Here is a 67131-nt window from a genome sequence, read left to right as displayed (position 1 = left end):
GTGCGCGGGTGGCTGGCTGGGGGAGGGAGGAACGGGAGGTGGGGCCCGCCCGTTCGGTGCATGCAACGGCACAAAAGAGGTTTTCGTTGCTTGCAAACAAGCTGCTCGCTCTGCGTCCTCCCAGTCTCGCCATGCCGGGCAGGAGTGTGCTGTGTGCAGCAGTAGAGCCCGGGGTTGGGGAAAGGAAGAGACAGCCAGCTTCAGATCTGCTGCTGCCTACCCAGTACCCACACGCCTGTACTGTTATATTGCGACTTCAACCAACCCAACGATTCTGCTCTGTAGCTTCTTGATGTCTCATTGGCCTGCCTAAATATCTTGGGAATTTTATTTGTTACTGCTACTGTGTTTTAACCCATAAGAATCCACTGAGGGGTTATTTTGTTCAAGGTGCTAAATCTTAGTCTATGTCACATCAAAGAATTTTAATATTTAGAAATATTAAATAAAAATTAATTATAAAACTAACCGCAGAACTCTAGGGCTAAACTGCGAGACGAATCTAATGAGATATATTAATCTATAATTAGCAGATGGTTACTGTAGCATCACTATAGTAAATTATAAATTTATTAGGCTTATTAGATTCGTCTCGCGAATTAGCACTCAGCTATCAAAAAAAATTATAAACAGATTTTATTTAACACTCCAAAATAATAAGATTTTTTTATGTGATAGAGACTTAAATTTTAAGTCTATGGAAACAAACAGCATCTAAGAGCAGACTAGTAATCTCGCTAGCTGGCCGGCGACTCACGCGCCACCTCATCCGGCAGTAGTGGCGGGCCCCACTTCAATCAATGTGATTCTCTGGACAAGGAGAGGCAGCAGCCAATTGCAGCTGTACATGCATAGCTTGCGCCCGCTTTGAGCCGGCGATTCGGGAGACGGCGGGTTCGTTCTCTCCAGTTTTCTCTCTCCTCCACATTGGAATAAGCTGACGTGGATGTGTGAGTCGCCTACTGATTCACCCTCATTATACTTGCCCTAAGGCTGTCTCTTAGACTGACCTCACCGGCGTCCCCCAGCCGTCGCCTTCCGCACACGTGGCCCGGCCCCGGCCCCGCCGCGTCCGCCCGCCCGCCCGCCACGTCACCGTCTCGACGCCTCCGCCACACGCTGGTGAGGCCAGTCTTAGCAGTGTCGACGAAATCGTCAGCTGACCTGGAGGTGTGAAACAATAAAGAAAGAATAAATAAATTGATGAGCTCCTCGGTTTGCCGGCTGCCTCACTCATCGCTCTGGAAAGAGTGCCAGCAGCTAGCGACGAGTTACTCGTTAGACTGACCTCAGCAGCCGACGGATGAGGCGACGCTTCTCAACGCCTCTCGTCTCCAGCGCACACGTGGCCCGCCCGCACGCACACGTGCCCCGCCCCCCCCCCCCCCCCCCCCGCCACATCACCCTCGCGACGACGCCGCGGGCGTCTGCTGAGGTCAGTCTTAGCAGAAGAATTTCTCCTGTTTCTCTCTCTCTGCCAGCTCGGAGAAAGCTAGCGATTCCGCCGACCATTGGACAAGGCCTAAGGCACGAGTTGTATCAAATCAACATGCTATTGTGCATTTTGCAGTAATCTTTGATGATGTTGAAACCGCAACAGAGAAATGGAACTAAATCTCTGGATCCACTGGATTGCAGGATCGAGCTATCTAAATTTCAATTGTGATCCAAACATCTAGATTGTGCTATAGTCCCTTTTCATAATCCACCAACACCAGATTATAGAATCCTACAAGGCTACAAGCTGCCTCAACTCTCAACCTAACATTTACCAGCTTGTGAGACAGCAACCCCATGACCTGTAAATTGTGAGGTTTGGCCAGGGTTCACCTAACCGACCAGAGACCGGTAACCGCCGCCCTCCGGTACCGGTATACCGGCCCGGTTTGGCCGGTTACCGGTCGGAACCGGTGTAATTCAAATTTGAATTTAAATGGCGCAGTTCAACCGGTTCGTACCGGTATACCGGCCGGTTTGACCGGTTTACCGGCCGGTTTGACTGGTAACCGGCCGGTTTGACTGATAACCAGTCAAATTAATTTTTTTTTCATTTTTGGTTTAAATTCAAATGCCCGCAAAGTATACTAAATAAATGTTTGTAACATATTTTAGTCTAAATGAACCCTTTAACCCTCTTTTGTACTACTTTTACATTATATTTGTATATTTTTGTATGCACGTTTTTTTGTTTAACTTCAAATCCCCGCAAACTATACTAAATGAACGAATTTTTGAGAAAATTTGACACCATTAGATTCGTCGCACCTTGAAGTATTTTTGGGAATTTTTCATTTTTTTAATTTAAATTTAAATTTTAAATTTGGACCGGTTTCATACCGGACCAAACCGGAACCGGTCCGGTCCGTTTGACCGGTAACCGGTCAAACCGGACCGGTTACCGACGGTTAGGTAAACCCTGGGTTTGGCAACTCCCCTCCCCAGCCCACTCCACAAGATTTTACAAATTCAACTCTTAAAAATAAAAAAAAATTAACAATTAACAATCTACAAAATCTAGAGTTAGTCCAAACAGGTCTTAAGAAAATGAAGCGCCCCGACCCAAAGATCAAGGCTAAACCATGTATTAATTACCGAATTAAGTCTCCAACACAATACATGTTACATCAAGTGGAGTCCAGAGTCATACAGAGCTTTTATTTAACACGTACACGAGAAGTAAGGTCACAACACAAAGCTACACAGAACAACCATAGAATAACAACTATCATAACGATATGCAGGACTAGCTCTTCATCCATCACGGCTCCACTCGATCAGCTTGGGTGCGGACACGGTCTACTCGTAGTCTTCCGGCACAAAGTCGGGATCCTCTGGAGATAATCAACAAGGGTTGAGTACAAAAGTACTCAGCAAGTTCCACCTCGCCCTACGGGAGGGGAATGACATGCATGATACACATTAAGCACAATCTAATAGTGCAACTAATGGTATGCAAACCCTTCCAGACACAACCCACAGTAGGTAGCTCACTAGTTGTCAGGACCACACCTTAGCCTGCCCATACCGTGGGCACGGACCATTCGAATGGATTATATACTCTGCAGAGGTCGTACACTGTACCCACACGCTCGACTGCCCGAACGGACAACCGACATAGCCGACACCCAGCCGTGGTCACGCCCCAGCCCGGCCGCACAAACCCTCGGGCCCTGACTCCAATGGTCTATACCCGTAAACCATACCTGCGACCGTCAGGCTAACCAGTGGGATTAGGCTAAGTCCGGCCCATACCGGAACCTGTGGTCGTACTAAAGTAAGCTAGGTGAGATGTCAAAACAACTCGGTCCTTGTGGTTCACCAGGACAGCAACCATCCCTCAACATACCAACTCGAGCCTACCACCACGGTAGCACTCACCCGCCAGTCTACCACCACGGTAGCGCCGGCTCTAGCACACCCAGCTGCCCTGGTCTCAGCCAGATCCCTTCATATCCTAGTCTCAGCTCTGGATATGCATGACTACTCAGATGCATGCATGAGCACACTCAACCACTCAAGTACTGGTATATGTAATCGATCATATACCTAGGCTACAGCTAAACGTCCTCACATGGATGCAACCGCTCACGTAGGGGTAGATGAAACTTGCCTTCGCTTACGTACGCGTCGGCGGCTTCCTGATTGCGGTACGGGTCTTCTGGCTCCGGCTCGCGGTACTGGCCTTCGTGCTCCTCAGCTCGCTCCTCCTCGATCACTCCGTCGCCTACGGACGGGAACGACAACACCGGCAAATAAATACAAGCAAGCACAAACATAAAATAAAATGAGCTCAAATGGAGATGAAAATCGGAGAAGTATATAGTATATGATTTTAGAAGAATTTAGGGAAAAAAATCACGCGAATCAGAGTTTGGATGGTCAAAATATTGTAGCTATAAGGTTGGGTGCTTAATTAATCCGAAAATAATAAAAAAACAGCTTTGATTAAGAAGGTGACGTGCTCAGGGCCAACAGTTTTGTTTTTTTTACATGGCCTGCATGTGCTGGCGTGGGTGCTCCTGAGCTGGACGGCCCAACATCTATAGCTTTAATTCAGAAGGGGCCAAGCCCACACGTGCTCAGAGGAACAGAGGAAGGCTAGCCGGTCGTGTTCTTTCTCCTCAGCTGCAACGCTATGGCAGGGCCACTCGAGCTCGAGACGGCGGCAGCTCCGGCCACCGTTCTCGAATCCGAGGGCATGGAGAGAGAGAGGAGGGTGAGGAGATTCCGTTTTGGAGACTCCGGGCATGGGAGAGGGCTGGACTGTGGTCGGCCACGGGCGGGCATTGTTGTGGCCATGGCAGCTCGTGGGGAACTCTGCTCGAGCAGGGAGAGGGAAGGGTACGGCTTGGGGCATGTTTAGGAGGGTATGAGGGTGTTCATCTCGAGAGGAATTGGACCAAGATGGCCTGTGCGAGGAGATCGACGATCCTCTGTTCTTCGGCTAGAGGAAGAAGAAGGGTTCGGTCTGTGACTGGTGTGCACGGCGACGAGCTGCGGATGGTGCGAGGCGTCACTAGGCGTCACGGTGCAGCACCCGGTTCAAATTATAGGCGGCCAAAGGCGGTTCGTGGCGAGAAAAATCTCGGCCGGCGATCTGTGCGCGGCGACGATGGCACAGCTACGTCGTGGAGTTCCGAGGCTGGCAGGACGATTCGAACTGTAGTGGGGCACGGCTCAGGCGTGGATTACGGAGGGTGGCCGGCTGTCGGGCGTGCACGAGGGCGTCGTCCAGCTGCTTGCTACCTCTTTGCTGGTGGAGTCACTTCGAGTCTTCTCAAGTCCGGCATGCTCTCTGCACGACGGGTCTTCTCACGGTCGGCAGCGACGCGTCTGAGTCCGGCAGCACGGCGTCAACCCCAGTCCGGCAGCGTGGCATTCTCCTTTGGGCAAGGTTGATATGACCAGATGGCAAAGGCTCGACGGTGCACTGAGGCGGTGCAGCTTCTTCACGTCGCTTCTCCTCGTCGGTTTGCAAGTAACTGCGGGTAAGTGCTGCCACCAGTTGACGATGAGTTATGGCGCGGTACGACGAGCTTGAGAGGCTTCCGGTGGAAGAGACATGGCGAACCAGCTTCCAGAATAGCTATGGCGTGTGCTAGCTACTGTTGAGGCGTGTGTGTGCTCTTGGAGAGAGAGGAAGGAGAAGGTATTTGCTTTTGCGTGGACAGGGAAGGAAGAGGGCAGTTGCTTTTGCAAGTGCAGACAGGAGCACGTGGCTGGTCAATGGAAATGAATGGGCTGCTGTTCAAAGTTGGAGTAGCACAATGATTTTCGTGGTCTTTGTAAACAAATTTTAGTGTGAGAGTGTACGTGATTAAGAGAGTGAACAAAAAAGTTATCTCGAGAGAAGGAACTAGCTTGTCTATTTAATTATCTAGTATGTAATACCGTCCATATAAAATAGTATCATTGCCTATAATTATTTGTAAAAATATTTTTTTTAAACTAGTAGTGAAAATCAGGATGTTACAAACCTACCCCACTTAGGTTGAATCTCGTCCCCGAGATTCAGTTAATTACTAAAAAGGCTAGGAAACTCGGCTGGCAGTGCGTCTTCTCTCTCACAGGTTGCTTCTACCTCTGAATGTCTGCTCCACTGAACTCGACAAATTCTGACCTCTGAGTTCCGTGTCCTTCTGGTCACAGTGTCCAAAATCTTTACTGGCACCTCCTGATATCTGAGATCATCCTGTAGGTCGATTGTCTCTGGGGTTCTTTATTCTTCAGGTACTCGCAGACACTTTCTGAGCTGGGACACGTGAAACACATCGTGCACATCTAACATGTCTGTTGGCAACTGAAGCTTGTAGGCTACTACTCCCACTTTCTTGATAACTGGAAAAGGTCCAATGTAACGTGGGGCCAACTTTCCACGCACCTAAAATCTGCGTGTGCCGCGAATTGGGGAAACTTTAAGGTACACATAGTCTCCAACTTCAAAGCTGAGGCACACCTTATTTTATGAGCATAGCTTTTCTGACATGATTGAGCTGTCTTTAGATTCTCTCTAATTTCTGCTATCTTGTCTTCTGCCCTTTTAATAAAATCTGGGCCTTCAATAATGCGGTCACCAACTTCGGATCACATAAGGGGCGTGCGACACTTCCTCCCGTAGAGGGCTTCAAACGGCGATATCTTCAAACTTGACTGGTAGCTGTTGTTATTAGAGAACTCCGCATATGACAAACTTTTTTCCCAATTTTTGCCATAAGTAAGAACACATGCTCTTAGCATGTCTTCAAGGATCTGATTAACTCTTTCAGTCTGGCCATCAGTCTGAGGATGATAGGCTGAACTGAAGTCCAACTTTGTACCAAGTGCTTCATGTAACCTACTCCAGAATCTTGAAGTGAACTGGGTGTCTCTATCTGACACAATCCTCTTAGGTACTCCATACAACTTCACAATACGCTCAATATATAACTTGGCTAATTTATCACCTCCATAAGTGGTACGCACTGGGATGAAGTGTGCCACTTTAGTAAGTCGATCAACAATTACCCAAACTGAGTCATGACCGCTCTGGGTCCTTGGTAGGCCGGTAATAAAATCCATACTAACTTCATCATATTTCCATATTGGAATCGGCAACGGCCGAAGTAATCCACTGGACTTCTGGTGCTCTGCCTTAACCCTTTTGCACACATCACAATGAGCGACGAATCGAGCGATATCCCCCTTCATACCATTCCACCAATACTTCTCCTTAAGGTCCAGATACATTTTCGTAGTGCCGGGGTGAATGGAATAAGCTGAGTTATGGGCTTCATCCAAGATGGTCCTGCGGAAATGACCTTGCTTAGGCACACATAATCTTTTCTTGAACCACAAGACTCCATCTTTATCTATTCTGAAATCTGAGGCTTTGCCTTCACTGTTGCAACCTTTAATCCATACCAATCTTTTATCCTCCATCTGAGCTTCCTTGATCTGGTCATCAAGGATGGGATGAATACTAAGATTGTAGTTGCAGGAGTAGCGTACAACCCTTAGGTTCAACTTTCTCATTTCTTTACTTAGCTCTAGGGCTTGCGTAACTAAATGATGGCAATACGCTTTACGACTGAGCGCATCGGCCACCACATTAGCTTTTCCAGGGTGGTAGTAAATTTCCAAATCATAGTCTTTGATCAACTCCAACCATCTTCTCTGTCTAAGGTTGAGATCTGACTGGGTGAAAATGTACTTCAGGCTCTTGTGATCCGTGTAGATTTCACACTTGTTCCTGATTAGATAATGTTTCCAAATCTTGAGGGCATGCACCACTGCGGCTAACTCCAAGTCATGGGTGGGGTAGTTCTGCTCATGCGTTCTCAACTGTCTTGAGGCATAAGCTACAACTCTTCCTTCTTGCATAAGCACACAACCCAATCCTTGTTGGGATGCGTCGCAATAAATGACAAAGCCCTTCTGATTATCTGGTAAGACTAGTACTGGGGCAGAAGTTAGTCTCCTCTTCAACTCGTGAAAGCTTCCCTCGTAGGCTTCAGACCAGACAAACTTCTTGTCCTTCCGGAGCAACTCGGTCATAGGCTGGGCTATCTTAGGGAAACCTTCTATGAATCTCCGGTAATAGCCGGCTAATCCCAAGAAACTCCTGATCTCCGTGGCTGAGGTTGGTTGCTTCCATTCTGATACTGCCTTGACCTTTTCTGGGTCCACTTCAACACCTTCAACTGTTAAGACATGACCTAGAAAACTGACCCTCTATAACCAGAATTCACACTTACTGAACTTGGCATACAACTGGTGTTTTCTAAGCTTTCCCATCACAACTCTGAGGTGTTGTCTATGCTCCTCAGCACTCTTAGAGTAGACCAGTATGTCGTCTATGAATACCACGACAACCCGATCTAACTCCTCCATAAACATCTTATTCATGAGGGTCATGAAAAAGGCAGGAGCGTTAGTCAGCCCAAAAGGCATCACTGTGAACTCATACTAGCCATAACGGGTTCTGAAGGCTGTCTTAGGGATGTCCTCTTGTCGAACTCTGAGCTGATGATAACCTGACCTCAGATCAATCTTGGAGAAGAACTTAGCTCCTTTCAGCTGATCAAATAGGTCATCAATCCGGGGCAGAGGGTACTTGTTCTTGATGGTGACCGCATTCAGATCGCGGTAGTCCACACAAAGTCTCATGCTCCCATCTTTCTTCTTCACGAAGAGCACTGGGGCTCCCCACGGAGAAGCAGCAGGTCTAATAAATCCTTTTTGTTGGAGCTCTTCAAGGTGCTTCTTCAACTCAGCAAGCTCTGGGCTGCTAACCGATAGGCGTTCTTTGCTATAGGCTTGCTTCCAGGGACTAAGTCAATAGCGAACTCTACCTCTCTTTCTGGAGGCATACCGGGTAATTCATATGGGAACAAATCTGTTAACTCCCGAACTACTGGCATATCTTCGAGGGATGCTGCTTGGATGTGGTTCACCATGGAGTCTGACAGACTAGGCTGGATTAGGCATGTGACTGTTAACCCTTGGTGGTTGGTGACTGTTACTGCTCTCTCAGCACAAGCTATGTTTCCTCGGTGCTTGGTGAGCCAATCCATACCGAGTATGACATCTATCCCTTTGGAAGTAAGGACTACTAGGTTGGCAAGGAATACTACCCCACTTAGGTTTATAGGGATATCTAAGACACCTAAGTGGCAAGGTATACAACCTCCAGGAGAACGGGTCATTAGCGACCCCTTAAGAGCTATAGTAGGTATATCATGCTTTTCCACAAAGTGGGAGGATATAAAGGAATGCGATGCTCCAGAATCAAAAGGCACTGAGGCTAGAGCTGATTGGACCAGGAACTCACCGAAAATCACCCCTGGTGCCTCCACTGCTTCCCCAGCATATACATGGTTCGCCTTTGCCTTGCCGAAGGACTATTGCTGGCTCTTAGCTGGTGTTGTTCGGTTGGCTTCAGTCGGTTGTTTTGGTCCTTGAACAGAGTTGGAGAAAATAGAGGGAGCGGGCTGACTGAGATATGGATAGTTGGCTTTGAAGTGTCCGGCTTCGCGGCAGTGGAAACAGGTCCTCACATTGGTCACTTGACTTCCACCAGACTGTTGGGTGCGGAAGGTGTTTTGGGTCTTTATAACAGGAGCTGACTTCTGGAAAGAACCGGGGTGCGCTTTGAATGAAAAGGCACCCTGGCTCCTCTGGCCTGAGTGAGCCGGATATTGAGTCCTCTGAAACTTCTCCAACTGCTGGGGCTTCTTGCTTTCAAACCGACGTTTGCGCTCACTGAGTTCTGCCTTCCTGTTTCTCTCAGTGGTGATAGTCTTGTTGACCATAGCATTAAAGTCACTATGGATGGTGACTTCAACCAAGGTCCTGATTTCAGGGTTAAGCCCATCAAGAAAAGCTTCTTGCTTCTTCTCGTCCTCATTGATATCCTCTGGTGCATAACGAGACAACTCTGTGAACTTATGAAGATACTCTGTCATAGTCATACCACCTTGACGAAGCTTTCTGAACTCATCCCTCTCGAGCTTCATAACACTGCTGGGAATATGATGTTCTCTGAAGATCTTGACAAAGTCGGCCCATACCATCTCGTTAGCATTTTCGTTTATTTCCCTATAACTCTGCCACCAAGCAAGGGCTGGTCCCCTTAACTGCTGTACTGCGAGCAAAACCTTGTCTCTGTCATCTGCATGGACCACTTCGAGATTCATTTCAATCTCTCGCAGCCAATCATCTGGCTCAATTGGGTTATCAGATCCTCCAAACTTAGGTGGCTGCAAGCGGTTGAAATCTGCAATTCTGCTGCCATTGCCATTAGGATGCAACGCAGGTCTATGGTTGCCAAGATTGTCTTGAGCTTGAGCCATGAGATTGGTCACAAGAACTTGAAGGAGTTGGTTCTGCTGCTGCAATATGGCTGCCAGATCAATGGGTGCTGGGGCACGGGGAGGTGGCGGCGGTAGGTGTCCATTTTCTGGTGCTTCTGGGGCTACATTCAGATGGGCTTGGTTTCTCGGGTTGACCTCGTCACTGTCTTCCTGAGCATGGAGTCCCTGGACTCGGCTCGAACGACGAGACATCTGCGGTTAAGGAGGGATAAGGTAAGATTAGGTGACTCCTAATTTATTACTGGGGTAGATTTGTATACACACATATATAATATATTTTGTATCACATAATGCACACAAGCCATTCGCTCAAGCATCACACAAGCATCTATTCAAACAAGCAGGGATACATGGCATATCGGATTACAATATCGCGGCTCGACTTTTAAGGGTCGGCCAAAACTACTCGACTACTGAACCCTACGACACGGTCTTCGGGGTCACTATTTCCGGGATCTCGGGGAGACGTGGGAGGTGTGGGTGGCACTGATTCACCAATCCTCCTGCGTGGTTGGGACAAGGAACACAGCGGAATTCCCTCTAGAATTGGCGGCTCCGCGGCAGTCCTGGGATGGCGTTCCTTGCGCTTGGCACGGTCCACTCGGTAGACACCTCTAAGGAGCTGGCTGTGGCGGTCTGCCTGCTACCTAAGGTTCTCCTCGGCCACAGCAAGGCGACTTTCAGCTTCGGCTGCTCGGGCTTCCGCCTGAGCTACGACCATCTTAGCCCTATGCCAACGGGACTCCGCTCCTCAGCACGCTGGATTAAATCTCTCACACGCTGATGCAGTTGGTCGCACAAATTGTCGAGGCTAAGCAAATAGCCAGACATAGTGACAACCATGGGGTTCTTCTCTGTTCATGCGGTGCTCTCCAGTTTGCGGATCCTCGCCGTCCAAGCATGACGGTTACGGTTCAGCGGGGGAAAGTACTTCATGGGGGTGGAACCCAAGTGCCATTCAAACATCTGGCACAGGTACCGCATCGCCTTGCGAGCTGCAAGTTGAATAGTGTCAGGCATACGGGCTCCAGTGGCGGTGATGCTCCTGGGTTGCATCTCCAAGTACTTGTCACTTGCGCCGATGTGGATGGTGACCTCACAACTTTCGGTGCCATGCTCCATGAACTCGCGACCCACGTACTTCGGACGTTCCGGAATACCAAGTCGCACCGTGGCAGCATAAAGCACCCTGGGGAACCTGTCTTCGTTGATGCAGTAGGTGGTGGTCCAGTCATCAACCATCTGACTCCAAGGGTAGGGTTAGCATAACAACGATCAAGTTTAAAGAGTAATAGGGTTTCAAGGATTGACCATCCTAGGGCTCCTACGGTCATCGTTCACTACCGGTTCGTGTCCTACAGCCAAGCATGGCTCTAATACCACCTGAAGTGCCCCGACCCAAACATCAAGGCTAAACCATGTATTAATTACCGAATTAAGTCTCCAACACAATACATGTTACATCAAGTGGAGTCCAGAGTCATACAGAGCTTTTATTTAACACGTACACGAGAAGTAAGGTCACAACACAAAGCTACACAGAACAACCATAGAATAACAACTATCATAACGATATGCAGGACTAGCTCTTCATCCATCACGGCTCCACTCGATCAGCTTGGGTGCGGACACGGTCTACTCGTAGTCTTCCGGCACAAAGTCGGGATCCTCTGGAGATAATCAACAAGGGTTGAGTACAAAAGTACTCAGCAAGTTCCACCTCGCCCTACGGGAGGGGAATGACATGCATGATACACATTAAGCACAATCTAATAGTGCAACTAATGGTATGCAAACCCTTCCAGACACAACCCACAGTAGGTAGCTCACTAGTTGTCAGGACCACACCTTAGCCTGCCCATACCGTGGGCACGGACCATTCGAATGGATTATATACTCTGCAGAGGTCGTACACTATACCCACACGCTCGACTGCCCGAACGGACAACCGACATAGCCGACACCCAGCCGTGGTCACGCCCCAGCCCGGCCGCACAAACCCTCGGGCCCTGACTCCAATGGTCTATACCCGTAAACCATACCTTCGACCGTCAGGCTAACTAGTGGGATTAGGCTAAGTCCGGCCCATACCGGAACCTGTGGTCGTACTAAAGTAAGCTAGGTGAGATGTCAAAACAACTCGGTCCTTGTGGTTCACCAGGACAGCAACCATCCCTCAACATACCAACTCGAGCCTACCACCACGGTAGCACTCACCCGCCAGTCTACCACCACGGTAGCGCCGGCTCCAGCACACCCAGCTGCCCTGGTCTCAGCCAAATCCCTTCATATCCTAGTCTCAGCTCTGGATATGCATGACTACTCAGATGCATGCATGAGCACACTCAACCACTCAAGTACTGGTATATGTAATCGATCATATACCCAGGCTACAGCTAAACGTCCTCACATGGATGCAACCGCTCACGTAGGGGTCGATGAAACTTGCCTTCGCTTACGTACGCGTCGGCGGCTTCCTGATCGCGGTACGGGTCTTCTGGCTCCGGCTCGCGGTACTGGCCTTCGTGCTCCTCAGCGCGCTCCTCCTCGATCACTCCGTCGCCTATGGACGGGAACGACAACACCGGCAAATAAATACAAGCAAGCACAAACATAAAATAAAATGAGCTCAAATGGAGATGAAAATCGGAGAAGTAGATAGTATATGATTTTAGAAGAATTTAGGGGAAAAAAAATCACGCGAATCAGAGTTTGGATGGTCAAAATATCGTAGCTATAAGGTTGGGTGCTTAATTAATCCGAAAATAATAAGCAAACAGTTTTGATTAAGAAGGTGACGTGCTCAGGGCCAACAGTTTTTTTTTACACGGCCTGCATGTGCTGGCGTGGGTGCTCCTGAGCTGGACGGCCCAACATCTATAGCTTTAATTCAGAAGGGGCCAAGCCCAAGCATGCTCAGAGGAACAGAGGATGGCTAGCAGGTCGTGTTCTTTCTCCTCAGCTGCAACGCCATGGTAGGGCCACTCGAGCTCGAGACCGCGGCAGCTCCGGCCACCGTTCTCGAATCCGAGGGCATGGGGAGAGAGTGGAGGGTGAGGGGATTCCGTTTTGGAGACTCCGAGCATGGGAGAGGGCTGGACTGTGGTCGGCCACGGGCGGCCATTGTTGCGGCCATGTCAGCTCGTAGGGAGCTCTGCTCGAGCAGGGAGAGGGAAGGGCACGGCTTGGGGCATGTTTAGGAGGGTAGGGGGTGCTCACCTCGAGAGGAATCGGACCAAGATGGCCTGGGCGAGGAGATCGATGATGCTATGTTCTTCGGCTAGAGGAAGAAGAAGGGCTCGGTCTGTGACTGGTGTGCACGGCGATGAGCTGCGGATGGTGCGAGGCGTCACGGTGCAGCACCCGGTTCAAATTATAGGCGGCCAAATGCGGTTCGTGGCGAGAAAAATCTCGGCCGGCGATCTATGCGCGGCAACGATGGCACAACTACGTCGTAGAGTTCCGAGGCTGGCAGGACGATTCGACTTGCAGTAGGCCACGGCTCAGACGTGGATTGCGGAGGGTGGCCGGCTGTCGGGTGTGCACGAGGGCATCGTCGAGCTGCTTGCTACCTCTCTGCTGGTGGAGTCACTTCGAGTCTTCTCAAGTCCGGCATGCTCTCTGCACGACGGGTCTTCTCACGGTCGGCAGCGACGCGTCTGAGTCCGACAGCGCGGCGTCAACCCCAGTCCGGCAGCGTGGTGTTCTCCTTTGGGCAAGGTTGATATGACCAGATGGCAAAGGCTCAACGGTGCACTGAGGCGGTGCAGCTTCTTCACGCCGCTTCTCCTCGTCGGTTTGCAAGTAACTGCGGGTAAGTGCTGCCACCAGTTGACGATGAGTTATGGCGCGGTACAACGAGCTTGAGAGGCTTCCGGTGGAAGAGACATGGCGAACCAGCTTCCAGAATAGCTATGGCGTGTGCTAGCTGCTGTTGAGGCGTGTGTGCGCTCTTGGAGAGAGAGAGGAAGGAGAAGGTATTTGCTTTTGCGTGGACAGGGAAGGAAGAGGGCAGTTGCTTTTGCAAGTGCAGACAGGAGCACGTGGCTGGTCAATGGAAATGAATGGGCTGATGTTCAAAGTTGGAGTAGCACAATGATTTTCGTGGTCTTTGTGAACAAATTTTAGTGTGAGGGTGTACGTGATTACGAGAGTGAGCAAAAAAGTTATCTCGAGAGAAGGAACTAGCTTGTCTATTTAATTATCTAGTATGTAATACCGTCCATATAAAATAGTATCATTGCCTCTAATTGTTTGTAAAAATAATTTTTTAAAACTAGTAGTGAAAATCAGGATGTTAAAGAAAACTAGGGCAAGTGTGTTGTTGGGCAGGTGTGAGCTCGTTCTTATCCGCTCATCTACAGTGAAGAGGGGCGAAAAGGGCGACACCGAGGAGTAAAAAGCTTCCGGCGGCGATTCCACCGGCCCCTCTCCTCTCCGACGGCCGGTTTGGCGTCGGAGATGGGTGTGGGCCGCGGAATCGTCGTGCGGATGTATATAGAATAGATAGGAGTCTATCTAGACCTAAGTTTTGCTCGCCGTCGGGGATCGATGGTGGAGCTACGGTGTGCTGGGAAGGTGAAGCCATCAATCTCGTTCGCTGTCGGATGGATGAGATGGTGTTCTTCCTTCTGTGGCTGGTGTTCGTCCCACTAATCGTCGGCGATGGCGGCAAGGTGGGGTGGATTTTGTTCCTCCAGAATATTTCGGGTAAGGCTCTCTTCTCGATTTGCTATGTGAGGATGGCTCGGGTCCATCTGGCTTGTGGATGGGACTCTTCTCGTTGGGTGATCTCGTCGGAGAAGGTGCTGCTGGCTTTCTTGTGTGAACTGGTACTGTGTGCTGGAGCTTCTGGGACTGGAGGTTTCACTTCAATGGCGGAAGAAGGTGGAGGCGGGGGCAAATCAAAGCGGCCGACAGTTGATGGCCACGTATCGCGTACCTCTTGCAGATTACCAATGCTTGGTGTCCGTCCTTTGATCTGCATCGGTGAGTTTGGAGGTTTGGAGCTCCTATGGGCAGGCTGGATCTCACGGATTTGGCATCGGCGCCTGATCTAGAGGTGGAAGACAAACAGTAGGGTGCTTGATGTAATTTGCGTGTTACTCAGGGGCTTTACTGTAAAACTGAGATGTACCGTTCTACCTGTGTTTTAATAAAAATTGCATCTCTGTCCGCACACTTGGCCTAGCCTACTGCCCAAGCCCATGGCGGTCCACAGCCCCGGCGGTGCTGCTCGGCACCCAGATTTTTTGCGCTCGCCCGACATGGATCGCCGCCAGATTTGCCGGCCGGCCGCCGGCGGCATTCGCGCTCCGGCAAGCAACTGGACGAGGATTATTCGGCGTTCTTCTACCATGCAAGTGGTGCCACACGAGCACGCAGAGTCGTCGCGCAGCACGATCCACGCTCTTGCGTGTAGCAGGCGAGCGGATGTCTCTGGACGTGAACGATTGGTAGCCAGTAGCGGCACGAAGAGCGTTCGTTGCCTTCCGTGCTCCATGCCGGTGCGCGTGGCGAAAAGGACCAAAAAAAAAGGGAGGGTCCATGACGCCGGTGAAGCGAACAGATTTGAGTTTTTTTTAAGCTGGTAAATGGCATCGCGCGGTAAGCTAGTTTTTTTTTTAACCCTGCCATGAACGGGCTGACGTAAAATTGTAGATGCATAGAAAGGTAGGGTAAATGGCATTGAAAAAAGGAGCACGGAAAAATTGAGAAATGGACACCGAAATGGGCAAAAAAAAAAATCTGGCCCATGCAGGTCTCGAACCTGCGACCTTCGCGTTATTAGCACGACGCTCTAACCAACTGAGCTAATAGGCCGTTTTTGTGATCTGTATACAGTTAGTTATATCTCTAATTTTGTGGGGGCTATGATTCCAAGCCTGATGTACTTCTGCAGTAAACTTGACCGTGTATATATGGATACGAATATGGCAACGCACTGAACCAAATCGTGTCTTAATCGCAACTATACAGAAGATGAGAAGAGGTAGGGAGTCAGTCGGGGTACTTTGCTGGACTCCAACAAGTTGACGCCACTTTTTTACGGATGACGATTCCGATTTTACATGGCACCATTTCACCACGATCAGCTATTATTTCTCAGTGGAGTTTCTTAACGGCCTTTGTCAAGAAGAGCAAAAGGAGGGCTTCTGCTAGAAAATTGATGTTGATGGGGCCTCTCCTATCCAACGTTCCAACCACGCTGTTCAAGGTTAGCTATGTTTTTTTTTTGAACGAACGACACTCGACAGTGTGTTTCTATTGAACGAACGAACAACACTCTTTTTCTAAGGTTAGCTACGTAGTTCATAAAGTGTTCCGTTCTCATTGTCAATGATTCTTTGTAAATTTTGCTCTTCCCACGGTGCACTGTCCGAAAACTACTTGGGAAGCTCAGTATCAATATTTCCCATATTATGCTAGTATCACTCGATATAAATTTTTGAAATTTTTTTTGAATGAAAATCAGTATAAGTCTTTTTTTCCCTGAAAAAAAATCTGTATCAAATCCTTTGGCAAAGAACGGACGAAAGAATAGAGAGAAGAACTGAAAAGGTTGAAGCACCCGGTAATGTTGTTGGACCTGGACGCCCTGTCCTACTCTGGTAAACTGGGCCAAAGAAAGGAGCAAGGCGGAGACACTCGTTGGGCCGCGGCCCATTACATCTGCCGGAGCGCCCGCACGACGCAGCCGCCGCGCAGAGCGCGCAGCAGCGGCAGCGCGTTCAGCTTGTTTAGTCCCACCTCGCCCAGCCGAGCAGCGCGGAGGCGTCGACTCGCTATATAATGAGACCCAGGGATCCTCCCCGGAGCATACCTATTTCGGTCTTTTGGTTAAGATCAAGTGTATAGTATTTGTTTTTATTAGTTTAATATTTGATATGTGAATCATATTGCTCACTTAGATATTATATTTGTTTTTTGCGGGGGAGGGTCCATTACAGTGGCTTGTACCAGTTGCCACTGGTGCCCTTGAGCGTCGTCCAGCCGTTACTGCTGGCAGGCCTGGTGCGCCCCAACCAAATCAAACCAAAATTTGTTTTCAAGTCTGCTAGTTTGAAGAAATTTTATTATTTTTAACGGTTCATTTGGGTAGCCATTCGCTCTAGCCTGCTAAATTGTATAGGCTCGGATGGGCCAAGTCGAGGCTGTCGGATCAGATGCTTGGTCTGTTTTTTTTTTTTGAACGGGCAGATTGTATTTCAACGAAGAGGAATGGAGTTTAAAAGTACGAGAACAAAAGGAGAAGCTGCTAAGAGCAACTCCAGCCGGGCCCTTAAATGGGACTCTATCTCTTGTTTTAGTCTCCCAATAGAAAAAACATCTCCAACCGGGCCCTATACGAGCCCCCATTTTGGGGAGGCCACTAAATTTTGGTCCAGAGTCCCTAGAACTGGATGCCCTCTAAATTTAGTCATCCTGCTGGAGTTTGAAGCCCCTAAATTTTTATAGGCTTGCTCCTAAAAGCAATATAGGGGCTCAAATTTAGTCTCTCCGTTGGAGTTGCTCTAATGGTCCGTAATTGGTCTGATTTCTGTTTCAATGTTTTGCTAGCCAAACAATTGAATCAGAACCCATTTCTACTTCCACATGAATTTGAAATACAGATGCAATTCAAACGAGAGCCAAATGTTTACACATTGTCGCATTCTATTTATCTGTGCAGCTGTCGCTCTGCTAAAAAATGTACTGTGAAAACGAATCAGGAGCTGTTCTGGTTGCTGAATGAGCGATGTGAAATGACCAGTTTTTTTTTAATCGCCCATCCAGCATGCAGCGCTGGCAGATTGGCCGGCGGCGGCACCCAAGTGGGGCGAAGATCTGCTGACGCTGCTGGTTTGTCCAGCCGTAGGCTCCCCGTCCCCGCACGCAGACAGATGAAGCATGGAGCATGGACCCAAGTGGTGTATCGCGGCCCAGGAGGATGATCCATCCATCAGTTCTTGTCGCCTGCGATGCCGCCGGGTGATTTGAGCATTTGGCCGTCGCAAGTAGCTGCATGGATCATGGGCAGTGCCGCCGAATGATTTGGCCAGAAGCCGTGCCCATGATGCTAGCAGAGATAAGGTAAGGTAAGCCGGTAAATCAATAGCAGTATATTGGGAGCATTGTGCACAAAGAACACACAACGAACATCAGGAACTGTACTAGAAAGAACACAGATGAACTTTAAAGAAGAACGTGAAAAGAGTATAAAAAAAGAAGAAGAAGAAGAACTAGAAAAAGATTAAAAAATTAAAAAAAGGCGTGAAAAAAATTTACTAAAGGAAAAAATAATGTGGTTTATGCAAGTCTCGAACCTGCGACCTTGGCGTTATTAGCACGACGCTCTAACCGAGCTAATAGGCCGCTTATTAAATTTCTAGATTTAGTATTATAGTTCCAGTTAGAGAATTTTAGGCTCCACTCCTCTACTAAATCAAAGAGCAGACACTCGGATACTTGGCTTAGGCTCTGAGAACTCAATGCCACTTTACAGTTTCCAATTCCACAACACATCACTTTACCATAGAGAGACACATAATGGAATGGCGATATGTAGAAGTGAAGCCTCAAGGACTTTTGCCATGAGCACCAATCAGCTGATGTGTATTACAAATTGAGCAATAGTTTGTATAATTACATGAATTAGATTTCCACATGATAAGAACAAAATCCAATCAAGGCATAGAAAGTGAATTCAAGGCCAGCCAACTACTGGCACGTGTGTACTGTATGCAAATATTCACATGCTTTTCCAGCAAGAATCATCCAAACAATGCTGCTGATTCTGAACCAACCAACCCAGATGAACACCTGCAAGGCTGCCATGCCATGCCATGCTTACCGCCCGCTCCACGCTGCAAGGACGCCATGGAACACCTCGGCCACGAGGTCCCGCTCCGCCGTCTGCAGGAACACGTTGAAGTCATCGTGCATCTCGTACACCTTCCTGAAGTCCACCAGGAACCTCAGGCAGCCGCCCTTGAGCCTCGGCAGCCGGTACAGGTGCGCGGTCTGGAGCCGCTCCAGCACATTGCCCGTGTCGATGTCCTCCAGCAGGCTCTCGTGGCAGGCCTCCTTCAGGTCGGCCATGTCGTACTTGTCAGCCGCCCGGAGGAGCGCCAGCCGGTTCGCGAGGAACTCCTCGCTGCGCAGGTCGCCGTAGATGTAGTGGAGGAAGGCGTGGCACGCCTCCAGGGACATGTCGGAGATGTCCACAGTGGAGAGCTCCTTCTCCCTGAGGTCGTGCGAGAACATGCTCCGGAAGACAGGGGAACGCGAGGCCAGGATGGCGCGGTGGGCACGCACGCTGCCGACTGCGGCGTTGATCGTGATGTCGGTGAGGATGTCCTCGTGCAGCATCCGAGACAGGGCAGACAGAGCGATGTTGTCTGAAAACTGCTTGATCTGGTGGGAGGCCCAGATTGAGGCCGGTTCACCGCCCTGAAATGCAATTCATGAACAGGATGAGATGAGACTGTCAGGGGAATACTCTTAAAAGCACAAGGGGATTGCTGTTTGTTTTTCCATTTTTTTTGTTTTCAAGAAATTCTTCCAGTAAGGGATCTACTGATATGCTGAGATCTGACAGATTAAAAGTCTGGCTATCTATGCTGAAAATAAAGTACTGAAACCACATCTGTTTGTGACTTGCAGTCTGTTTTCAGTTGATAACAATAAATGCAATCTGGACTTCTTTCTTGAGGAGAAACCAATTTGGAAATTTCACTTGCAATATTTTCAAATTTGAATTTCATATCCTCATATTGAGTTAAACTTGAGTGGCAACTGACACGTGACAGGAGATCTATGCTTTAGTTTCTGTTACTCTTAAATTAGCCTCTGACTTTGAAACTTGATTACATCCTTATGAAACAACATATCTCTGAATGTCATATCGGCGTCGCACATAATTTCAACCCAACGACAATTACAGACCAGGGCGTTGTTTATTTCAACGCAAGAAAGCAGCTGTGGAAGTATCTATACGATGTTTTCGTGTGTGAACCTGTCCAAGATTAGACATGATTTCAGGTGACTCAAGGGTGCCACTCACTCCACGTACTCTCCTGACTAATTGCTGTTGTACCAACCATTGACAAAAAACAGAATAAGACAGTGAGACAGTGCTTACAGATGGATCAGCAACCTTCAGGTCAAGAAACTCTATCTCAATCACAAATCTCCCTGTAACACTACTATCAATCGCCCACACAAAACCGTCGTGTTTCAGCTGCTTGTCGAAAATTCCTGCATAGTTGCAAATCATTTGTTAGTTAGAAATAAATAGAATATGGCATCAGTCACCACCATGCCGTCACTCCTGCATGCACTCCCTATCTCATTAGGGCGAAAACTCAGCTTGGAATCACAATGATGTGCCAATCTGAAACCTCACTGTTCTTTTTATGTTCAATAAATGTAAAATTTGGTATTGCTTGTTTTGTGCTACTCAAATTCCGGATTCGTTCTTGTAGACAAATTAAGTGGAGTGCATGCGTTTCTTTTCATAATGACTAACTTATATATTGAGCAATTCAAACAGATCTCTGTTTTTTGCATATTTCAAGACAAGATACTAGGTTTGAGACTCAATTAGTAGAATACATTTTTTTCCTTGAAGGAGCTAGCAGAAGAAACTTACCTGGGTGAACTATGGTTTGCTGATTAGGTGGAAGAGATATGAGAAGTTTGGTGACAAAGGAAGCTATTGGGGCTGAGGGGCCGTTCTTTGTAGAATTTGAATTCTCTGCAAAGAGCTTAACACAAGTTTGCTTGTTGTTTCTCTCCACAGATAGGTACCTTCACATTGCAGAAACATAAACCCTATTAGTTCCTTACAAATTGACAGCAGTTTTCCCTTTTATTAATACTACTACAAAGAATTCTTGATTATTTTAATTATGTCAAAGTGGATATGACTTCAACTTCTTTGTATAAAAATTTAGGGAGCATACAGTTTGATCAGTGATATTTGCTATAACAGCAGAAAATAAACCACTAAAAGTGGACGTTCAATAAGTGAAACTTTGTCTGAAATATCTTTGGTTCCAAGCAAAGTCTCCACTACGTACTTTTTCTGACAGACCAAATGTGGTTAAGAAAAATCCTGGCTCACACAGGTTGTTGCCGAAAGGTATCCAACTATAACTAAAAGGAAACTAAATATAGTTTCGGTTAGGAGTAAGATATTTAAGTGGATGCATCCAAATTAATGAAAAACGTAGCAAACTGACATGCTATTACACTGAAAACACTGTCAGAGAAACCAAATTCAGACATGATGCCCTGCTGCCAGAGCCCTGAATGTTTTCCTGCCTCAGACAAAGAACCATAATCTGATGAAAGTTCAATCCCACCATAAGAAAAATGATAAAGTTCAAAACTATAACACGATCGGATAGCTCACTTCAAGCAGAACTCCAATTACCATGCGAAATAAAAGAAATTCAAGTAATTTCCTACTCCACTCATTTTGATCTACTGACAACAGCCAACTCAGGATTCACAAACACAGGCGATTTCATATCAAATTATCCCAATAAAAACTCAATTCAACTCCGTGTCAGATTCAACCGAAAACGACTGAAACGAATCACAGAGCAGCTGCAACATCATAACTAGTCATTCCCGAAGTTGCAAGCTTTTGCATCAGCCGACATGGTGGCAACCAAGTAACAAAGCAAAGAATTTCGGAACAAGCAGTAACAAATCTGCAGGGAGAGAGAAGGGGGAGGGGGGAGCGTCAGGGATGACGGACCAGTTCCAGAGACCGATGCGGAAGGGGAGCGACTTGCGGTAGGTGTAGCAGGGGAGCGCGTCGACGCGCCATTGCGCGAGCCTGGGCGCCGCCTCCACGCGCGCGCCGTCGGTCATGGCCCCCCACGTCGCCGCCACCGCCGCCACCACCTCATTGACGCAGCCCAGCAGCCCCAGCGCCTCCCCCGCCCCCTTCCCCAGGTTGCCTCCCTCCCCCGGCGCAGCCCCTCATGTACGAGCACCGCTGGCACACCCGCCAATCGCCAAGAACTCGGCCACTCGACCTCACCAGTCGCCACCAGGCCGTCCCCCGCGCTCAAGAACTCCGAGAAATCAAGGCACCACCTGATTGGGCGCGGCGGATGCGTGCGCCAGGAACCAGTCGGACTGGGCGGAGACGACCCTGCTGGTTGCTCGCCCCGGTTCTTGGCGGGCGGGTGCCACAGAGTGGGTGGGTGGTGTGGCGGTGGCGGCTAGGCTATATGGTGGCTGAATGGGCGGAGAGAATTAATTCACCACGCAATGGCTGGCTCTGACGACGTACGCGAGCTCGAGGCCTGTTACTTCTACGCGAGTGGAACACGGACACTGATGGATGGATGGAGTAATGGTAAATTACTCGATTAAATCCGATCAATTTCCTACCATTCGTTCGCGCCTGTCGCTTCCACTGCACTCCAGGAACCAGCCCATCCCTTTTCTGAAGAGATTTTATCCTTCTCGTGGTGATCATTGCTTCATGGACTTGTCGTTGATCTGGTACAGACGCATGCTCCATGAACAGGAGCAGAGAAAATGAGGGCCAATTACTGGCCCCCGAGGTGCGGTTAGTGGATCGCTAACAGCCAGGTTAACCGGGCAACGATCCTGCAATTGTATGCATGTATCTAGCATCTTTGCGCATGGACACTGATTTGTTCTTTTTCTTTAACTGAAAGATCTGCCCTCTTTTTTTTTTTATGGAAACGAGGGGAGAGGATCCCCACCATGTTATATTTCAAGAAGCTTTTGGGAGCTCATAAAAACCATAGTTTCAGCAGGATTACAAAGTTTTTCGGGGAGAGGTGAGGGACTACATAAAATGCTTACACCAGGCCTCTGTGATTCCTTGGAGGGCATGTGGCAGACGGCAACGCCACAGGCGTGTCCGTGCTTCCACAGCTGCCAGGCACACAGCAACAGGAAAGTGTGGTAGGAAGGCGCCGGAATGTGATCTGGCCGTGGCAATCTGCCCTCTTTTAACTTCCGAAACGCTGCAAATTGTTGTCACCTCCGCTTTGCTTCCCCACTTTCCTCTCTTTCCCCATCCTTCCCTCCTTAAATTCTTTTCCCCACAGCACTTGCTGAGGCCCATGCGGCAAGTGGGGGATTAATATACGAGGAGGGGGAAACGAATGAAGAACATCATTATCGCTGCTGAGATACGCCGTGATGAGTTGATCGGCCAGGAGGAAAAGGATCTCGGCGCCCAAAAAAATTTAACATTTCTTCAGGGAAAAACCCCGCGCACCTATGCCCTGGGTTGCATTGCACGCATGCAAAGCAAAAGCTGCCCGGCATCGCTGCAGAGAATCCAGCCGCAGGGGTTAAGAGGTCACTGTCACTTGATCATGACACAAATGGTTTCTTTTTTACCATCTGCTTGACGGGATGAACAAAACAGATTTGATTTGGTGCGGTGTGAAGCGGAGACAGCGGCGGATGAGAGCGGCTGTTTTGGAGGTCCCGAGTGGGCAGGGAAAGTATCTGCGCGATTCCTCGTGGGCCCGCGCTCGTTGCCTCTCCGAACCGCACCACCCAGGGCGGCCCAAGTCCGCAAGCAACCGGCTGGAGGGGCCCGTGGTTGGAATCTTTGGTCCTCTATGGCTGCGCTGATGTGGCAGCTTGTGTAGTGCAACATAACACGTTGCTAAGCACTGAGCTGAGTCTTCTTATTCTAGTACAGTTTAACTGATTAAGTATATGTACACAGATAGTGAAGACAGTGGCGGAGGCAGGATTGAGCCTCATGTGGCTCTTCTGTTCTTCTTCCTCCTCCCGCCTCTCATTCTCTCATTCCTACTCCTCAAATTTGGTGGGAGGCTCTATGACATTTCCAGCGGTGGGAGGTGCTCGAGCCTCCCTAGATCCACTGCTGGATCTGCTTCTAGAGTGGAGATTATGGCATTGTTCCCATTACTAACTTGCGAAAGAAGTATTCTGAAACAGAGATGATAATAGGGCAAAATTTCCGAGCACCCATTGCATCCAAGGGTAGATTGTTTTTTTCCCAGGAAATTTTGATGAGATTTCCGTGGTTTAAAATGATATTAGAGAAGGTCCGTACATAACTTGTAATGTGATAATTTAGGGGGGGGGGGAAATTATTCATAACAATAATAGAACAACCTTATTGGCTAGTCAAACTATCGACCACCCATCAATACATGAACCTATATAGCCATAGAATCACAGGTAGCTCCAATAGAAATGAATCTCCATCGAATCCCCAAACAAGCCACAAGTACCTTTCATTTGCTTCCCACACTCCAAACACCACATCAACATCACTCCATAGCCTAACCTCTCACGTTTCACCGTATATTAACTAAAACCAACAACAAAATCAACAATAGCACCATTACTAATAGCAAAAACCAAGTGTTTGTTGCATGCCTAACTCTCTGACTGACTGGTTCCACCAGAGAGCATCCCGGGCGTCGTTTGGCCAGTCAGTCGGTCAGTCACGCTTGGAAGCGAGTGGCCGGATTACCTGTCGATTTCGCCCTGTGATGGTGCGCAAGGTGGAATGGAACAAAAAATTGGGCAAGTTGGTGGTGAGTGGTGAGTGGAGGAACGCACGCACGGATGCGGGTCAGACGGTGCAACCTACTTCCACGGCAGTGACCGGTGGACCAACACCAAGTTTTTTTTTGGGCGTGTCCACGGTGCACCGGCGGCTGATCTGACTATCTGAGCCGTTCGTTTTCAAGATCCGACGACGGTCAATTTTTTCTGCAGTTCAGGTGGTCAAACGTTGGGGTTTAGTAACCAGGAGATGCTTTATATTTTGAGATGGCAATCTGGTGACGGGCATTGTTTTTTTTTTGAGAGTGGGGGACGAGAGCTCATGTGGCAGATAACGAGGGACAGATGTGCTTGGCCTGCAGCCTCCAAGTCATGTTTCTGAAAATGACGCCGTGATGGCCTGCACCTACCGTTTCAGGGTTTTTTCTATTCGATTCTTCTCCCGACGTCTGCATCAGCAGCAGTGCTCAAGTGCTGAATCACACCGGGTTTGATTCAAAGAAAATCCCACTTGTGTGGATCATTTGTCCAACGTTGTTGCGAGATCATTTCTAGATTCTAGCCTAGGTGTAAACCTAAACAGTAGAAGTGGCTAACTATTGCTAAAAATCTTGTGCTAGTAAGTGTCAACTATTGCATGGAAAGAGTACCGCAAAGAAATAAAATAGATAAAACTAACTTGTGTTTAGCGAGACCCCAATTAAGCTTGTGCATAAGGCAAAGACTTTGACCAAAATGGCTCACTTAATTGCTACGAAATTTTTCCAGCACATTTTTGCAAGAAGGGGCACATCTCTGTGCAACAACAGATCAGCCTTTCTGTAGCTCGTTAATTTGATGTCGGTGTAAACAAGTTGCAGGCCTGATGATCACAAGGCCCATTTATTTAGTCCACTGCAACATCTGCACGGCACTGCACTAAACGAAGTCGATCCCCAGCCACCCGATGCTCTCGTCCAACGGTCGATGCTGTGCCTTTCACTTGCCTCCTTTGGTCCCTTCCCTGCTGCCAGCTGCTCGGTCACCGGCCGGTCACCGCCGGTCATGGTCCGCCGGCGCGTGAGGCGGCGATCCCCGGACCATCGGCGAACGGAGGGACGTACAGGACATGGCACGGAACCCGTACGGCCGTACCCGTCCTCGCCGTCGTGGCTGGCAGGCAACGGCTGCAGCACTGACATGTGTGTGGCGTGCTTGGCTAGGGTTGCGAAAGCTCGTGATGCGTTGTCAAGGCCGGAGCCGGTTGCTGACTGTTGATGCAAACGCGATGGAGATGGCAATGATTGCCAGTTCGCCACCTGTAATCTGATCATTAAGGCCTGTACGTACAGCAGGGAAAATGACAATGTGTTGGAACCTGATAATTCCAGCATCGAGTGCTGCCTGAACTCCTAAACCGAAACGCAGACGCATTGGCTTTATTTGTGGACGTCAGGACTACGGATGTAGCAACGTCACAATGTCAAGACTATGCACGAGGTAGTAGAATAACCTTTTTCTTTATATATATAAACATGTAAGGTGAAATTGCGCCATATTTGACACCACCGACCTAGCTCTGACAATAATAATAAAAGTTGTGTGTCCCGTACCAATGCTGGGAATCTACCTCATGCTCTATTCGGAATCATCCACATGATAAGGTTGACTAATGGGGACTAGTAATGTAACCATCACAATATCAGCATGTGCAAGGGTGGTAAACTTACAGACCATTTCGTTCGTGGTGGGATTATTATTGATCAACATCATACCAACATGATAACGCAAGGGGAATGTGCAACCAATTTTACATGAACCACCATCACAAAAGTATCGCGCATCTCCTATCAATGTGCAACCTATTTTACATGACCCACCATCATGCTATGATCAAGATCATTGACGGAAGCTTCATCACCATCTCATTAGAGCAGCTCCAGTCCTTGTGCGAACCATCCCAGGCAGCCATGCCGAACCAAATCACGGTTCGCTCTCTCCAGCGTCAACATCGAATAGCGGGGCCCACATCAGAAAAAGAAAAATCGCGATTCCCATCCGTCCTCCCGTTCGCGCGAGCAGGCGGAACTCTCCAGGTCGTCTCTCATCTCGCGTTCTCCCCTTTCCCGTTCCTTTCTCCCCCTTCCTCACATCTCATCCTAATCCTTCTAATCCAGCCATGGATTCCTAAATAAATCCCATGAAGAGAATAGATCAGGTCAATTCACCATCTATTGGAGCAGATGAGGGTGGGGCAGCGCTCTACTGGAGCAGATCAGGGCGCCCGCACGGCTGGCGACGCCGTGTTGTTGGGGTCGGAGCCCGCCTCCGCCGCGGCCGGCGAGCGCGAGCCCCTGCTCCGCTCCTGCTCCACCGCCTTGGCCCCGGCGGTGAGCGAGGCCGGCGCGCGTGACAGCAGAGGGAGCGGCCGCACCCGCGCGCATCCGCCGGCGCAAGCTCACCGCCGTCGGGTCCGCTGGCTGCCGTCGCCGCAAGGATGGAGGCAGACGAGATGTCCTTCGATGGCGGCCATCTACTTCGACATGTACATGAAAGGTAGGTTTTTGTTGTCTGTAACCTCTACTATAATGGAGTAGTATTTGGGATAGGAAAAAGCTGTAGTTCAACTATAATACTGCAGTTCACAAGACGATTTCATATGATTTCGAAGAGAACTAGTAATATAGTTACATTGCAGTAAGAATAAAATAATTTGAAATGGATACAATATTTTTCAGTAGATGAAAACGTAGACAGCTCACTACTGATGTTGGTTGCCTCCAAATTTTTCCCAAATATGCTCAGTCAAGTCATTCTTCAGTCGATGATGCATATCTTTGTTCCGAATAGCTACGCCTATCTAGTACCCTATCAAATCCATGAATTGGCCCTTGGCCATATCCAATCAGTGGTATGGGAGAGGTCCCCTGCTCATAGTTAAAGTCATGTCTACCCTCATAAGAGTCCCTCTCATCCTCGACGATCATGTTATGCAATATAATGCAAGCATACATGATCTCACCAAGTGTTCGTGTATGCCACACACGTGCTGCGTTACGTAAAATGGCAAAACGAGACTGCAAAACACCAAATGCACATTCAATGTCTTTTCTTGCTGATTCTTGCTTTTGGGCAAATAACTTGTGCTTGTCACTTTGCGGCAATCTGAATGTCTTCACAAATGCTGCCCACTCAGGATATATACCATCAGATAGGTAGTAACCCATGTCATACTCATTGCCATTGACTGTAAAACGAACCTCTGGAGTTATCCCTTGTCGTTGTGCTGTGAACAATGGTGATTGGTTTAACACATTGATATCATTGTTGGACCCAGCCACTCCAAAAAAAGCATGCCATATCCATAAGTCATGTGAGGCAACAGCTTCAAGCATGACAGTGGGTGATCCATGACCGCGGGTATATTGTCCCTTCCATGCCACCGGGCAGTTTTTCCACTCCCAGTGCATACAGTCAATACTTCCAAGCATACCAGGAAAGCCGCGAGCGTCCCCCACTATGGCCTCGTTTGGCACAGCTCCTCCAGCTTTAGGTTTGTGCGCTGTAGTAGTACTATAGAAATACTGTAGCGCAAAGCAACAGGAGCTTCGCTTTCCAGCTTCGTCAGCATCATGGGGAGCCGGTCCAGCTTTAAGCTACAGTGTAGCACAGTTGTGCGCTACTGTAGCGCGAAGCTGATGAAGCACCTCCAGGCCGAGCGGTGCCAAAGAGGCCCTATATTGTCCTTTCTAGAAACATGTAAGGCGAGGCGGGCCTGTTTTACACCGCCCACCATCGTCATCAAGTTTTGCGCATGCATTGCCAACCCTAGGAAGCTACCTCGTACCCGATCGATACGAACATGATGGTAAGACTGACTAATGTGGACTACTAGGACCCGTCACAAGATCAAAATGTGGCAGAGGTATCTTATCCGGGCTGCACGGTTTCTATGGACCTTTCCATTCCTGGTGGCATCACGGCTGAACGGAAAGCTACTAGGAAGCTGCCTCACACTCGATTGGGAATCATCAACCCGACGAGATCGGCGTAGAAGACCAGCAACCGCCCCAAATTGCGCTCCAAATCTGCAGCCTTTCCCGCCAAGGCTTTCCTCCTGCCGTGTGGGCTACTGGGCTACCAGCCTACCACTGGCAGTTTTCTTACCCAAAATGGCACAAGGGACAAAAAGCCCACCCATAGTTCCCGCTCGCCCTGACGACCAGGGCCCATAACACTAATTTAGTGGGTCAAGGCCCACCTGCGGGCCCAATACCGGCCCAGAAAGCAACCTCTGCCCCCACTAATTTCCCGGAAACGGAAGGCGGCCGAACTGGTTCCGTTCCCGTTCCGCCGCCGGGTTCGGTGCCCGCCGCTGCTCGGCTCGGCGTTGCCCTCGTGGGCGTGGCCGCGCCGCGCCGCGCCGCGCCCGTGGTTTGCTGGCTTCGCGGCCAAGAGTCCTGTGCGCAATGTGGGTCGGAGAGAGAAATCTACTCCGCAATTTACACGACCCCCCGTTTCTTGTCCACCTATATCTGGGGGTTTAGCCCGCTTATTTAGGCGGTTAGTTGGTTCTTGTACTCCTCCTCCTCTTCTCCTCCCACCCAGGGTTCACCAAACCGGCCGGAACCGGTCCGGTTACCGCGGTTACCGGTCTAACCGGCCCGGACCGGTTCCGGTTCCGGCCGGTTTTAAACCGGCCTAAATTCAAATTTTAAATTTGAATTCTAAAAAATAGAAAAATCCCAAAAAAAATTTAAAAATACTTCAAGTTGCGACGAATTTAATGATGTCAAATTTTTTCAAATATTCGTTCATTTAGTATACTTTGCGAGCATTTGAAGTTAAACAAAAAAAATGTGCAGACAAAAGTATACAAATACAATGTAAAAATAGTACAAAAAAGAGTTGGAGGGTTTATTTAGACTAAAACATGTTATACAAACATTCATTTAGTATACTTTGCGGATATTTGAATTTAAACAAAAAAAGAAAAAAATTGAATTTAGCGGGTTACCAGTCAAACTGACCGGTAACCGGTCAAACCGGACCGGTAAACCGGTCTAACCGGCCGGTTAGCCGTTCGAAACCGGTATAACTGCGGGTTTTGAATTCAAATTTGAGTTTGACCGGTTTTTACCGGTAACCGGTCAAACCGGACCGGTTAGCCGGAACCGGGCGCCAGCGGTTCGGTCCAAACGGTCGGATAAAAAAACCCTGCTCCCACCTCACTTCTCATCTTTGATCTTGTGATTTCGGCGAGGAGATTTGTTTTCCACCAGGTCGGTGCAAAACCCCTAGGTCCTTTATCAACTGGATTCCCTGTTCGCTTGTTGCCTTGTTCCGTGTTCTCCCCCACAAAATAAAAGATTGCTTGTTTCTTCTGGTGCGCTCTCGATGGATTGCTGATTTTCTTGGGGCTTTGTCTGCTCTGTTCTTCAGCAGAGTTGAGAGGGAAGAGACCGATCGGTAAGGAAGGAAGGAGGGAGGGCCATGGGGGTGTGGTGCTCCAAGGAGAACCAGTCCGGGGGGCGGCAGCCGCACGACTGCAACCACAACCACAATCACAGTAACGGTGCCGCGACTGCGAGTAAAGGGGGCAAGAATCGGTACGCCAAGATCGGCGACGATTACCACACCCTGGAGCAGGTGAAGTCGATCGCTTTCTTTTTAATCCGTGCTGCTTCTTGAGTTCTTGCACGTGCTTTGCTGACTAGTCAGGAGCTGTGAGTCCGATTCAATTTTGTTGGAAATAATTCTGGTGATTTGATGTGGGCATTTGGTGGTTCTTTATTGGCTTAAGAATAAGAATTCTAAGAGATTTTGTACTCCGCTGCATGATTCAATTAGATTATTTGTGTGCTGACAAAATAGTTGTCCTGTTTATCTTTGATAGTTCTTAAAGGCGCCAACTTTGCAGGTGTCTTGGTCCTTTAATGTAATAATTATTTTATTCTAGTTATTGTGGAACTCGATAGCGTTGCTGCCAATACGAGTAAATAGTGTGATGAGGGGAAGCCCTGCAAGCACCTAGTTATTTTTTTGGCGGTATGGTATATTTTATGAATCATCATGTTACTAAGCACTGCATTCTTATACTAATGAAGCTGCTCCCTTTACCTTGTGGTTTCGCACGAAAGGATTCTCTTTTGTTAATATGACTTAAGATTCCGTTTGGTTATATGGAAACATTTGTAATGATATCTTGTTCTCCTCTCTAATCTAGGTTACCGATGCCCTTGCGCATGCTGGTCTAGAGTCTTCAAATCTGATTGTTGGGATTGATTTCACAAAGAGCAACGAGTGGACAGGTGTGTTTGCACCTGATCAGCACATGATACTTGACTATGTGAACTTTCATAAGAGTTATTTTAATGTTTCTTCTTTTCTTTCTTCCAAAAGTACTTATGATCACTGTTTATAAGCAGGCAGAATGTCATACAACAACCGGAGCTTGCACGCGATGGGAAACACTCCAAACCCATATGAGCAGGCTATTTCTATCATAGGAAGAACCCTTGCACGCTTTGATGAAGATAACCTGATACCATGCTTTGGATTTGGCGATAGTCAGTTCTTAACATGCCTCGACTCAAGTCTTTTTACATAAAACTGCAAATGCATAACATTTTTAATTTCATGTTACAGCAACTACTCATGATCAGTCAGTATTTAGCTTCTATCGTGATAACCAACCTTGTGATGGCTTCGAGCAAGCACTTGCTCGGTACAGGGAACTCGTTCCGCAACTTAATCTGGCTGGTTGGTGCATCATCTTTTGTTTTAAGCTTCAAATATAACAACATGTTAAGGTTAACTTGGCTGATATTTGGTGATAATGTTTTTACAGGTCCAACTTCATTTGCACCAATCATTGAGACTGCTATTGGAATTGTTGATAGCAGTGGTGGCCAGTATCATGTCCTGCTTATAATAGCAGATGGACAGGTTTGTAACGTTTTTTCATGAAATCGTATTCCAGTTCTGTTACAGAATCATAATTCCTGGTCTGATGAATTCATCATGATGTATTACCTTTAATTTTCTGGCTATGATTTTCTTATGAAATTTCCAGGTTACACGCAGCGTTGAAACAGGCAGTGGGCAGTTGAGCCCACAGGAAAGGCAGACCATAGATGCCATTGTGAAGGCTAGGTAACCATGTGTCAGATATTTCTGTGATTTAGACTGCTCTTGACTTAGCATTAACTATTACTTTGTTATAACTGAGCTTTTATGTTTCACCACTAAATGCATCGAATTTTGCAGTGACTACCCTCTTTCAATTGTGCTTGTTGGAGTTGGTGATGGGCCATGGGACATGATGAGGCAATTCGATGATAACATACCTTCTCGGGCATTTGACAATTTTCAGGTAAATTGTGTAGTCATTCTCTGGAATTATGGCGCTGCATATTTAGATCAAACATGAGAAATACTAACTATGCTGGTTCAATGCAGTTTGTGAACTTCACACAGATCATGTCAAGACCTATACCCACAAGCAAAAAGGAGGCAGAATTTGCTCTTTCAGCATTGATGGAGATCCCAGAACAGTTCAAGGCAGCAATGAGTCTTCAGCTTCTTGGGTATGTTTCTTGTCAAAACCACACCAGTTTCAGGAACTTTGGATCCTCTGTTTTTTTTCTTGTAGCACTCATCTCAATTGATTTATATCTGGTTTCTTGGGCAGCAAACGAAGGGGATTTCCAAACCGACCAGTGTTGCCTCCGCCTGTGAACGATCGCCAACAATACTCTGGATGTTCAGCAGTCAAACATACCCAATCTACTAGCTATGGAGCAGCACCGAAAACCCCACTGGCGCCTCAAACCCCATCAGCGCCTCGACAGGACAGCGATATAGGCGATCCACAGGTACGGTCTTCAGACTTAAACGATGAAACATCAATGTGGTTATGTTATGTTTCGCACTTTTACCCCATGCTGAACTCCTGTCCCTGCAGACCTGTCCAATCTGCTGGAACCAAGCCAAGGACCTTGCTTTTGGGTGCGGCCATCAGGTACCATAACAGCTTGAGAACACTCCCTGAAATTTCCTTGAAGACATTGATCTTGTCATCAGCTTTACACATGAATGAGCTGGTAACCAATCATGCGTTGTGAATGCAGACGTGCTCTGACTGCGCAAAGGACCTGAAGGTGTGCCCGATGTGCCAAAAGGCGATCTCCGTGAGGCTGAAGCTCTACTGAAGCCCTCGAGAAGCTCATCATATATGCAATCACCAGCTTGATGTGATCAGATACTAGGAGGTTTTGCAACCAAATTGGTAGCAGTGAAAGCTGTGAATATATACAGGGGTCCCTATATATGGGCGATGGTTAATCTTAATTAATACCTGTGCCTGGTTATAGCAGCATGAATGCAGTTTGTTTTTTTTTAAAAAAGAAACAGTCCATATCTAAAGATTCAGTATTTCTTTTTAATCTGCTATGTACTCGTGTCAGATATTACGTGAAATGACTTTGGAGGTATCCTCAGGTACCATTGCATATGTTGTGTCGCAGAATGGTGCGTCGCCATATGTTTGTGTCGGTCAGTATTCCTGTCTGCGTGATTAGGAGGTAGGAGTACTAGAATGAAGTGGTCTGACGTGTCCATACCTGAGCTTCTGCTGCTGCAGATGGAGGCCAAGAGGAGGCCCGTGCTTGGAACCTGCATGACTCCCTCAATGCCAACCGGGAGGCACGCCCGGCAACGACGGCGTCGCTTCTCGGATGGCATCCAGGGAGCCAGGCAGAGAGCACGACGACGAAGGAAAGCAAGAAGGCTCATACGGTCTCATACCTTGCGTGCAAGAGGAGACCGAGCTGCTACCAGCTGAACACGGCGCACCTGTGTTGCCGAGGCCGGGGCTTGGCCAGTTGGCCGTCGTCACTCACCATGCGCGGCTGGCAGCGAGCAGCGGGTAGCGCCCTGGCCATCCTGCGGCATCGTTGTTCCGCCCCGAAATCGAAATAGTTTAACGCATTCGCCACCTATTTGCCCTGCAGTTAGTAGCATCTTAGAAAAAAAAATCGAAGGCCGAAATCCAAGGGCCAACTGCTAAACGAGGAACAAAAAGCCGCGTGTACAGTTGCGACCAGCACCTGATGCGCAGCCAAGAGAGGAGGTAGGCTTCGATCTCTGCTGCTGCCGCCGCAGTGTTCTTGAAAAAAGAAAACAAAAAAGGAGATCGAAAGCGCTTGGCAAATGGCAATGGCAAGTTGGCATCGCTTGCCTTGGGTTTTTATAGCAGCCAGGGCCAGGGCCGGGGCGAAAGCGCGCGCGATCGGCGCCACCGCACGCCTCGCCGTTGCCGGGCTCCGCGCGCCATTCCCGCTCCCGACGAGCGCGCCCGGCCGCCCGCACCCGATCCCCTCTCCCCTTCCTCGCGACCAGGGACCTGCGCCGCGCGCGCCGCGTTGCTCCCCCGCCATTAACCCCCAGGCCCCCCCTTCCCTTCCCTTCCCTTCCCTTCCCTTCCCTCGGTTGTTCCTCCCGAGCTCGCGGCGCGGGAGCTTCCGGACCACCCCGGCGGCGGCGGCGATGGGGCGCGTGAAGCTGCCCATCCGGCGGATCGAGAACAACACCAACCGGCAGGTGACCTTCTCCAAACGCCGCAACGGGCTCGTCAAGAAGGCCTACGAGCTCTCTGTCCTCTGCGACATCGACGTCGCGCTCCTCATGTTCTCGCCCTCGGGCCGCCTCAGCCACTTCTCCGGCCGCACCGGGGTCGAGGACGTCATCCTCCGCTACATGAACCTCTCCGACCACGACAGGGGAGGGTCAGTGCGAGTCCTGCCCGGCTGAATTCTTCGCGCGTTTGTATGCCATTGCCCATTGCAATGCCGGCCGCCTCATGTTCTCTCCTCTCTTTGTGCTGCCCATCATGGCATCATCCATCGTTGCAGTTGCAGCGCCGTGAAGAACCCAGAGGTAAGGCCCCCAATCATCTGAATCCAGTGGAAAAAAGGAACTGGTGATCACAGCCGAATTCAGTGCAGTACCTCGTCAGCATGCTCCAGCGGCTCAAGCGCGAGGGCGACATGGCCACGCAGCTAGCCAAGTAGTTCCAAAAACCCCCCACACGTCTTCTTAGTTCTTCCTACTCGTAAGAACTGGCTCTCATCTCAATCGCTTCTTCTTCTTCTTTCTTTCGAATTTACAGCCCCGGGGCGCTGAACGAGAGAATCGAGGTGAGGAGTTCAGAGCTGTAACTGTATTGAACTGCCTGCCCAGGGCTGACATCTTCAGACAACTCGATTCAGCGGGAGATTTATTCTTCGCAGCAGCAGCTGCACATCTACGAGGAACGCCTGAGGTCGGCGGCGCATTGTCATTTTGTCAGAGGTTTTCAGAACTGAATTCGCCGTTCTGGAATGGCATTTTCATTCAGAAAGCCTTTCTGCTGCAGGCTGTTCGAGCCCGACCCTGCCGCGTTCGGATCCACGAGCGAGATCGACGGCTGCGAGAAGGTCCTCGCGGACCTGCTGGCCCGTGTGGTCCAACGGAAGGTTTCTGAATCGCGATCTCAACCTGCTGCAACCTGATACTGATACAGCAGTGTGCTAACTTCGAATTGCCCCCCGGCGTATCTGCAGAACTACTTGCTGGGCGATCACATGACCCCGTTCGATCCGACAGCATCTGGGATGGAGGTAATCACCTGCTTTTTTTTGTTTTTTTCCAACTTTTGTTCTTCAAAGTCAAAGATGATATAGTATGGGAGCCTGCAGACTTTTACATGAAGAATGATGCATCGTGCAGGGGGCAGATGGAGCGCAGATGTACACGGGCCAGGCGGAGGGCATGGGCACTTTCGCCGGCGACGCCGCGCTGTGGACCGCCGCCGGCGTGGGGTCAGACGACCCCGGCCACGAGATGTTCGGCGCGGCCGACCCGTTGATGTACCTCAGGTACGTGGCCGTGCCTCACCTGCCGCATCAGCGCCCCGATCATATCACCGGAGAAGTGAACTCTTTCTTCCTCTCGTGCCAGGGACCAGGACGTGTACGACGCCACCTCCCAGGTGGCCGGCCTGCACGGCGACCCGTGCGCCGCCGCCGGCGAGGCCGAGGCGGAGGCCGAGGCGTGGCGGCAGGCGACCTGCACCGAGCTGCTCTCCACGCTCATCCCCGCCACGCCCTTCCCCCTCATGCCGGTTTGCCACCGTGCCGGCGCATCGTCCTTCGCCGCTAGTCCACGGCCTGCCGCGACGCCGGAGGTGATGAGCCCTGACTGACGTGTCGATATGTTGTTGACGCCGCAGCACTGCCTGGGCCCGGACGACGAGTTCCTGCCACTCCAGGACGGCGGCATGGCGGCGGCGCAGGAGCCGGTGGAGGCGTTGGCGAGCTGCTCCTACGCGCCCAGTGACGACGCCGGCACGACAGCACCGTGGCGCCCGCGAACGTCGCCTGACCTGACGAGTTCACCCACTGTAACTACAGCGTAGCACATACACGTCAGAATAACCTGTGAATAATTCCAGAGCTAGTGTGCTCGATCGCAGAAGGAAAACTGAGGTGACGCAGACGCTCGCACACACTTGTAACCTCTAGAACAAAATCATACGATGTCTGTTCATAAAGTTTGATGAAACCGGAACCCGAATCATTCGCAGATGTCTACAATGATACAAAAGATGACCAGACGATTCGATCCTTTCTTACCAACGCACGAATCTGAATTCTGGATGACACCTGAAGAAGGATGAAGACGACACGGCATGGTGCTCCACTTCCCCCATCCAAGGAAGATCCATCACCCATGTAAAGCTGTGCAGTGCGGCGTCAGCTTTCGACGTCGCTGATGACAAAGCAGGGGGCACTACGCCAAAGCCATGGACTCATCAGGAATGTTCCATCCTGTGGGAGATCTCGTTATCAAACACAGCCGCTTTCTCTGTCAGCACATATAGGTTCCTTAGTCATGAATTAACCCCATACCTGGCTTTATTTCGAAACGGGACGGGTCCGGGACCGCCTTTTCGCCTTTTGGCGGCGAGGTTAAGCAACTTGTTCTGGTTGATCTCTCCCTGTGCTCTCCTCCCAGAGCATACCTATAATCTGAAACTCCTGATGTATTGACTGCTTTTCAGTCTTAAACTCTGTTTTTACTTAGACTCCATTAACAGGAAGATTGCATGAACCTAAGTGATTGAGACACATGCTACCACCACTTCATCCACCTTGGTCAATGTTATAAACTGCATGAGAAAAGCATTGAGCAGGTGTTCCTGATGAATGAATCACTGCTTCACTGAGGATGTATGAGTGGGAAGAGCACTTCCAAGTTGCCGTCTGAACAAGCCAAGCCAGATTGCCAGAAACATAGACATCGAGCATCAGATTATTTGGTAATGCGAAGAATAACTGAACCTTTATCTTTCCCAGCTCGAGAATTATGCTTTTGTGAGATAAAGCAGACACCAATCGATTGCCGGCAGCCGGCAGAGCTGCCCCACTCCACACCTTTGCTCGAAGCAGCTCTCATTTTTCAATGCAGAAACACAAGACAGTGGACCCACGCCCGATTTTCAAAAGCCTCTCTTTTCTCCCTTCTTTATTTTGGGGACACCACCATTACCCCAGCCCAGCCTCCTTTTAACTCCATCACTCCATTCCCTTACTCTCGTTGTTGTTGTTCTTGCTCTCTAGCTTGCTTTCCCCAAATCCCCATTAGGCCTCTGCACCCTGAGCTCCTCGTCTTCCTTGTTCAACTTGGTGGTATTGGTGCTGCAGAAATGGGCACTCCTTACCACCTCCAATCACCAAAAACCATCCTGTCCAGGCTGGTCAACATGAGGCAGTTACCACCGGGGCTGCCACCGCCGCCACCACCGCCAGAGCCTCCGTCCAAGACCCGGCAGCAAGAGGTGCTGCCACAGCGGCTGCCGGCGGCTCCTTCCAAGATTATCCTGCAGCCGCGTGACCGGACCTCGCCGGCGATGTGGTTCGCGGCCATCGTCTGCTTCGCCTTCAGCATCATCCTGATCGTGGCTGGCGTGGTCATCTTGATCATCTTCCTGGCGGTCAAGCCGAGGGCACCGTCCTTCGACATGGCCAACGCCAGCCTCAACAGTGTCTACATCGACTCGCCGGCCTACTTCAATGGCGACATGACGCTCGTGGCCAACTTCTCCAACCCCAACCAGAAGATCGACGTCGTGTTCCGGTCCGCCACCTTGGAGCTCTTCTTCCGGGACAGGCCCATGGCCGTGCAGGTGCTGCCGCCGTTTGCGCAGCGCCGGGGCCAGTTCCAGGTCCTGAACCTGCACATGGTGTCAAGCCGTGTGCTGCTGCCGCCGGAGGTGGCCATGGAGCTTGTGAACCAGGTGAGGAGAAACAGGGTCGTGTACACCATCAGAGGCACCTTCAAGGTGGAGGCCAGATTTTGGTTTAGCCACTACTCATACTGGATGAACACAATCTGTGAGCTGGAGCTCACAGCTCCTCCTTGTGGAGTTCTTGTTGCCAGGAGATGCAGAACAAAGTGACTGGCTTCTGAAATTTCCCATCCAGTTCTATTGTTGTATCAAACCTTAGATCTTTTTCTTTTGTATACTGAAATTGGGCAGGGTAAAGCAAAACATACTCATGATTGATGTGAATCTGATGTTGGTTCATCTCTGAGTTGAGCTCTTGCTGGCTCAGTTGCCGCTGGAGCCTGAAGGCTACCTGAAGCACAGTAGAAAACTGTAAGAAAGCTGAACGTAGAGTTCAACAAGTGTGTAATATACACCATGGAACTCATTGCTTCCTTTGAAGCAATTTATTGGGTTTTATCAAAGTATTATTGCAGGTATAGAAGATACAGGAATCACAAAACTCTGCTCGCACATGTGTTTCAGCAATGTGTTACCACTAATAACTCGACATCTTCCTTCATAGATCATGAGAGATATGCAGCTGTGCATCTTTTACCACTTAACTAGTGTTACATATGGACATCAAATGTTTCATGACAAAACTATTTTTTTTCATTATCAGGACTAGTTTTACAACACATCTTGGCAGACATTGACAAAAAACTGCCAGCCCCGTAACAGTTTGACCTATTAAATCTGGATGCATTGGTCTATGTCCTGCAATGGACATCAAACACCCTCACACAGTGATCAGCTCCACAGGAAGCCAGCTCAAGTGTCGATTTCTCATCAGATGAGTCTTGTTGCCGCCAGCGTAAACGGTGCACGGTTGACACGTGACACAGCAGAGGATCAAATTGGAGCATAGACGCTGCAATGAGCGGAGACGAGTCTGTAGTACTGCCTGCAGAAGCTCTTCCACCTGAAACACTCCAGAGCTCGATTAATCCATTGTCCATGCCAACAGCGAGAATACCGGCATTGGAAGCACGGTCATGGCCCATCCATGCCAGTGCGGTGACACTGTCACGAAACTGAGGCAATGTTGCAAGCAGCTTCACAGAAGACGCATCTTGAACACACCAAATCTTGACGGTCTTGTCCCTTGATCCAGTTGCAAATTGATAACCAAAGGGGTTCCATGAGCATGACCATATAATTCTTTTGTGTGCTTCATGCTTTGCAACAAGATGGTGTTCCACTCCTTCCTCTAGAATTTCATAAGTGGAATCATAACCCAGGAAAAAAAACAGTGTGACTGAAAGGGTCAAATCTATAGAATAACTTCAATGGAAATACATGATTCTAAGAAATTTTACTTACTTGTTTTCCTGACTGAAAAGATCGACAAATGGCGATCCCTCGAGACACTCAAGAGAAAAGCATTATCACGAGAGAACTCCATTTGTGTCACTGTAAGATTGTGGGATTGCAAGTGGCCAACAGCTTTCCAAGTTCCAACTTCCCAGAGACAGATCTCAGCAACTGGCGCTGATTGAGCCTGAATGATAGTGAAGTTCCATCATATTTTCCATGCATACAGTAAAATAAAATCGCAAATAATTAAGCATAATATGCATTAAATAATGTCATTATACCAGTGTCAAATATTGGCATAGTGAAAAATTTAGTAACATGAAGAACTGTTTTCACATAGTGGTCCTGACTGAAAATGCCAAGAATCACCAGAAATAAAGAAGCACCAAAAAAAGTAAAATTTCAACCCACCCTCCTGCTTATATAAGATAAAAAAAAGAATTTGCTTGTGAATTCACATTTCATCAGTTAGCTTGAGAAAAAGTGATATGAATTGTTGAATAGAAAGATCAAGTATTTACGTAACATGGTGATGGCAAAATGGTTGTGCGACTGGTGTGTGGAAACTGGAAAGACCAAAACATTGTCCCAACAGGTATATTTTATACAGGTTTCACCTTTTATTGGTGGCTCATGTTGGGTTTCATTTCTGCCTATCCAACTTGCTTGGGACTACAAGGCTTTGTTTTTGTTGTTTTATCCACGAATATCAGATGAATCGGAACAAGAAGTGGCACCAATACCTTGCAAGATGATGCAACAAGCTTCCCTTCATAATCACAGCATATCGAGAAGAGTTCGTTTCCATGACCATATAGTTTGTGCGATTCAGGCCATAGAGTATTCCATGCAAGTTGGTCCTCCACAGGGGGTTCAGTAAATACAGTAGGAACTGCATCAGGAATTGTCTCCATAGAATCTGGACCGTCACTAGAATTACTGCTTGGGGATTCCTTGACTCCTGAATATTACCACCATGAAAAAAATAGCACCAAATAAAAGAAAACTGAATTATGCTGTTTCTCAAAGCCAAACGAAAGGAGGCATTATAGCTCAATGACATATACCCACAGGATGTATGAGCAATGCTTACCATGTGTATATATGGGTTTCTGTGACAACCCAAGAGCAGACATATTTGCTCCAAGGACTTGCACATTGTCAAAATCATCAGAGATGTCAGGTTTCAACAAAGTTGCTTGTTGTAGGGTCTTCAAAAATGATAAGGGAGCTTCAAAGACTCTAGAGACCTTTTCATCAGCACCACTAACAAACCGGTGGTTCCCACTACCCTGAATGAATGCCACACAGTTAATATCGTGGCCATGAATTTGCGGACGTGCAATTTCGCGCCAGTAGATCATATCTCCAGGGTTAACTTGATTTCTCCACGGAGCAAATATGCGTGTTGTCTGCATATGCAGCATCGATAAAAAAGAACATTAACATGTAGAAGAGAAAACACAACCACCAACCAAATATATAGCTTCTCTAATTACAGGCTAAAATTGATAATAAGCAAAAGAACTTGCCTGGTCATGACTAACGGATAACAAATATTGACCAGATCTTGCCCATGTTAAGTCAGACACAGGTGCAAAATGACCAGACGGGACAATCTGAGGCTGCCAATTTTCAGAATCTAGTCCAACATCTCTCCACATATGAAAGGAACCACCATAGTCATGTGCAAGAATCGATTTACCATCAGGCTGCCAGTGTCCACCATAAAATCCAAGTGCTGAATGACTTAATTCACCAACAGTCACTGAATTAATCCAAAGGCCAGTATTTTTCTCAGGCCTCCATATCATCATCATCTTGTCCATGGATGCTGATAGTATACTCATCGCCTGATGAGCTTCATTCCCAGGTAACACAGTAGGTGGTTGCCACTCTACAGAATATACCCAATCTTCATGGCCAACAAGAAGAGATTCCAGAGATACTTGATAGCTTGTACTACCAGCTACAAAAAGTGGTCCCTCAATATAGGAGGTCATCTCAATATTTGCCTTCCTCAATTGTGCCGTGGAGCCTGAAGAAATGGCTTCTGAATCCATTTTCCATATCCGAATGGTTCTGTCCTGAGATGAGCTAACAAGGAAAAGGTTGTGCTTTTCACTGCTTATCGCCACGGGTAAAGAAAAGTCTAAACTTCTGATCCAATCAGAATGACCCTTAAGTTCACAAGCTTTAATGAACTGCACATGAAACACGGCCTAGTTAGAACAAAAAGAAAGCGAAGACCCCCCCCCCCCCAATCCCCACCCACCATAAAAAAAAAACATAGTACAAAAATGTAAAGTTACAAACCTTGCCTGACTTATCCCCACAATAAATGTGGATCTTGTGATCTAGACCACCCATTGCCAAAATTAGATGGCTTCTCTGTTCTGGTAACACTGCTAACGAAAGTGAAACCATTGGTTTTGAACCGACGGACAAAGTGTGCAGGCAAGACACTTTGCAGCTGCCTGCAGAAGAGGAGGCAAATAACTTAAGTGCAACAGCAACACACGTCACCCGAAGTTCAAGACCATATAAGATAGGAAAACAATAGAGTGTGATTAGCTAAACTGGTAGGATTCTTAAAAGCAGTACTCATCACAATCCAGAAGTACAGCCATCTTACCACCAGGGGTGGGCTCAATCACCATTTCCCAGATAACCACAATACCATCCGACGAAGTAGAAGCAAAAATTGCAATAGTATCAGACACCATCCTTCCAGCAAGACAGGTGATCCCTTTCTTATGCATCCCTGGGAGCTGCAACACATGAGACCACTGCAAAAGAAGGCATAAACAATAACATTAGAAGAAAGCATTCAAACAAATTTACATGTTAATCAAACAAATAGTTCCCAGCAAGTACGCTGCAACTGCAACCCGATCTAGTACAACACTACTGTGGTGAAGGACATCAATATACGTTACAGAACAAAAGTATGGAATTATGGTAAGGTGGAAACAGAATAAGCTCACGTCTCCTTTGCCAGAACCAATCTTCCATGCCAGGATTGCGCCATCAGCACTTCCTGAGAGTAGATAGTATGTCTCCCTGCCACGAACTGCAAGCCATGAAGGAAAAAGCAGTCAAGAGTCGTTTCAGAAAGCTCCAAACTTCTTAGTTTCGGAAGCATTTACCCGACGAGTCATAAAAAAATGTACAAAAACTGACGCACCATGGAGCACATCCTTCTTGGTGGGAAGCCATAGCGTGCAGTTCACCGGTGCCTTGTGCCCCGGAAGCGTCGTCACGATCTCACCTCTCTGCTCGCAGGAACACGAGTGTGGACGAATGAATCCAAACGAACAAGTGAGATACTTCGAAAGTAGCAGAAATTGCAGGAAGTAGAAGCGCAAGGAACGAGGTGGCAGACCTGGGGCGAGAAGAGGGCGACGGCGTTCTGGGCGCCGAAGGACACGAGGCCGCAAGCTCCCCACGAGACGTTGTTCACCACACGGTTGCAGCCGGCGCCTATGAAGACCCTCCGGGCCTCCACGCCGCCTCCCTCTCCGCGGGCTCCAGCGACCTCTCCGGCAGCCGGCGACATCCTGGGAGAAACCCGGCTCCCAGCAACTGCGCCGAAAGTGAAGCGCGCCTAGGGTTCGAGTAGATGGCCAGGAAGTAACCAAACTACACCACCCAACGGCGGTGGCGCTTGCGCGGCTAGGATGAGCGGCGCGATGGCTGGAGAGACGCGGCGGCGGCGGCGGCGGCGAGCGGGCCGGAGAAAAGCGTTGCGTTGGAGGGCGCGGCGGCGGGTGGGCCATAGGGTTGCCTGAGATTGGGTCTTGGGCCGATTCAGGGCGCTATTTGGGCTGGATGTCCTTGGACTGGGCCCATACACAAAAAGCCCATCTGTGAGGGATGGGCTCTAAACATTTGCCTTTGCATAGTTTGGCCCATGCACGGATCATAGCTTGCCTTTTGCTTTCTTCCTCTGAATTTTTTTTTGCTCGATTTACTTGAAAATCATGGATACTTCTCTGTTTTCCTTTGCTGTGTTTTTTCCCCTATAAAACTGATTTCCATTAATTACTTAATTTACAGGTACAAATACATCTGGAGTGCAGAATTACAAGTTATAACCTGAATTAATCAACAATTTAACTACTTACTGATGAACTAATCACACTATCTTATTACAGCTCCAAAATTCCAGTGCCTGCTAATTGCCATCTACCAGCACTATAGTTTTCCATCAGGCCCATGGGCCGTGGGCCGGCCCGAAGCACAGGAATTGGGCCCGGTACACGGCCCGGCCCGGCACGGAGGTAAACGGGCCCGGGCCGGCCCGGCACGGGCGTCGTGCCGTGCCTGGGCCGCGCCGCAGGCACGTGGGCCGGCCCGGCCCGGCACGGTTAGCGGCCGGCCCGACTCGGCACGTGGGCCGGCCCGTGAGCACGAAGCCCACGAAGCCCGCCAGCACGAGCCGGCCGGCCACATAAGGGGGAGGGGGCGGCCGCGGGAGCCGTTAACCCTAGCCCCCCTCCATTCCCCGCCCTGGCTCCTCCGCGGCTCCGCCTCCCCCGCTCCTCGCCAGATCCGCTCCACGCGGCCACGCCTTCACCCCGAGTCCCCGACCTCCACCGTCCACCCCACCTCTCCGGCCCCTCCATTCCCGCCCGCCTGGCCGCCGCCTCGTCTCCTCCGCCTCCCCCGCTCCTCGCCAGATCCGCTCCACCCCGACCTCCACCACACCTCTCCGGCGTAGATCCGCCGCTCTCCGACCTCCTCCTGTCGCACGGATCGCCGGTAACCCTAGCCCCCTCCATTCCCCGCCCGCCTGGCCGCCGCCTCGTCTCCTCCGCCTCCCCCGCTCCTCGCCAGATCCGCTCCACCCCGACCTGCACCCCACCTGTTCGGCGTAGATCTGCCGCTCTCCGACCTCCTCCGCCTCTCCTCGGCCAGATCCGCCGCTCCAGTGGACCTCCTCCGACTCTGCTCGGTCAGATCCGCCGCTCCCCTCAGGCCCTCACCTCCTCCCCTCTCCTTTCTTCTACTTCTTCCTCACGAATCCTCCTGTCCCCTCTTTGCGAGTCTGTGTGGCCTGCAACTCCGGTGAGGGCGTCGACGGCAACTTCGGTCTTCGGTGCTCCGGCAAAAGGTAAGTCAGAACTCGCCTTTCTTCTCATTCTTCCTCACGAATCCCCCTCACAGTCTCTCCTCCTTGTGCAGGCCGTGAGGGACCGAAGACCGGCGATGGCCGCCGACGACTCCTACAACAATGAGTTGCGGTCGATGGGCTTTCGCGGAGATGATGAGGATGACCTGTCTGCGGATGCCGCTGAGTTGTTTGGGAGCAATGCTGCCATCGACCTGGATCCAGAAGGACTTCCTCAGGGGACGGCCGCTGGATCTGGCACTGGCAGCGCGAGCACCGCCGCTGCCACTGAATCTGGCTCGAACAGGAAGAGGAGGGCGTCCACCTCCAAGGTCTGGAAAGACTTTGATGAGATCTATGAGGTAATTGATGGTAAGGAACGTCGAACTGGTGCTAGATGCACGCATTGCAAGAAAAACCTCACTGGTAAATCACTAGGTCACTTGAAGCGGCACATTCCTATATGCCCTGTTTTGAAATCTCGTAATGCCATGACTCAAACTCAACTTAAGTTTAATCCTGATGGCTCTGTGCACCTTTGGGAGTACAAACCAGAAGTAGCTCGTACTGAGTTGTGTAGGTTAATTGCTCGTCTTGACCTGCCTATTTGCATTGGTGAGTCTGATGCTTTTGAAGAGTACATTACTACTGCTCATAATCCTAAATTTGCTAAGGTGTCTAGGCAAACAACCACTAGAGATTTTGCCAAGTACTTCACTGAACGTCGTGCTCAGCTTGTTGAGTGCTTGAAGTCTGTATCCTCTGTTGCTCTTACTTCTGATATCTGGTCTGGCAATGCTAAGGAGGATTACCTTAGTGTGGTTGCTCATTTTGTGAATGCTGATTGGCAACTAGAGAAAAGGATCTTAGGTCTCAGGTTGATTGATGTGTCTCACAATGCTGAGAATATTGCTGAGCGTATTACTTCTGTTATTGCTGATTATGGGTTAACTGATAAAATCTTTGCTGTTACACTGGACAATGCTGCTGCTAACACTAGGGCTATTAATCAACTTAATCCTGTTTTGTCTGGTTATGTTGGTAGCTTGTTCCTGCATCAAAGATGTGCTTGTCATATCATAAATCTTATTGTTAAGGCTGGTTTTGAAGTGTTTAAGCCAATGCTTGGTGCATTTAGATCTGCTATATCATTTCTAAACTCATCTAACCAGCGCATTGCTGCATATAAGTCATATTGCATTGCTGTTGGTGAAAGACCTCGCAAGTTTGGCTTGGATATGGATGTGAGATGGAATTCTACCTATCTTATGTTAAAACATCTCCTGCCCCATAAGGCCACATTCTCTGTTTTCATCACTACTCAGCATCCTTTGGTTGATGGTCAGCCACTCCTGACAGACCAGCACTGGTATGTTGCTGAAAATTTTTTTGAATTCCTTGAACAGTTCTATGATTCCACTGTTGTTATGTCTGGTGTTTATTACCCCACATCTCCATTAATATTGCATCATGTTCTTGAGATAGCTAGCGATCTAAATAATTATGAAAATGATAGAGACTTAAGATCAGTTGTGGTTCCTATGAAAGATAAGTTCTTGCAATACTGGTGTGACATACCCATGCTCTACTCCTTTGCATTTATACTAGACCCTAGGGCTAAGCTGAAAGGTTTCACCAATGTTCTTAGACTTCTATCTCAGCTTAATGGTAATGATTACTCATGCTACTTGACTGAGGTAAGGGCTGAGTTGTCTGTTATTTTTGCTAAGTATGATGAGAAGTTTGGTGGTGTAAGGTTGCAAAGGGCTGCCCAACCAGGCCCTACAGGTAAGAGAAAAACTGATTGGGGAAGAATCTTTGGTGGTGAGTCTTCTTCTTCTGGTTCTAGTTTGTCTGGTACTACTCTTGGTTCTGTTACTAGTTCTGGTTCTACTTCCTCCTTGCATAGAAGAACCTCTGCTAGTGCTCTGTTGCAAGCTGCAACTTCTGGTGCTTCTCTATCATCTGGTTCTGAATTGTCTGCCTATCTGGACAGTGATACTGTTAACCAGTATGATGATGATTTCAATATCTTGAACTGGTGGCATGAGCATAAGCTATCATATCCTGTTCTTTCAATTCTAGCTAGAGATGTAATGACTGTTCCTGTTTCAACAATATCATCAGAATCTGCATTTAGTATGACTGGCAGGATTATCGAGGAGCGACGACGCCGTCTGGGCCCTGAGGTCGTGGAGATGTTGGCTCTGATCAAGGACTGGGAGCAAGCCGATGCAAGACTTCAGCATCTCATAGAGGATGAAGAACTTGAAGAATCATTTGAAAACTTATATCTAGATGTTGAATCTGTATAACTATGTAGTGTGGACTGTGGACTGTGGACTTGAACTTGTGATGAACATTTGAACATTTAGAGCTGTACTCTTTTCCTTTGTAGGGTTTTGTCCTCACGAGGTGTGGGGTTTTACTTACAAAGGTTTTTAACGAGGCAGCACCCAAAACAGCTCAATAAATTTGTTATCATGAAATGTGCTTCTGTTTTGTGATCTTTTGTGAATTTGAATCTTAGATTTGAAATCTTGAAATCATTCTGAGTTGAGGGAGTGGCAGCCTGGTGCAGATGCCTAGCCGGGCTCGGGCTGGCACGGCCCACGAAGCCCGCCTGGCATATCGGGCCGGCCCGGCACGTCAAACAGGCCCTCGTGCCGTGCTCGTGCACAGAGCTGGGCACGTGGGCCGGCCCGGCCCGGCATGATTAGTTATCCGGTCTAATCGTGCCGGGCCGGATCGGGCCGTGCCGGGTCGGGCCGGGCTCGGCCCGTTGGACATCTATAACCAGCACCTTCTCCAAGCATGCTAATTCATCAGCTAGAGTAGTCGGACATGGCGAACGAGCAGCTGGACGAGCCGCCCTTTGGCGGCAGCGGGCTCCGGGCCGGTGACCGCTGCGCCTGCACGGCCGGCGGCGCCGCAGCGGGGGCGGGGGTGGCCGCGGAGTTGCACGCCGGCTGCTCCTTCCCCTCCTCCCCGCCCCCGGCGGGCCGCCGGACCTCCTTGAGCAGCGCCACGACGTCCTTCATCGCCGGCCGGTCGTCGGCGCGGTGCGCGACGCAGAGCATGGCCACCGCGAACACCTGCAGCATCTCCTGCACCTGCGCCTCCGGCTTGCCGCGCAGCCGCGGGTCCAGGAGCTCCGCCGCGCCGCGCTTGGCCTGCAAGTGCTCCCGCACCCACTGCACCAGGTGCGCGCCGCCCGGCAGCGTCGGGTCCAGCGGGTGCCTCCCCGTCAGGATCTCCAGCACCACCACGCCGAAGCTGTACACGTCGCTCTTCTCCGTGATCCTCTGCATGGACGCGTACTCTGCTTGGTTTCATCATCAAGATTCAAGAAGAAGAAAATGTCAGACAAAAATGTAAACAAAATTTTCGATAGCTAGCATCGACCACAAGGAATCTTTCTTTACCTGGCGCGATGTAGCCGTAGGAGCCGGCGATGCGGGTCGGCTTGGAGGAGTCGACCTTGGCGGAGCCGGAGGCGACGGCGCCGGAGAGGACGCGGGCGAGGCCGAAGTCAGCGAGGTAGGGCTCGTTCCGGGGGCCGAGCAGGACGTTCATGGCCTTGATGTCGCCGTGCAGGATGGCCGGCAGGCAGTCGTGGTGGAGGTACGCGACGGCGTGCGCGACGCCGAGCGCGATGTCGTAGCGCGCGCCCCAGTCGGCGGCGCCCTTGACGCCGCCGCGGTGGAGGAACCCGCTCAGGCTGCCGTTGGGGAGGTACGCGTAGAACAGCAGCTTGGTGCTCCGGTTGGCGCCCCACCCCAGCAGCCGCACGATGTTGCGGTGGCGGATGGAGCCCAGCGCCAAGATCTCGTTGCGGAACGCGCCGGCCTCGTCGGAGGACCACATCTTCTTAACCGCCAGCGAGTCGCCGCCAGGGAGCCCCACGCGGTACACCACGCCGGAGCTGCCCGTGCCGACCACGTTCGCTGACGTCAGCGCGCGCACCACCTCGTCCACGGAGAAGTCCAGCTTCTGGTACAGGGTCACCTCCCACGCCTCGTCGGCGCCGTGGATGGCGCCGTCGCGGCGGCGCGAGCGGGTGAGCACGTAGGTCGCCGCTAGGAGGAGGAACGCGCTCACCACGGCCAGGATCGTCATGGCGAGCTTCAGCGCCGAGAGGGCCGCGTGCCGGGACGCCTCGGCGTCGGCGCCGGCGCCCACGACGAGCAGGTGGTTGCCCGCGATGTCGCTGAGCGGAAGCTTCTGGAAGAAGGGCGTGTCCGGGAGGTCGCCGGAGAACGCGTTGTAGGAGATGTTGAGCACGACGAGGTTCTCGAGCCTCGCGAGCGGCGCAAGGCTGCCGGAGAGCTGGTTGTACGACATGTCGAGGCTGCCGAGCTTGTCGAGATCGCCCAACTGCGACGGGATCTCCCCGGAGAGCCGGTTGCAGCTGAGGTTAAGTGAAATCTCGAGAGACGGGAGCTTCCCGAGCTCCGGCGGGATGCCGCCGGAGAGCGCGTTGTCGCCGAGGTCCAGCAGCTGGAGCTTCTCGCAGGAACCGAGCTCCGGCGGAATGGCGCCGGAGATCCGGTTCCTCCCCAAGTTAAGCTTCGTCAGCTCCGGCAACAGCCCAATGCCGGGGCCCAGCAGCCCGGTGAGCTTGTTGTCGGAGATGTCGACGAACTGGAGACTGCGGGGCAGCTCGTCCGGCAGCGCGCCGGACAGGGCGTTCGAGTGGAGGTCCATGAATTCCAGGTTGTCGCAGCCGGACAGCGCCGCCGGCAACGGGCGGACGAGGCGGTTGCCGCCCAGGTCGAGGAAATTGAGGTTCTTCAACCTGCCGATCTCCGCGGGTATCGCCCCCGACAGCCGGTTGTTGTTGAGCCGGAGCCGGTAGAGGTTGGTGCAGTTGCCGATCTCCGGCGGGATGAAGCCGGAGAGGTCGTTGTCGAGGAGCAGCAGCTTGGTCAGGTTCTGCAGCGCGAAGAGCTCCCTCGGGACGGCGCCGGTGAGGTTGTTGTACGAGAGGTCCAGCGACTGCAAGCCCTCGCACTGGGACAGGCTCGCCGGCACGGGGCCGGTCAGCCGATTCTGCCACGCGTAGAACAGGGTCAGGTTGCGCAGCCGCGGGAAGTCGAGGCCGATCTCGCCGGAGAGCTCGTTGTTGTCCACCTCGATGTCGGTCAGCGACGTGCAGTTGGAGAGCTCCGGCGGGATGGCGCCGGTGAGCTTGTTCGTGCTGAGCTGGAGCTGCTGCAGGTTCGGCAGCGTGCCGAAGCTGCTCGGGATGGGGCCCGTGAGCGAGTTCAGCGACAGGTCGATGAGCACGAGCTCCTTGCAGCCGGCGATCTCCGGCGGGATCGTGCCGACGAGCTGGTTCTGCCATAGGAGCACCGTCTGGAGCTTGCGGAGCCGGCCGAGCTCCGACGGGATGGGGCCGGAGAGGGAGTTCTGGTAGAGGTAGAGGCTGGTGAGCTCGGTGCAGTTGCTGATGCTCGCCGGGATCGGGCCGGTGAGCATCGCGGTGTAGATGGCGATCGTCTGGATCTTCCTGAGCTGGCCGATCGTCTCCGGGAGGCTCCCGGACATGCCGGTCTCGGCGAGGCCGAGCATGGTGAGGTCGGTGCACCCGCCGATCTCCGGCGGCAGCGGGCCCTTGAACGCCCGGTTCCCGCCGGCGCGCAGCACCTGCAGCTTCTTAAGGTTGCCGATGCTCGCCGGGATCGCGCCGCTGAGCTCGTTGTCGTAGAGCGTGAGGGAGGTGAGGCTGGTGAGGTTGCCAATGTCGCTGGGGATGGCGCCGCGCAGCGAGTTGGTGTTGAGCGCCAGCGTCTGGAGCTTCCCGAGCCGGCACAGCTCGGCCGGAATGGCGCCGGACAGCTGGTTCTTGCTGAGGTCAAGCGTGGTCAGCTCGGCGAGGTCGCCGAGCTCCCTGGGGATCGCGCCGGTGAGGTTGGTGCCGGAGAGCACCAGCGTCGTGAGCGAGGGCGCCAGCGGCCGGAGGTCCGCCGGCGCCGGCAGCGCCCCGCCGAGGTCGGCCGACTTGATGCTCAGCGACACGACGTCGCCGCGCGGGCCGCACGACACGCCGGACCACCGGCACGGCGTCGCGTCGGCGGCCCGCCACGAGTCCAGCGCGCCGCCGCCGCGCGCCGCGTTCGTGGTCATGGACCCCTTCCATCGCAGCAGCGCCTGGCCTTGCTCGTTGACGCCGTGGCACGGCGCGAGCAGCGCCGGGGAGAGGCACGCGACGAGCGCGAGGGCGAGGAGGAGCCTCGCTGCGGCGGTGGCGGCGCGCAGGCGTGGCGGCATTGGTGGCGAGCCCCGGGGGGTCTGGCGAGGACCTGGAGTGGTGGCGCCTCTCCTCGTTGCCTTGGGATCGTAGAGGGGGAGACCCCAGAATTTGTTTATAGCACAAAGGCTTTGGAGATCTGGATCCAAATGAGCAAAGGACTTGACTACTCAGAGAGGGCTCTCCTTCTATCCGGAGCATCTCCAACAGACGAGGAAAACAACTCTGCATCGCTATCTGTCTCTCTATACAATTGAAAATCGTTGTCCAACAGCATCGCCATCCGGATCTCCTCGCGATCCGGCTCTGGATATTGCTCCCCTCCCTCGGCATCTATGCCGGGCTGCAGCTCCACGGACCAAAATTGGCGGTGGGGTAGGTCAAATCGACCGCAGCGCCCCTCCTCGGCGGCGGCGGAGCTCGGACCCGCAGGCTGGAGCGGGCGAGCGCCGGCGACACTGCGGCCGGGCGGGAGCGGACGCCGCGAAGCGGAGGTGCCGCAACCGGTGAGAGAAGGTGGCGGCGCTGCGGACGACAAGAAGACGGCGGCGCGGCCGGACTTTGGAGCGCGGGGGAGAGAGAGAGAGAGCAGCAAGGACGCCACCGGCGCCTCTTCGCCGGCCTCCGCCGCGCGCCCCTACTGTCCTCCCCTTGCCGCGCCGCGTCACGCCGGGGGAGGGGCGCAGAGGGCCGCCGGTCTGGGGTGGAGGGGAGCAGAGGCCGGTTGGGAGGATGAGGAAGGGGGAAGAAGATGATGATGGGTAGGACCCATACGTCAGTGGGTGTGGAGGGGGAGAAGTGAATGAACTGTTGGGATTTGGAGAGTTGGAAATGGAGAGTTTGTTGGAGTGAGTCCCTTAATATGGAGAGTAATCTGTGTAGAGAGTCAGATAGAGAGTTAAAAATGGCTCCTCTCTTAGAGATGCTCTAACGCGAGACCCCCTCCCACACATATGATTCTGTGTGGGTCCCACCTCGCCTGGTCTTCTTCTACCTCCCGTTCGCCCTCCCTTTCTCTGCCTCCGCCTGCATCTGCCCCCGCCGGCCCTCCCCCTGCCGCCGACCTCCCCCTCGCCGGCGTCGCCTCCGACGCCGGCGAGGACCTCCACTCCAACCCCCCCTCCCCCTCCCTCCCATCCACCTCCATCCGCCCCCCGCGGCCGACCTCCCCCTCGCCGGCGTCGCCGGCGGCGAGGACTGCCGCTCGAACCCCTCCCCTCCCCCATCCCGGCCACCTCCACCGCTTGCCCCCGCCGCCGACCCCGCCCATCGGTTGTCCACCACCACCCCGGTGGCGGCACCATCGCCGCCGGCCTCGCCGCCCACAACCCGCATCCTCCGCCGGGCCGGCCGCCGCCCACGGCCATCCCTCTAAAGCCACCGGCCATGGAAGCTCCCCCAACCTGAACCCCCAAACCCAAATCCAAACCCTAACCCCGCCGGCCGCCGACCGCCCCGCCCACAACCCGCCGGAGGAGTTGGTGTCCTCGCCGGAGTTGGAGAAGAGAAGAACTGCAAATCGATTTATTTTGTTACTTTCTTCTCACACTAACTGCTTTCTCATGTGTAGAGATGGAAGTGAGTTGGAGGGCTCTCGATTTAACCTTAAATCGAGAGGGCTCTCCCTGTAGGATTCTCGATGAGCAAATAGCTCACCTTTTACAGGATATTCTTTTCAATAAACAACAGATTTCATTAGGTACAGTGGCTTGTGCTCTCTCTTCTCTCTAGCCATAGGCACAGGATAGTCTTCGAGATTTGTGCTTGACTGCTATAGTAACTGCAAATTGGAGATGTCAGTTTTTTTTTGAAGAGATGGAGATGGCAGTTTCGCTCCAGCACAAATCTTAAAGCCATAACGGCGATGATAACACGAATGGTCGCTTGTACAATTGCTTTTTGCATTTCTAAGCAGTAATCAGCGTGAGTGATTGGTCTCTTGTACCTAGAATAGGTGTTGCAAAATTGGGTACTTGAAGTTTCAGATCAGGAAGGAATATTAGCAATTTTCTGTTGAAGTGTGAGGGAAGAAAGAAGATGGAAGGAAGATGGGATGGAGCCCAGTTGATGGCATCATTGCCATTGGGGTATGTTTATCCCCCAGTTGATGTACTCATTATCGCCATTGGGTGATCCTGAATTGTTAATTGCTTGCTGCTGGGCTCAGTTGAGAAGGTTAGCGAAGAACATCTCTTCCTCCTCGGGTTCCGGGAAATGCTAATTGTAATTCCCTCGGTGATCTGAACCTTTATCCTTTGTTAAGTACGGTGTTCTAGCGCCTGTGAAAGTTTGTTCTTTGTACTGCACTGATGCAGGGGTGGTCAGAAGTTAACAGCGCCTGCTGCTGGTGTTTGTTTACTATTCCTTTGACATGCTCCCGTCTGGTCCTTACCTTCGAAATGTTTCTGATGGTCTACACCTGCAGTGATTCAGAACTGCTTCTGAGGAAAAAAATCAATCCAAATTTGTTTTACAGTGACAACGCCAACTGTCAAATTCTGTGGAAAAATCAATCCAAGCTTGAATAGTCTCTTCAGTTTGGCAAAGCATCTCATCAGTGCATATGCGTCCTTAGTGAAACTGCTGATATTTGTACTATGATCTTACTTTTTCTTTGAGACTTAACGAAAAAAAATATTTTACTTCTTGACGATGGAAGGTTCAGAAGCGCCTGTTACAATCAGAGAAAAATCATGCAGCAGTGTGTTGCGGTGAACATGCTCTGTGATCTTGGTAATCCAACCTGCCTGAGACACATGATCTGGCTAACACTTCCTATAGAAAATCCATCACAGATCTAACCTGCATTCCTCTTCCCCGGTTGTCGTGGCTCTAGAAAGAGGGCCACCGCCGGGTGGCGTAGTGCACCCGCCTAATCCCAGAGGGTGGTTATTCGGGGAAGTGTAAGCGATTACTCAGATCTTCTCATGAAGCAAGAACACTCGAGGATTTAGAGTGGTTCGGGCCGCCGGAGCGTAATACCCTACGTCCACTGAGAGTTGTATTGCTCTTGTGTCTGTGGATGAGTCTATCCTCTGCCTCCAAGTCATTTTCTCTTCTCTAACGGGTGTCTCCCTTTTATAGCGCAAGGGAGGCGCGTACACAGGTGTTGGACCCCGACAGGTGGGCCCAACGAGGATGTATAGTATACCACGAAAAAAGATATTAACAATGCTTTGTGAATCTCTTGCCGGATACGCTTCATCGCCCTGTAGACTCTCTGACCGAGGGGGGTCTTCACCTGTCCCATCGGCGAGGTGCCGTTGAGGCGGTGTAGGTTGCGGCTTAGATTGTTGGGTCTACCGTGTAGGCGTTATGATACTCCGTCGCCGAGCTGTCGTGTCTAACTGGCGTTGCAGACTGACGCGCGTGGCGTGGGTGGCGCCAGCGGCTGCACTGTGCGCCTCGATAACGCGCGATCAACAGTACAGCCTGGCAAAAGTCACCCGTATTGAATGCGGTAGGTGAGCGAGTCTTCCCGAGGAAGCCTCGCAGCCGCGCACGTGCCTGCGCCTGCGAACACGTGGCGGCTCCGGACCCCCCCCCCCCAAGCGGGGTGTCTGCTCCCTCCCCGCTGAGGGGTCCGTATAGTATATGGGGGTCCGGGACCCCGTGGGGGGTTCGGGGCCCCCGGCTGTTTTGGCTGAGCGTTCCCTTCTCCGGAACACGTGGCGTCACCGGACCCTTCCCTAGCTAGGGACGGGTCCGGGGCCGCTGACTGGGTGAGAAGGGCCTCGGACCGCGAGGGCCTGGCTGCTCAGGCCGTCAGCGCGTAGTCAAGGATAACTACGAGGCTCTCGCCTAGACACAGCAACACCTCTAGGACACATGGTGACACCGGACCCGTCCCCGAGTGGGAAGTGGGTCCGGGACCGTTGGTCTGGTGAGATGGAGCCGGACCCCAGGGGTCCGGCTGCTCAGCCCCTTAGGGTGTAGTTATGGATAACTACGCTAGTCTTGACACAGCAATAGGGGTACCCTAGTCCAGAGGTACCAACACCGGTGTTTGTCTCAGATCTGCACAAACTTACAGTAGCAGCCTGCCACTGATGACTGCACATATACTGCCTAGAGGCTATGTTTCTATCCGTGTTAAAATATTTTCCAGCGGCATATTATACTACAAAATTTTAAGTGTTTCTGTGATACCATTCCACTATTGAGTATTACTGGATCATCTGACAAGAAATTGTGCTCTTGCACATGGAAAGGGAACTAAACTTTTGGGAGGTCTAGCAGTGTAGCCACTAGCCTCACGACACTAAGCGTCTCCCTACTAGTAATTCACATGGATGAGAACTATCTTTTGTGTACATAAACCATCTCTAAATTCATAAAATATTTCTTTTCAGTTCATCAGTATTCATATGGACGTACGATTTACTGTTTCTACATCTTTTGTGTGCTATTTTCTAAAGTTCAAAGAGCATGATCACATCACATGCCTAACTTTCCGAAGAAACCCAAAGGAGTGCAATAGAAAACAAGGGCCGGCAAACCCTTATTACTGTCTGTGAACTCAATCATAGGCATCAGAGGAGTGTCTTGGGTTAAAGAAAACGAGCAAGTGTGGTAGAATAAGCCAGGAATCTTTTGGGGCACATGCAGTGAAGGAGTATAGGTTACTTAGTATGAAACCCTAGGCAGATAAAATATTGCCAACTTAACCGTGGAAAAAGGGTGGCCATCCGCTGGAAAGTAACAGAAAAGGATTAGGTGCTAGTGAAAAACTGAAACTTTTAGCAAGAGCATGTACATGTCTTTGAGTAGAAGGGGCTATGAGGGCAACCTTATTAAGACAACATTTAAGCTATGGTAGTTGAAATTATCGGAGTTGATCACCTAAGTTAATTAGCATCTTCTTCAAGATTCAACTAAATTCAAATTGAATATGCAACAAAATTATTGTCTCAAATGAGCTTTGTGTTAGTTGAAGTATGCTCTGAGTCAACATCATCCAACAGATATACCACAAGAGCATGAAAAATACAACAGCTTTAGGTTAAAAATGAGATCAAATTAGCGATGGCAGCCATGTTAGGGGACATGTTAGGTGTCACACATGGCTCACACGGTTTAAGTATTGGGGATGGAAGCATCATGGGAATACAGAGGGCTCTGGATTTAGATCCCATCACGGTGCTGTGACCTAATGGTGGTGTGATCAAAACATGGGCCACATGGTTAAGTTATAAGCGAGGACTTATCGCGGGTTTAAATAAGATGAAACTTGTACCTTGTTCGAGCTGTGATGCATGTTCTTTTACATCTCATTCTTCCGTTAGTTCTCTGACACCAGAGCATTTTCCAGCCCTGCTTGCAGCCAAGATCTGATCTGATCCTGTAGTAATTTAAAAGTTTCACAGAACATGGCCGAACTGCTATGTACTTGATAGATAGATCCAGTTGATGAGTTCCTGCAGGTACAGTGATCAAAAGCAGGTTATGATTGTTGGTATTACATTTACCGAATGTGACCTCTGTCAGATCGGATCATTCTGCTGCAAAGAAACAGCAGAAGGTTAAACAATGATGAAAGAAAGATTAACATTTAATTACCCTGCCATTAGACGCTTCTACCAACGTGTTCTTTGGCGAGCACTAATGCTGTCAGAAGGCAACTTACTTGATATTTACTATAAAAAAAATTAGTTTTACCTAGCAATGCTGTGGCACCTGTAAATTTGAGTACTGAATTACTGCAGCTGATGCACATGAATATCTTGCTTGCGACTGCAAAGTAATGCACCAAAAATGCTAGACCTAACTGATCCAAATTGTACTAGCTAGCTAACACATCTAACGTCAACGGATAAATTTGCTAGTGACTAAAGCATTTACTGACTTACCCCTAGTGACTTGTGTAAAGATGGTACATTCTACTGGTAACAGAATGCAACAGCTAAAGATAGCTGCAGAAAGGTAAAGGTCCCACGCAGTCACTTCTTGCTTCCAAAGTGCAATGCCTAAAGGGCTACTGGAGAGTAGAGACAGGAGTCCAAGGTTTCTGGCCTGGCAACTGCCGCCCCAAATTGCTGAGGTTGGCGGTGTTCTGTCTGCCTCGGTCTATGTCTATGTGATCTGGTGATAGCTTGACGTTGTTTCCAAGCTTCAGAACAAATTAATCTCAAATATTTAAGAATAATTAATTTACATAAGATTTGAGCTTGGGCACAGCGCTTTTGGAGATTTAGGAGCTCACATCCGATCCATAACATGCATGACAAAGCAAGGATCTGGCTGGGCCAAGAGATATGAATAAAAGCCAAAGTTTAAGGACCAAACCACATCTCAACTGATCTTTGTGACTCCTTTTCGTCCTCCACGTGGTAACACCACTGATTAGCCGCAAAGCGGATTAGGAGGCCATCATAATCCATAATTTGCATGAGCACTCTCATAATGCAATTGCTGCGGAGCATACCCGGTGCAAACTTCTCCAATTCTCATCAGAAAAGACCTTGATTTCTAAAGATAATCAAGAAATCCCTGCAGATCAGCACACGTTTATCAGCATTCAGCAGGATGTGGACTGCCACCATGGTAGTTCAGGAGGCACTACTCCATGTTTCTTTCTTTCCTTATAAAACTTCCAAAAAAGAGTGGTTTGTCGTGCGCTTTGGAGAGCAAGGCGGGTCACCTTGATTTCCCCTTCCCGCCCTGCCCTTTCCTAGATCGTTTCAAAGACTTGCTCTTGCTCAACATGCTGTTTAGAAGAAGCCATGGCAATGTATAAAGATTACAGTGGTGTGATGTGTGTTGAGGCGTGCAGTTACAGTGCCAGTGGTGCCATGGGTCACTGTCTTCAGTGTCCCCTAGGTGCAAGACCTAGTGGTTGGCGACGATTTGTGCTCCCTGGTTTTCAGGATTTTGTTGGCTTAACGCCCACATCACTGTCTTCATCTTTTTTGTGCCTCTGGGCACTAATCTATTATTCTACTTCTGTATCAGGAGTGGGTTATTATGTGGGTCACAAAGACTGATTAGTTTGCAGTTGGGTGTGATTATGCACGGCCGTTCTATTGCCTTTTAGGAGGGCCACTAGACAAACTATGCAAACAATATCAAGTGATCTATTTTTAAAAACATTCGGGATTTTCAGCACTTATTCAAAGAAAACAAACAGCACACATGCAAACACAAGAGCAGTTCCAAATTTCTAAATAGTACAAAAGTTTTCTGAAGCATTAACAAAAAGATGGTGGTTTGACTGAATGTGCATGCTCACACGGCTGCAGAGCAATTAGAGGAAAAGACAGACAGACAGTTTTGGTTGATTCGATTACCAACTCTATATACGATTGCGCTAGCAGCCTTGGATGTTTCTGAATTCTGAGATGATCAAAATTTAGACTTCACCGTCTATCGGCGACAATTATGGAGCACTATATAGTTGGGCCTGCAGATGTATTTGTATATCTGCATTTCTGCAGGCGTGTTGAGTGCCTCAATTTGCATTCCGGTCAGCATCAGTGCAAGGCTTCTTTTATTTGAGTTTGATGATGTGTCATTCTGCTAGAAAAGCTTACACCATTATTCACTCCGTTCGGTAGCCAGCTCCAGTTCCAGCCCAACAGTATTTTTCTCTCACACCACTCCACCCACCAGCTCCAGCTCTAACCAGCCCAATAGTATTTTTCTCTCACACTATTTTAGCTCCAGACTCCAGCTCCAGCCTGCCGAACGCAGTGATTGTAGATTCGATTCTCTAATCTGTTTTGCGTCGATAATTCTGATCTTATTGGAAGGCCAAGAGGATGTCAGCACCTACGCATGAGAGTCAACTGTTCTGCAGCCCACAATCCATAAAAAGGAAAACACGATTTTAATCGGATCCTTCTGCTAGCCTTCTCGAAAGCGATAATCCCCTCGGGAAGACAAAGAAATGCGGAAAAACAAAAAGGTCCGTGGCGGCTGTGCTGCATCCGCATGCATGTCTTGACCTTGATAGACTCTGGGCGGCCATCAGGGTGAGGATTCAGAAGCTCAGGACCATGCCTGCGGAACGCAGCTCGGGCATGCGCTCGCGCGCAGCTCGGCAGGTCTGCGGCTCCTCCTTGGGACGATGAACGCTACCCGCGGCGCGCGCCCACCCACCGCACCCCGGTCGGTCCTGCTCCTGCTCCTGAGTCTCGGAACCAGCACGGTTTCCAGAAAATTCAGAGGGAACGCGATGCAGAGAAAGCTTGCGTCGCAGAATGTCCGAGCGCCGTCAGAACGCCGGCAGCCTGCGCCGAGACGAGGTGTGTGTGTTCAGAGGGACAGCGTGAGGACGGGCCAAATCCCCAAACGCTAGAGAAATCAATTAATTCTCGTAGAATAAGATGGAGCCCTCCAAACTCCAAAGCATATCCAAACCGATACGTAGAAGCACTCTGTTTCTCCTTGAAATTATAAGAGCATCTAAAAGAGCTTAGCTAAGAAATCTAATTAAATGAAGAGGTAAAAGACTATGTAAAAAAGTAAATAGCTTCTCAAAAGGTAGGAAACTAACAGTGGGCGCGACCTCTGCTGCCGCAGGTCTGAGCTCCGCCGCCGGCGGGCGCGACCTTCGCCGCCGCGGGTCCAGCTCCATCGTCGGCGGGTGCAGGGCGACGGGCGTGCGGGGAAGGGAGGGCCGCGCGTGAACAGGAGGATGGCGAACGACGGGGCATAGGCAAAGATGCCTACCGGGAAAGCCAAGATGCAACAAGGACGAGTTTTAGGATTTTTTTCTCTTTTTTTATCTATCTACGGTGATTTATATAAGCTGTTGGAGTTGCTTATTTCATTTCGTTAGAAAAAACTTGGATCGCACCAACGTCTACATAATTTACGATGCATGTCATAGATTCATATTAAAAATATATATTAGTTAAATGAAATATTGTACTAATGAAACGAAACGAAATACACGAAGGGAGTATATTTATATCTTTTGAGAAAATATATGAATTGTATTGGGCCGGCCCGTGCCCACTGTGCTTGGGCTTTGCTGGCGACGGCTCGTGCCGGGCACGTCCCGAAGAGCCCGAAGCCCAATATGACTATGACGAGACGGCGTGCACGCGCTGGACGAGCCCGGCGAACTCGCCGCCGCCGTACGCGGCCCAGTTGATGCCGTACCGGCAGAAGAACATGACGGCGCAGGGCCCGTTGAGCTTGGTCACGGCGTTGGAGTCCTGCACCTCCTCGCCCCTCGGTGTCGATGGCGTACAGCGCCGCGACGGGGCCGACGACCCGCCCGGCGGCGGCCAGGGTGGCGTCGAAGCGCGCGCACTCGCCGTGGCCTAATCAACAACTCGCCTATCCTTTTAGGGTAATCGCATATGGTGCCTACTGCCTATCCTATACAAATTTGAGGGCATCATCGCCTTTAATTTTTAGATGGACAAGAAAATAACTGAAAGATCGAATGTACTATATCAGGATGATTGCTCCTTGATCCTCACGCTGAAATCTGCAGAGCCAAAAAGATGAGGGGCAGCAGAAGCAGGAGCCTCGATGTGATCGGCCAATAAGATCGGCCGGAGTCGTTGCAGACAAGCCGATTGTTGTGGAACGAACACACATCTTTCCTGAAACACAGGACACACGGAGCTTTGTTCGCATGATCAGCAAATCCATAAAAGATCCTAGCTAGAGCTTGCAATACCTCTGGGAGCAGAAGGCGATGATGTAGTCTGCGTTGGAGCAGGTGAAGAGGCTGCTGCGGTCGTCGTAGGCGTAGCTGTAGGCGGTGGGGCAGGCGGCCTTGAACTTCCCCGAGTAGGCGGTGGCCCCGCACGTGCCGGGGCCCCCGAACTGGCCGCGGCAGCAGTAGCGGTCCGTGTCGAACACGTCGCACGCGCTCCGGCACGCCACCGTCCGGCCGCCCGCCCGCACGGCCAGCTCCGGCGGGCAGGTCCGGCGCAGGTCGCCGTCGCAGCCCGCGGCGGTGCAGTTGCCCCGCCCGTTCACCGGCCGCACCGCCACCGGCAGGTTGAACCCGTCCACCAGGCTGACGTCGTAGAAGTCCCGCGCCGGCGAGAGCGTGAACTCGGCGAGGCTGGCCGGCGGCTCGCCCGACGCGCCGCCGCACCGGAGCGCCGCCCCGCACGCGCCCGTCGCGCACGACCCGTTCCCGGACGCGTCGAAGCGGCAGCCCGTGCGGGCCCACACGCGGCCCGACCAGCCCCCCGCCGGCGCCGTGAACGCCACGGACTGCCCCGGCCGGAGCGCGAAGCCGCCGCCGCTGCCGAAGCTCTCGCTGGCGGGCGTCACGGCCGGCCAGATCGTCTCCTCGCACAGGTTGACGATGCCGAAGACTCGGGCGGAGTCGACACCCCGCGGCGCGCCTGCCAACACGTATGGATCAGGTCAAACTTGATCTACGCATCCCCCTCGTGTATTGGATGCTGCTTCGTAGACGTCTGCTGCTGTTCTTGGCAAAGTGAGATCAGTACCTGAGAAGAAGCAGAGGAGAGCCAGAGGCAGCATGAGATGAAGGGCACGTTTTGACCTCGAGGGGAAGCTGATCGTCTTCATGCTGCCCACGTATGAAGTCCTCCTCAAAGACCAAACGAGCTAATGAGAGGTCTTCGATGCATTAATCCTTTGGGTTTATAGATGATGATGAATGCTATATTTTAAGAGTACTTGTACTTTGCAAAGGAATACGTGAGACGGACGGTGGCCAGAGCGAAGCAACACCTTGCTTGCATCGCAGAGCCTCTTCATTCCATCTCCCTCCAACCATCCTTCCTCAGATTCCTAATAGCTGCGTTGAGCCGGCAACAGGTTTTTTTTTTTTGAGAGCTGAGCCGGCAACAGATTAATAAAGTAAAAATATTACAGCCTGATTATAACCGTTGCCGTAGCCTGTTGTGCACGATCAAGAGAATTCATGAATACAGGTACTGTAGGAAAAAAACGCGTTGTTTCTGTCTTTGTGTTTACAATTTGAACAAGACTGCACTCGTTTCAAGATTCAGCTGGACTTGCGCGTGCTGGCTTGGATCCGCCACTGTCATCGTCATCTTTGAATGCCCGGCAGCGGCTCAAGAGTCTCGACGTAGGCGAAAACCTTGAGGTCGCCATCGCTTTCCTCCTCGCTCATGACGAGCTCCTCAAAGCCATCGGGTGCTCTAGGAGAAGGAGAAGGAGAAGGAGAAGGAGAAGATGAATTAGGCACTTTTAAAATCTTAATTTATGGCTCCAATTAGTTTGCACAAAACTTAAACTAATTCAAGCTATCTAGATGTACAACTACAGTTCACCTTAGTGTGAAACCCTCATCCAAAAAATTATGTAACCTATAGTCAATCCTAACAGAATACTACACTAAGAAAATAAAGACACACAAGTTGCAATATGAAATGCGGAAGGTTAAAGAGATGGATGAGAGGAAGCGAACTCTCGACACAAGGATTTATCCCGTGGTTCGGATTGCCACAAAGATGCCCCTACGTCCACGTTGTTGAAGCACTCACGAAGAGTATCGCTTCCCGGCAATCAAGTCTCTTCCGTGAACACAATCACGGTCACCTTGATCCCGATCTTCACTAAGGGAGATTGCCCACGAAGGAGAGGTCTCCGTCCCCTGCACAATATTGTCGACGCCGCTCCACACCAAGCCGGAGGGTCGTAGACTTGCCAGCGAGCCACCAATGCTCCAAGGATGGCCGACGCACCAAGATACAAGGATGATTCACTCTAGAACCACAATACAAGGATCTAAACCTTGCTTGATCACTCACTCAAGAGCTAACCTTGCACTAACACTCACAAAGCTTGTGCTAAGGACTAAGGATTTGATCTTTATGCTCTTGGATGTGTTGGAGGTGTTCTTGGGTGTGTGTGGGATGTCCAGCAACTCCAGCAAACTCAAAATGGCCGGGGTGAGGCGTATATATAGGCCACCAAGTCTTGTAACCGTTGCTCCAACGGTCAGCAGAAAACAGCACACCATCGGATGAACCGATGCCTCTGCATGGGGTGGCGTCGGTTCATCCGGTCACTCTCAGACCTGAAGTAGCCGTTGAGCTTTTGACGCACTGTCTGCAGCACCATCGGTTTAACCGATGACTGTGTGTCGGTTAAACCGGTCACTCACAGCACTCAACTAGCCGTTGGACCTCTTTCTCTCCTACTGACGTCATTACACCGGTGCTATGCTCCGATGCACCACCGGTTCAACCGGTGCTGAAGGCGTGGCTCTTGCGCGCTTGACATTGTCTCTGGAACATAGTACATTGAATGCACCGATGCCTCTCCTGACACCGTCGGTTTATCCGGTGCTTCACTTCTTTCTTCACTTGATCTCCAGAGGCGCACAGATTTGTGCCAAAGCCAGGGCGTCGAATCTTCCGACAACCATCGGATGCACCGATGCTAGGGCATCGGTTCTTCCGGTGCTACTGATTTCTACAGAACTCGTCCAATTCAGCGTTTCTTTGAGTTCTTTCTTCGTGTTTTGCTTTGTATGGCCTTTTTACTTCATCCCTGGGATCTAGAAATGTTCACTTAACCAAAGCGTTAGTCCCATTGATTGCGTTGTCATTCGATCACCAAAATCACTCGAAATGACATAAATGGTGCCATGTTCATTACAGGTCCGGCTCCTCCGCTGCCCGCAGCTGCGGCCCGTCGCCCGTGAAGCCGCCCACCTTGTGCCGGTGCAATAGTCTCCTCCCCCCACCCACGGTAGACCCAGCCCCCAGAGGCGCCCCAGACTCGGTCGGGCACTCGATGGCCGATGCCGTGACACGCGCAAGATGTAGCATCCATGCATCAACTGCGGCGCCGCAACTAAGGAACTGTACGCCATCGTCGGCGCCATCACCTTCACTGCAATGTCGTACCTCCGGGTCCAATGCGGCAGCACGCCTTCTCCATCCCGCACCCACACCTCCACCCTCGCCGTCGCCGCCGCCGCAACCACCACCACGGCCAGCCTCCCGCGGACGTTCGCCAGCTTCCACCCGGCGTCCTCCGGGATCGGGCCGAGACGGGCGGCCGGCGGCGCGGCGAACGACGCGACGCTCTCGTCCTCGAGGTCCAGCGCCATCATGCGGTCGGAGAACGCATCGAGCCAGTACGTTCGCCCGTCGACGGAGATGGGCTCGCACTGGAGGTCGTAGGTCACGCCCGGCCGGGTGTCCACCGGCACCTCGCGCCACGCCGCGTCGTCGCCCACGGTGAAGACCTGCAGTGCGGAGACCGCCTGGCGCCGCCCGCACGGGATGTGCACGACCTTGTAGCGCCCTGTCGTCAGGTGGTACCCGAAGCTGTACTTCCCCGGCAACCTCACCTGCTCCTGCTCCCATGACCTCGGCGCCGGCGGGAGCGCCAGCGCCTCGCTGGTGATCAGGTTGGTCACCGTGATGGCAGAGAGGAAGCTACCGCCACCATTGCCGACCGACGCCATGGTCTCGTGCAGGCAGAGCAAGCCGTTGCATGTGCCTACCATCTCGATTTTGCTGCGCTCGTGGGAGCAGGGGTAGATCCACTCGTGCCGGCGGAGCCCGTCCTTTTTGTCGAAGACGAGGGCGCGGGAGCAGTTTCTCTGCTGACTCATGAAGGCGAGGGCGTTGGCGCCGACCTGCCGCTCCGGCGTGAACTCGTTGATCATGTCGCGCCACCGCTTGCAGGCCAGGCGGAACCTCCGCCGTGAGCTTGTCGGTAGGAGCACCAAGATTTGCATGAGGACGTCGTCGGGTAGGCGGCGGAAACCCTCGTCCGCCATTGTGGCACCGCGCCTGTCGCGGGTCGGTCGATCTTTTTTTTTTGAAGTTGAAGTTAAGTTAAAGATCGATCTTTCGTTGGAATCCAACGAATCGCTTCATCAGTTAATATAATACAGGAGGTCGATCAAATTTACACGGCGGGACCGGCCTCCAATTTCGAACTAGTTAATAACTAAGATTAATAATTAAGATCTGCCATTTTACAGATTCCCTATATATATTTCTATTTGTTACACTATTTCTGGTTACTCCATCAGAGTTCAGACAGATCATACGCATGTTTTATTACAACATCGCATCAATAGATTCGTATATTCAAATAAATGGAGTTTTATAATTTGTTATCCTCGAAATAATATCATCATACATTTTATAATATGTAATAGTATAGTTTTATAATATTTTTTCAACATCACATCCATTTTATAACAATATATTATCATATTTTTATAATATGTAATAGTATATAGTTTTGGCCAACAAAATAAGCATCCATGTTCACCTCAAATTACAATATTAATCGGAATAATGTTTTGTATTCGAAGTCATTTTTTACCCCAAATTCTGTCTCATGAACGCCCAAACATTAGCTTGTCAACTTGCAAATTTCAACAACAAAAAATGCCTATATGGTAAAGCATATTTGCTTATAAATAACGCATATTCGATGTTTTTGCTAATATTTTACCTGAATAAGTCTCACAATTATAGACTATATTTTTGAGTAAAGTGCAACTTTGGCCCTTAAACTTTCTTAGCTGTGTCATCCCGGTCCATAAACTTTCTAAGTATCTCAGTACTGTGCCTAAGCTCATTTTGAGTCTCAAATTACCCCGTAACAGGTCCAGCTGGCATTGCGAGCTGCCGAACCTACGTGGCTATTATACAAATACCCCCCTCCTTGTCATCATCGATCTGTTCGCCTGGAGATCGATCTATTCGTTTTCCTCGCCTTGCGACGGTTCGCCTAGCCACTGACCGCGCGCGCGTTGTGCACGTCGTCGCGCGAGAAGGCGAGGTGGGCAATGTGGCGGGTGATCATGGCAGTGTGATTGCGACGCAAAGGGTATCCTGCATCGGTCTACAGTGAGTCCGCCATCCCTAAATCTCTTCCCCTTCCTTGAGCCTGTAATCATGTTAGGAGTAGGTGGATGTTGATGGGAGTCTTGTGTCCAGGCGATTTTGGTTAGGATTTTGCTCACAATAAATAGGCGATTTTGATCACTTCAATTTATGTCAGTCATGTAGGTAACAATGGGGATCAGTTCAGCATTGAGGTTCACCATGGGGGATTTTTTTTGTTGATCATGATAATCTGAGAAGCTATGTGGATGAAAAGATCGACTTCTTTGATGATCTAGAGGCAGATACTTGGCCCCTGCTTTGGTTTGATGATTTTGTGGAGCAATTAGGCTACCAAAAAAATGATAGGCTGAAGTTTTACTGGTTATTGCCTGGGAAAACTTTAGCATATGGCCATCGCAGAAGACAAAGACACCAATGACATGACTTCTGTTGTGAGCAAGTTCAAGAACTTCGTAGTGTATTTTGATCATGATGACATTGTTGATGTAGTTAATTGGGATGACATTGTTGCTAATCCAGTAGCTGAGCTTCCTAAAGTGATGAGCCCACACAAAGTGCAATTTGTAGGTAAGAAGGTTGGCGAGAAGCTTCCAGTGTTCTACACTGATTTGGAGAACAGGAAAGTGTAGTAATTCAAAACCACTGAAGGTGAATCAAGTGGTTCTAGAGACAATAGTAGTGATGAATTTGATGATTTTTTGACAGTGAGTATGAAATGGAGGGTGGGGATCAAGACATCTTGGAGACATTTGCTGATGGTGATGAGAATGAAGCACCTGTGAGAGATCGTATGAAAGCTAAAGGCAGAAGGAAAACTAAAGTAGCATGTTGAAGCCTTTTGTTGTCAGTAGGCCTGATTTAGTATCAGAAGAAGACACTAATGAGGAGGGCCTTGAACTACCAGAATCTGATGGTGAGGGAGAAGGGGGTCACAGGTTAAAGTCATTCAGAGATCAAGACATGCACAATCCTGCATTTTCAATAGGACTTGTGTTTCCTTCGGTTGACATGCAAAATCCTACATTTTCAGTAGTACTAGTTAAGATGACATTTATCCTATGAAATGTGCTTTTTTGTTGGCCTTCTCTGGGTCAAATACTGAGCTGTTTATTTATTGTTGTAGATTGAGTAAAATATTGTTGTGATGTTTCTCGCATGATGTCCCCTGCCAGCTCAGCGCGTGGTTTCATTTGCACAAAGCGGTTCTAGCGCGGGGGGGGGGGGGGGGGGGGGGGCTATATCCACAAGTGCCTGATGCATGCAAGACTACGGAGCAATTTGAGACCAAAGTGAGTTTAGGCACAGTAATGACATACTTAGAAAGTCTATGGACCGGGATGACATAGCTAAGAAAGTTTAAGGACCGAAGTTGCACTTTACTTTTTTTAGAATTATTAAAACTCTCAAGTATATAAGTAAAAAAAAAATCCATGTCTAACAGAAAAACGATCAAAGTATACCAAACAAAAATTGTAAGTCAACATATAATGATTCCCGACCCTCCCTTTTGGCAAACTGTAACACTCAGGTGTTAATCCATGAATTAATTGAATTAATCACTGTCATTAGCTCCAAATCTCGCGAGCAATAATCAAACCGATAGTTTTCTGGCAGTCTGGGCCAGTTCAGCCCGGACCGGTCTGACCGGTATGGGCGACCGGTCTGACCGGTCTAAACCAAGCTGTTGGTTTTGCGCCCCACAGCATTTAAATCACTCTCTTCTCTCTCTCCCAACCACTCCCTTCCCTCACCAGAGTTGTGCTCAGCCCGAGCCCGAGCTCTCTTCCTCCTCCACTCTCACCTCAAACCCTAGGACCCTAATCCAATCTTCCTCCATTGATCCAAGGCCAAGGGAGCTTCAATCGGGTGGGGAAAATCGTCTTCCCCAAGTGCTTCATCTTTGGTTGGCTGGGATCCAA

General features: G+C 50.3%; 8 protein-coding genes and 2 non-coding genes across 11 annotated transcripts; 4 read left to right on the top strand and 6 right to left on the bottom strand.

The window, feature by feature from the left end:
* Positions 1-15600: 15600 nt before the first annotated feature.
* On the bottom strand, positions 15601-15674 carry TRNAI-AAU. Its single transcript has one exon. It is a non-coding gene; the product is annotated as a tRNA-Ile (tRNA).
* A 996-nt stretch (positions 15675-16670) lies between these two features.
* LOC120639400 lies at positions 16671-16876 on the top strand. Its single transcript, XR_005661403.1, has one exon. It is a non-coding gene; the product is annotated as a U2 spliceosomal RNA (small nuclear RNA).
* Positions 16877-18396: 1520 nt separating this feature from the next.
* On the bottom strand, positions 18397-22130 carry LOC120712740 (BTB/POZ domain-containing protein At1g55760-like). Its single transcript, XM_039998607.1, has 4 exons — positions 21601-22130; positions 20485-20642; positions 19975-20090; positions 18397-19283 (listed from the first exon to the last, which is right to left on the bottom strand). The coding sequence occupies exons 1-4, from the start codon at positions 21714-21716 to the stop codon at positions 18681-18683; spliced, it is 993 nt and encodes a 330-aa protein (XP_039854541.1). The 5' UTR covers positions 21717-22130; the 3' UTR covers positions 18397-18680.
* A 6733-nt stretch (positions 22131-28863) lies between these two features.
* LOC120712739 (E3 ubiquitin-protein ligase RGLG2-like) lies at positions 28864-32880 on the top strand. Of its 2 annotated transcripts, XM_039998605.1 has the most exons (13): positions 28864-28962; positions 29586-29647; positions 29811-30014; positions 30592-30676; positions 30794-30934; positions 31014-31127; positions 31216-31313; positions 31441-31520; positions 31635-31740; positions 31827-31954; positions 32059-32242; positions 32332-32388; positions 32498-32880. In XM_039998605.1, the coding sequence occupies exons 3-13, from the start codon at positions 29859-29861 to the stop codon at positions 32576-32578; spliced, it is 1230 nt and encodes a 409-aa protein (XP_039854539.1). In that variant the 5' UTR covers positions 28864-28962; positions 29586-29647; positions 29811-29858; the 3' UTR covers positions 32579-32880. The 2 variants fall into 2 exon arrangements, with proteins under 2 accessions (XP_039854539.1, XP_039854540.1); XM_039998606.1 differs by lacking the exon at positions 28864-28962 and having other exon boundaries at positions 29623-29647; positions 29808-30014.
* Positions 32881-33567: 687 nt separating this feature from the next.
* LOC120712738 (agamous-like MADS-box protein AGL66) lies at positions 33568-37980 on the top strand. Its single transcript, XM_039998604.1, has 10 exons — positions 33568-34153; positions 34286-34304; positions 34373-34434; positions 34537-34571; positions 34623-34689; positions 34783-34882; positions 34970-35026; positions 35136-35284; positions 35367-35529; positions 35638-37980. Exons 1-10 carry the CDS (start codon positions 33579-33581, stop codon positions 35821-35823), a joined length of 1413 nt encoding a protein of 470 aa, XP_039854538.1. The 5' UTR covers positions 33568-33578; the 3' UTR covers positions 35824-37980.
* On the top strand, positions 36520-38174 carry LOC120712737. Its single transcript, XM_039998603.1, has one exon. It carries the CDS (start codon positions 36640-36642, stop codon positions 37864-37866), a length of 1227 nt encoding a protein of 408 aa, XP_039854537.1. The 5' UTR covers positions 36520-36639; the 3' UTR covers positions 37867-38174.
* LOC120712736 (elongator complex protein 2-like) lies at positions 38114-42807 on the bottom strand. The gene is made up of 10 exons (XM_039998602.1): positions 42440-42807; positions 42242-42329; positions 42042-42127; positions 41690-41843; positions 41371-41531; positions 40587-41258; positions 40148-40466; positions 39798-40015; positions 39061-39238; positions 38114-38947 (listed from the first exon to the last, which is right to left on the bottom strand). Exons 1-10 carry the CDS (start codon positions 42611-42613, stop codon positions 38448-38450), a joined length of 2550 nt encoding a protein of 849 aa, XP_039854536.1. The 5' UTR covers positions 42614-42807; the 3' UTR covers positions 38114-38447.
* A 3798-nt stretch (positions 42808-46605) lies between these two features.
* LOC120712735 (LRR receptor-like serine/threonine-protein kinase RGI3) lies at positions 46606-50480 on the bottom strand. The gene is made up of 2 exons (XM_039998601.1): positions 47593-50480; positions 46606-47489 (listed from the first exon to the last, which is right to left on the bottom strand). The coding sequence occupies exons 1-2, from the start codon at positions 50438-50440 to the stop codon at positions 46993-46995; spliced, it is 3345 nt and encodes a 1114-aa protein (XP_039854535.1). The 5' UTR covers positions 50441-50480; the 3' UTR covers positions 46606-46992.
* An 8775-nt stretch (positions 50481-59255) lies between these two features.
* LOC120712734 (pathogenesis-related thaumatin-like protein 3.5) lies at positions 59256-61046 on the bottom strand. Its single transcript, XM_039998599.1, has 3 exons — positions 60845-61046; positions 60055-60736; positions 59256-59977 (listed from the first exon to the last, which is right to left on the bottom strand). Exons 1-3 carry the CDS (start codon positions 60924-60926, stop codon positions 59848-59850), a joined length of 894 nt encoding a protein of 297 aa, XP_039854533.1. The 5' UTR covers positions 60927-61046; the 3' UTR covers positions 59256-59847.
* A 367-nt stretch (positions 61047-61413) lies between these two features.
* LOC120713502 (F-box protein At3g07870-like) lies at positions 61414-64125 on the bottom strand. Its single transcript, XM_039999451.1, has 2 exons — positions 63203-64125; positions 61414-61525 (listed from the first exon to the last, which is right to left on the bottom strand). The coding sequence occupies exons 1-2, from the start codon at positions 64123-64125 to the stop codon at positions 61414-61416; spliced, it is 1035 nt and encodes a 344-aa protein (XP_039855385.1).
* Between the last annotated feature and the right edge of the window lie 3006 nt (positions 64126-67131).

The sequence above is a fragment of the Panicum virgatum genome, chromosome 6K, assembly GCF_016808335.1.
Source record: "Panicum virgatum strain AP13 chromosome 6K, P.virgatum_v5, whole genome shotgun sequence".
NCBI lineage: Eukaryota > Viridiplantae > Streptophyta > Magnoliopsida > Poales > Poaceae > Panicum > Panicum virgatum.
The sequence above is the reverse complement of the archived record's forward strand: the minus strand, read 5'-3'. Positions and strand labels throughout refer to the sequence as shown.

Excerpts from the sequence above, each read along its gene's own strand:
- LOC120712740 (XM_039998607.1), bottom strand. The coding sequence starts at position 21,716 with ATGACCGACGGCGCGCGCGTGGAGGCGGCGCCCAGGCTCGCGCAATGG. Across the intron at positions 20,643-21,600 it reads CGCATCGGTCTCTGGAACTG|GTACCTATCTGTGGAGAGAA; the intron begins GTCCGTCATCCC and ends TGCAATGTGAAG. Across the intron at positions 20,091-20,484 it reads GCAAACCATAGTTCACCCAG|GAATTTTCGACAAGCAGCTG; the intron begins GTAAGTTTCTTC and ends GCAACTATGCAG.
- LOC120712739 (XM_039998605.1), top strand. The coding sequence starts at position 29,859 with ATGGGGGTGTGGTGCTCCAAGGAGAACCAGTCCGGGGGGCGGCAGCCG. Across the intron at positions 31,521-31,634 it reads GATGCCATTGTGAAGGCTAG|TGACTACCCTCTTTCAATTG; the intron begins GTAACCATGTGT and ends CGAATTTTGCAG. Across the intron at positions 32,389-32,497 it reads CTTTTGGGTGCGGCCATCAG|ACGTGCTCTGACTGCGCAAA; the intron begins GTACCATAACAG and ends TTGTGAATGCAG.
- LOC120712738 (XM_039998604.1), top strand. The coding sequence starts at position 33,579 with ATGGCAATGGCAAGTTGGCATCGCTTGCCTTGGGTTTTTATAGCAGCC. Across the intron at positions 34,435-34,536 it reads ATGGCCACGCAGCTAGCCAA|CCCCGGGGCGCTGAACGAGA; the intron begins GTAGTTCCAAAA and ends TCGAATTTACAG. Across the intron at positions 34,690-34,782 it reads ATCTACGAGGAACGCCTGAG|GCTGTTCGAGCCCGACCCTG; the intron begins GTCGGCGGCGCA and ends TTTCTGCTGCAG.
- LOC120712737 (XM_039998603.1), top strand. The coding sequence starts at position 36,640 with ATGAGTGGGAAGAGCACTTCCAAGTTGCCGTCTGAACAAGCCAAGCCA.
- LOC120712736 (XM_039998602.1), bottom strand. The coding sequence starts at position 42,613 with ATGTCGCCGGCTGCCGGAGAGGTCGCTGGAGCCCGCGGAGAGGGAGGC. Across the intron at positions 42,330-42,439 it reads TCGCCCTCTTCTCGCCCCAG|AGAGGTGAGATCGTGACGAC; the intron begins GTCTGCCACCTC and ends TCCTGCGAGCAG. Across the intron at positions 42,128-42,241 it reads CAAGAAGGATGTGCTCCATG|TTCGTGGCAGGGAGACATAC; the intron begins GTGCGTCAGTTT and ends CATGGCTTGCAG.
- LOC120712735 (XM_039998601.1), bottom strand. The coding sequence starts at position 50,440 with ATGCCGCCACGCCTGCGCGCCGCCACCGCCGCAGCGAGGCTCCTCCTC. Across the intron at positions 47,490-47,592 it reads CTACGGCTACATCGCGCCAG|AGTACGCGTCCATGCAGAGG; the intron begins GTAAAGAAAGAT and ends GAAACCAAGCAG.
- LOC120712734 (XM_039998599.1), bottom strand. The coding sequence starts at position 60,926 with ATGAAGACGATCAGCTTCCCCTCGAGGTCAAAACGTGCCCTTCATCTC. Across the intron at positions 60,737-60,844 it reads TCTCCTCTGCTTCTTCTCAG|GCGCGCCGCGGGGTGTCGAC; the intron begins GTACTGATCTCA and ends ACGTGTTGGCAG. Across the intron at positions 59,978-60,054 it reads ATCGCCTTCTGCTCCCAGAG|GAAAGATGTGTGTTCGTTCC; the intron begins GTATTGCAAGCT and ends CCTGTGTTTCAG.
- LOC120713502 (XM_039999451.1), bottom strand. The coding sequence starts at position 64,125 with ATGGCGGACGAGGGTTTCCGCCGCCTACCCGACGACGTCCTCATGCAA. Across the intron at positions 61,526-63,202 it reads GTGATGGCGCCGACGATGGC|AGCACCCGATGGCTTTGAGG; the intron begins GTACAGTTCCTT and ends TCCTTCTCCTAG.